The 72,089-nt window shown below is 36.1% G+C and overlaps 1 protein-coding gene across 1 annotated transcript; it reads left to right on the top strand.

The window, feature by feature from the left end:
• Positions 1-17,955: 17,955 nt before the first annotated feature.
• Positions 17,956-50,505, top strand: LOC131029167 (receptor kinase-like protein Xa21). Its single transcript, XM_059217228.1, has 7 exons — positions 17,956-18,108; positions 21,179-21,283; positions 46,525-46,604; positions 46,702-47,120; positions 47,244-48,008; positions 48,126-48,464; positions 50,033-50,505. The coding sequence occupies exons 1-7, from the start codon at positions 17,956-17,958 to the stop codon at positions 50,503-50,505; spliced, it is 2,334 nt and encodes a 777-aa protein (XP_059073211.1).
• Positions 50,506-72,089: the final 21,584 nt, after the last annotated feature.

Below are 72,089 nucleotides of genomic sequence, written 5' to 3'. Positions count from 1 at the left end.
TGCTTCCTCATCCCTAATGTTATGTTTTGCATCCTTGATCTCAGTAGCAGTAACCGGTCCATTCTGAGGAACATTCTAGACATTGTTTGTAATCTTCCAATACTCATCTCCAAGACACTTTAAGTGAACTTCCATTTTGTCCTTCCAAACAATATAATTATTTCCATCAAATCTAGGACTCTCCTTCTTGAACACATAAGTTGCCATCCCGATTCTCCTCAAGCAATCAAGCTTCTTTCGGAAGATCTAGATCTAATACCAATTAATTACAAAAATAGTGAAGGAAAAATGAGGGGGGTGAATCGGTTTTCATTAGATTAAACAAATTAAGCACAATCTCATATATGATCAACTGCAGCAAGAATAAAGATAAATACAATAACAACAACACACATAACACCAATATTTTTTATGTGGAAAGCCTGGTTAAGGAAAAAACCACGGTGGGAACCTAACCACAACAGGATGATACTCTGCATTAGTATGTGTAAATGTTACAATGGGGAATGCACATGCATTTAGGCACACTGCCTAGAGCTCACTACTCAAAATAAGATAACCCAAAAGGCTTAGACTCCAAGGGAAGGTTCACTACCTTACACTAATGATCACTACAATCTGGATTACATGAATTGCAAAAATAGCATCTGCTAATGCTTGATGACAGTTCTGGTTAAGCTCATTTGTTTGCCTTGCAACAATCTATGCTTAATACACTACGCTGAAGGATAAATTCACTTACGTGCACATACACCACTCTCTGATAATGCAGACACTACATTGACACCCAAATTACATGAATATAACACCTATTTATACAATTCATCAACTTTGACTACAAGGTTGGCCAAACCCTGAACCCTTAATTACAACATTACATCACACGATACATAAATCAACCACCGGAGCAATATATGGCCATAGAGGACATATCATGGACCTAAATCAAATCTCCAAGCACGCATGACGACTATAAATCTTGCCAAAATCAACAGCAACACGCTACACCACCAAGAATACCGCATAACACAAAGAATATCATCGGATCAACAAAATCGCCATTACTGCGCACAATGATCAATGCAGACCACCAAAAAAAAAAGGACATGGTCAAGAAACACCAACAAGCATGTTAGAACCATCCATAATAGCTGCATCAACACCACATAATCCAATCTTCATCGAGAAACATGTTAACACTCAAGAACACTCATCAACATCAATTCATACTAGAAAGATAGCTTGCAGAGCACAAAATCATGAACCATATGAACTGAAGATACACATGATCATCCAATATATTCTCCCAATTCTGCAACCAAAGATATGATCATACGAAGCACAACGGATCAAATACCAGAACATTTTAACATTGAACACAGAATAACAATCTTCAAACCGAAATCCACAACTTGACCAAATCACCACATATCATCAAGGAATCAATAAATAATGATATATCTCTAGTTGATTCAGCATCCCAAATAGATAAACCAACCAGATCAACTCAATGCAAACACTAGATCACCAGAACAACTTTCTGCAACACCAAAACACAGGAATATGTTGACATCAATGACAACAACATATCCTAGCATCAACAATATCCAACATACATAACTTCTATCATGACCAATATCATCACTAATATAAAAATGAACTTCCTTAATGATCATGCGTTCATCTTCACCACTTTCTACATCGTCCACATGAAACTTTGCATGTCTATACAAAACTTGTATGTAAAGATTGCAACCTGCTCAGAATGATAGTATTGACTTTGCATCTTTGTGTGAGGGTTGAATGCATAGTTCTCAGAGAAGTCTACAATTGATAGAATACGACCCGGAGGACAGCAATTTTTTGAATCACGAAACTGTTTAGCTTGCCATCTTGCACCATGACAATGTTGGATATGTGGATATACTATACTCTGAAATCTAGTCATAAAATCATTGTAAGGAAATTCACTCTCTTTTAGCATAATTTTTTTTATTCAACTCCTGAATTTGTTTGATATTTCTCATATTCAAATCTCTTCCACAAAACTTGCACTGAAAGATCAATGTTCTAAATTTGTTTAAATTTCTTCAAATCTCCACCATCAGCACACATATTTTTTATACATTGTATGTTGAATTCATATGGATCTTGTAATCTTTCACATAAGATAGACTTTGCAAATTGTGTTGTACTTGTAGGGATGGCTACATTTGGATTAGTATCTGCTATTGCCTTTTTATATGATTGGAGGTGTAGATTAAATTCAACCTGATTTCAACAACAAGTTTCATGTGCCTTATTAATACATACAAAACATGGTCATAATCTCTCAAACATCTTTTGACATTTGGAAATTCTTGCTTGAATGCTTCAAATAGTTCACTTTGTGTGAAATTTTTGTAACATCTTCATCCCTCATTTGTATAGTTTCTCTTCTATTGGAAGAAACAAGGGAGTGAGTGGTCCAGTATTCAGTAACTTGTCTTTTCACATCTTCAAGAATTCTATCTTTTTGAGAAACCCTACAAATATTGACTAGATTCTTTTCAATATTCTCATCCAACCTATTTCTTTTCCTAATATATCTCTTGATAGTTCTTCGAGAGACATTCAATAATTGGGCAATTGCTTAAGTGTGTCTTCTATGTGATAATTTCTTACTAGAAATCATAGTCAGTGATGATCTCCGGGCAGCACTTAAATCAACGGCTCGACTCATGCTCTCAATACATTTTAGAGCTTCTTGGAAATTTTCAACCACTGTTTGATTTATTGATCCATCTAATGATTTATTCTTGCTATCAACACCAAGAAACTCTAAAATAGGAGTCATTTCTTTTCTCCTAAATAACTTTGCAAACAATTGTGCTCTTCCAATTAGAAATTTATCTTGAAAATATTCATCCCATATTTTTTTGCAGTGTAATTTTAATGTGCTTTCTGGTATCATATCCTTAGCTGGAATCTCATTGAAAAGAGTGTTAATCCATTTCCATAAAATTGGCCATACCAAAGAAGAAATTTTGGATTGACTAGGACTGATTTCTTGTCTTTCCTGAATTGCGACCACTTCATCGACAATGGGAACTTGTTCTTGAGCGGGTGTATTATCCCTTTTTTTGTGTCTTTTATTCGATCATACTTCCATAATTTATTCCTTTTATTACCCACTGGACAAGTTGCTATTGCGAATCAATTCAAATCTACAAACTCCTATATACACATGCCCACATGCACATATATGACAAGTGAATTGTACCCAACTTTAAATATGCATGTTTAAGTTATTCTACTTGTCAAGTCCATGTACAAAATGATAATGAATGGTCCACTTAACTGATCTAATCAATGGTTTACATGAGTACTTGACTAATAATGACTCTCTTGTTAACTGATAATGAATGGTCCACTTTTAACCGATCTAATGAGTGGTCAATGTATATGTACATGAATGTACAAGTTTATACATGTTCTCTTCCAAAACAAGGTCGTAGTATCTAATCCATATGTTGTATGAGAGCCATGCTCATTGCATTATCAAGAAATTATGAATCTCATGCAAAATATGGACTTATAATCATGTTACACAAATGTAAATGGTTGAAATACATACACACACATACATACATGACATACATACATACACACACATACACACACGACATATATACGTACATATACATGCATATTACATAGACACACACACACACATACATACATACATGCACGCACGCGCACACACATACACACACACATACATATACATGCATATATGTAGACACATGTACATATATAAATACATACACACACACACACATTCACATACATGCATGCGCATACATGTACATACACATACACATACACATACACACGCATACACACATACACACACACATAAACATGCATACACACTTACATACATATACATATACATAGACACACATACATACATGTACATACACACACATACACAAGCATACACCACATACATACATATATACATACACATACAGACATACAACATACATAAACACACATACACACATACACACATACATACATACACACATACATACATGTACATTACATAGACACACATACATGATACATGACATACATACATACATAAATACATACATACATACATAAATACATACATACATACACACACATACATACATACATACATACACACACATACATGTACATATATACACATCTACACACACATACACACATACATACATATACATAGACACATACATACATACATACATACATACATACATACATACATACATGCATACATGCATGCATGCATGTACATACATATACATACACACACATGCACACATACACATACATACATACACATGCATACATACATATCCACATACACACATACAAACGCATAAACTTGCACATACACACATACATACATATATATATACATAGACATATGTACATACATACATACATACATGTACATACACACACACATACATATACATATACATAGACACATATACATACATGCATGTACATGCACACACACACATATATACATACATACATACATACATACATATACATTACATAGACACACATATATACATGACATACATACATACATACATACATACATACAAAACATATGTATATACATATACACACACACATACATAAATACATACATACATATACACACATAGATACATACATGTACACATATATATACACACACATGCATACATACATACACATAGTTTTTTGTAGTCAATTAGATCAAACACCGCAAACAAGAAGACACAATGGTTGTTACGACTGGGCATAAAATCAAACAGCTACCTGAGGTAGTTGCTAACTAGTAGGTTGATAATTAATTCTAACCTCGTTGGCGACCTAGATCAGAGCAAATCTTGTATCAATTACCTCTAGACAATGCATGACGATTTCAACTACCTCTACCAATCCTCTTGAAGGATTTCCATGCCCATTTACCACTCACAGAGGACCTTCTTGTTGTCACAGAGAATGTTTATACACCATCCCTATGACAAATCCTCCTAGATTTTGTGGTCTCTTGCCTACATTGACTAAACGCCTCTCTCTGTCTTTTCTATGCTTGAATAGATTTGTTCCAACACACAAGCAATTGAATATTCCAATCAAATCCATGTATTTTCATTCTTTCTATAACTAAACCCTATTAGGTTAGGGTTTCTAAATTCAATGCCCAATTAGAGTTATGACTACACTATAAAGGCAATAATGTTATTTTTTGGGGGTTTCTTCCCCTTTTTCTCTTATGGAAATCGCTTATATAACTATAATTTTGGCATGCCTTTGTATGAATAAAGTTATCTATTTTACCTTAAATCTGCTTTGTATACTTGTACATTCTCTTTCTCTATTTTTGGATCACAAATTTTGTTAATTTCTCTTATACGTTGTTTGTCGATTTCATTCAATCCCTTCTAATATCCCATTAAGTCTTGACTTGTTTGCATCCTTGGAGATAAATTAAAGAGAGACATTTGTGTATGTTTGGGTAGCTAACTTTGATATTTTTTCCAATTATAGGCAGGGGAAGATAAATTTTAGTCTTGGCATCATCTCCATTTACCTTATGCACTTATTTTCCCTTTTCCTTTGCAAATCAGTAGAATATGCTTAGAAATAGGATTTACAGTGTTGGGTTAGTTCAACACTGCACCCCTGATTGGAAAGGAATTCGGCCTTCTCCAGAGATTTAACCTCACATGTCAAGGTTCCTAAACACTTGGAGGTTGTTTTCATGTTTCACAAGGTTGCCTGAGTTGGTATCTTAGACAAGGGTGCAAAATTTTGTGACAACAACCCCCACATAAACATTACAAGTTTTCACATAATTTATATTTGTACAATCAAGATTTAATAATCTTGCTACCCTAGAAATTTGGCCCTATTTTGTTGGACAATAATGCTTGGGGCACTATTGTCTAATGATTTTGGCTAAAATTTTGGGAGATTAAAGAGTTGGTCCTCCCATTTCTAAAACTATCTGTGATGAAAAAAAATGATAATCATAAGGTGGTCTTTTATCAATTCAAAATTAAAATGTCATATATAAGCAAGTTTCCTTCCTCATTTGTGATATCAATCTAGCATCATTCAATTATGCAAATTGGAGATATCCTTATGATGTGAAAGCTTTGTCTTGTGTGAAGTTCAAGATCTGCAAATTCATTTAGACAAATAAATAAATATCAAGTCTTCATTCACCATGATGGAAACTTCAAGAGATGTTGGAATTGACTTGTATCTTTCCCTAAGGAGTTGGGTATGATTTCATTTTGTTCTCATATTTTAAAAAATTAAGGTTTGAATATGATTTTTATCATTTCAAATTATGTGATTCGTGCATTCTTGAATTAGTTTACAATTTAGATTCAATCATATCATTTAGGGTTTTGGTCTAACACATTTGAGTAGGACTCTAGTTTACATTTATGCACTTTAGCTGATAGTAATCTTAGACAAACATAAGATTAAAGAAAACACACATGATTCTAATTTCAATATTGGCTATTTGTGGAGGTGGAAATCACCAAAGTAGGGGTTGACTAAGGAAAACCCATATATAGCCATAACCACACCTTCTAAATCTATTTTGTAAACTCGGCTATAGGTTACAAATAGAGATAAAAGATTGTAAAGTAGTCAGGTTCCAAAGATAGACCATACCTCCAAAGCTCATCCAAACACACCTAGATAAGGGTTTCTATAGTGCCACTGTATTTGACAAGGGTGTTCTTAGTGCCATTGTCCTCCCAGTTTTGTCTGAAAATTGACAAGGAAAAACTTAGAGATCTAGATCTAGATCACTATATAGAAATTCATCAATTGGATAGGGGCATTTTGGGTGTCTGTCCTCTTAGTTCTAGCTCAAATTTTAGGCGCAAGTGCACCATTGTGTTCCCGTTTCATTTCTATACATGTTTTGAAGTTCTTGTTTTTGCATTAGATAATTTCAATAGTTCAATTGTTCATACATGCATTTAGATCCTAGTCACTTTGCATTTCAAATCAATCAAAACAACTTTCACAACATCAAAGGAATACGAGAACAACACGAAGTCAGAGTTAATCATGCATATCTCCTACTTTTGTGGTTTGTATTCCAATGTTTATTTGAAAGAGGGTTTTGGTTCTAGTCTTTCCCATTCCCTTTTTAACCCCTAAACATAGATAAACCTATTCATATACCTAATGATATATTATGGACATTTGAGATCTTGGTTTGCATCAATAGGCCTATGTTCTCATTTCCATACATATCAAGAGTTTATTAGTTTCTTTGTTATTATAAGATTGAATAAAATCTAGTCGATCTACTTAGATACCATCAAATATTTATTTTTCTTGATTGAATCTTATATATTGACTCTATTATTTGATGCCACATGTTCTAAGGAAGGTTCGAGTGTTGGATTTGTATCGATTTCTCTTGATTTTAAAACCTTCAAAGTTTCTTTTCACCTAGCATTTTCAATTTACTAATAATATTGTAAATATAAAGCATTACTGTTAGACATAAATATTTTATTTAAGAATGAAAGAAAATGTACTATGGCCTCTCAAGATTTAGTGTAAATAGTTTCTTAATTCAAATGTACATACACAAGAAAGAGCCAATGGTTAAAACAACACATGAATGTATAATGGGATACTTTAGAGATTTTTTATGCTTTTGGGATTATCTAGGTTGATAGAATTAAAAACACTATTATAGATTAATTTGTTGTTTCAACCTATATTTTCTATAAAGAGAGATAGGAAGAGAAGTACAGAGAGAGATGGGGGGATATAGAGAAGAGAATAGATATATAAATATAGAGGTCTAGGAAGAGGGAGAGGGAGAGAGATGGAGAGGAGAATGGATAGAGAGAGTGAGAGGTAGCTAGAGATAGAGAGGGAGTGACAGAGGAAGATATACACAAATAGGGGAGAGGGAGATATAGAGAGATATAGAGGGAAAGATAGAGTGATATCCATATTTAAGGAGATAGATAGAGGAAGGAAGAGAGGGGGAGAGATATATTCTTGATAGGGGGTAGAGAGATAGAGGTAGAGAAAGGGAGAGATAGGTAGAGAGGAAGAGCTATAAATATAGGAAGATATAGAAATATAGTGATGGATAAGGAGAAAGATAGAGATATAGGAATATAGAGGTAAATAAAGATATGTATATAAATAGATAAAGCAAGGAGGAAGAGAGAGAGAGAGAAATAAATATAGAGAAACAAAGTTAGAGTGAATAAGAAAGAGTGAAGTAGATATAATGAGATAGATAGAGAGAGATAAGGATATAGAGATAGACATAGATAATAGTTATATATATATATATATATATATATATATATATATATATATATATATATAGAGAGAGAGAGAGAGAGAGAGAGAGAGAGAGAGAGAGAGAGGTCTATCTCTCCTTCTCTCATGCTCTTTGTATCTCTATATCACTTCCTTTCTAAATTGTCCTTTTACCTCTTCTCCCTCTTATTTTTTATTTTTCAATACCAAAATTGTAAGCATATTATAACATAATACCATTACAATATGAACATGGTATATTGTAATATCCACCCATAGGCCACCACAATTTTTTTTAACATCAATTCACAACTTCATCAACCAAGCTAGCTCTATCTCAATCAGAATTGTTGGTATCTAACTCCTTTAATCTTTATGGTGGCAACAACTCAACAATACAATATATATTTATATACTTACGATTGAAGTATTAGCCTTCCATGATCAAAGTCATCCATCGACCCAAAGATTAGCCTTGAAGATCCATGCCTAATGACCCAGCCTACTTATCATCTCGTGGAAAGTCAGAGGCTCTCAGTTCACACCCAAGAGACTACTCTCTCTCTTGATGATATCTTGATCTCTCTCTAATCCTAACAATTAATTTAGGAAACCTATTAACTTAGCCTCATTGCAAGGAGAGATACACATTGCCATCAAGTGTTGGTTCCATATCCAAGAGTACCTGATAGTTGGTATCCAACATGGACATAAACACACAAGGGTCATATCACCTCTCCTACACGTTGATTATCACAATCACATATACATAAGGAAATATTTCCAAGACATTACAAGTTCACATGAAGGCTAGCTCCAACATACATCACATAAACATTAGTGATTTTCTCATATAGACATTACAAATGATGATGATTGTCTCATATACATATACATCATAAGATATAAGTGATTGGCTCATTTTAAAACTTCATGGGTAAGTGATTGGTTCATATTCATATATCACAAGTTAATAGTGATTGGCTCATGTATGTGCAACAGTAGATAATAGTGATTGACTCAAGTACAAACACCACATATAATAGTGAATGGCTCATGTAGGCATCGCAAAGACAACCTATCTCCTATTCATAGTGCATCCTAGATAGAGAAGGAATGTTGGTGCATTGTGCACTACACCGTGAGTCCCATTCTTCTCCCTGGTCATTTGCACCAATGGATTTAGGTAGAGGATTCAATGCATCTCATACTACACCATGGGTCCATCCTCAACCCAACAAGGTCAAGTATACCATCAAACAATCGAGAAGAGGATATGGTGAATCCCATACTACACCATGGGTCCATCCTCAATCCCAAGGATTTCTACAAGCAATGAACCAACCCAACCCAATGGATTCTGACTTCAATCGCCTATAAGCAACTGACAACAAGTTTGTCCATCCAGGAAGAAGTAGCTTCCAACATATATCACTTAGTGACCTTAGTGATATTGTCATCTATCTTCTTCACAATCCTGGGTAACACCTGGCATCGATCATCCCCATGCTAAGAGACTGCCAGTGAACCCTCCTGATACAACGGTTAGCATTGATTACTACTACCCGCATGGTAAGGCAACTACCCGTGCAACCGTTACCAAATCAAATCCCAAATAGCCCTTAGCTAATCCAACATTGCAACAGTATCTCTAGCCTCCGCCATTGGCACGGTCCAATGACTTGACATACTAACTGTTACCGTATCATGTCTAGGGTAGTCTAAGCAACATCACCTCTGTGAACCAGGTGATTATCGACTAATCCCTTGCAGTAGCCCAGACATCAATCATTGGCACAGTCCAACAACTACCTATCTCTGCATAAATATCCCAGTGGCTCACTCTTGTGGGGTTTATACACATCAAGATTCACAATACTAGACAAATAGATAAGAACTACACAATCAAGTAATTGAGGAGCCTATAACTCTATGGTTTAACTTCACCAACACATGATACAATTATAAAGAACCAACACAAGATGGCCTCATCTCATCATATACCCTTAAGCCATTGTCAATTGTATGATAGTCAACCCATGTTCACATCCTTGAACTTGCTATACGATGGCATATTACATAATATTACACTTATTTGATTTTCTTAAATCTTTCATAATCTTTTAATACCAAATCAGCCTCATCTGAAGCCTACTAGGGATGTAAGGTCAAAATGTTAGGAATAACTTTGAACCTTAGAGTTATCCCCCCCTATACCCTACCCCTACGGACTTGAGGTCACAGGGAAATTCTTCGCCCAAGGACCACCTGCGTTCCCACTTCCAAATGGGTCAAAGTCACACGTAGTTCTCCTTACCAAGTTTCTCTCAAAGGATGCCTATGCACAAGTTCCTTGGAATCAAAGTTGTATCAGTAATTCCCATTCATTCACAACACTTAACAATAGTTAGAAATTCATAAATAGTTGATGATTCAGTAACTGGTGTACTATAATATTTCTTTTCTTTGTAAGATATCAAGGTTTGACTCAAAGTTTTCCATTATTATTCATAAATCAACTTGAACATCCCAAGGTTGTTTTATCAACCTAGGGGATAGCCTTATTTCTAAACCTGGAATTACCATTGTTCACGCAAACAATATACTTATCACTCAAGCTGAGACATTAGGCCATAGTGGATGAAGTCACATTATTGTAATCATAATTACCACATCCAAAAGTTATATTCTAAGGAAGGCCATGTTGGTTTTATTTGGGCTAGCTCACAAGAGTGAACGAAACCCTTAGGGACAACATTATAAATTTGGGGCCCCTTACTACTCTAAGTAAGCATACCTAAGTATGAGATTAATTAGGCAATATTGGTTCGATCTAAGAAGAGGAAATCAATAAAGTATATAAGTCCATATAAGGTAGTGTTCATGTATCATTACCATCCATCCATAATGCCAAAGCCTTTTAAATATACCAGTGAGGTCACACTATATAGAGGGTGCTAAGATATCGAGTATCCTAATTATATTGTATTATAGAATTGCATAGGGTTGAATAGTTTTGGCACACTGAAAAGCATGATCCATTATGTTCAAATCTATGATGGTCTAAATCCTTCTCTAATTTAGAAGTTTAGTTAAATATGTCTTTAAGTAGTAGTATATAGTCTCAATATTTTAGTACAAGGTTCATCTAATTTACCGAGGTCTACCCCATTATGGCATCATAGTACAAGCATAAAATGACATTCTCTATCACAACTATGATAAAATGGAATCCTTTAAGACATCATAAAGCATGTTTTAGATCCCTACCAAGCAATGCATTGAATTTATTCATAGCCCATGAGTATAGATAAAACAATGTGAATACGAAATTCTTAATAAAAATTATTGCACCAAAATAAGCCATGTTTCTTTCCACCTTTCTAAATAGATTACAATGTATGTTAACCCCCATATGAAAGTATGGACATCTCTATGGAGGATTTATTTTATACAGACAAATCTTTCATAAAATAGTCAATATGAAGCTCCTCTTTAACCCAATAGTTTTCCTTGTCTAATAATCATCATAGAATCGGTTCAACCTTTAATTACACAATTAGAAATACAAATCCAAGTATAGGCTTATGTAGGCTTATCTCTAGTAACACTTAAGAGTCTTAGACTAATTTTTTTTGTAGCTAATAGAATCATCCCTTATAATTATATCCCTAGCTCTTAAAGTAATAATCTTCCTTAAATAAAACCTAGATAGCATCGAAGTTTTGATTACTAATCAAATATGTAAACGTGGACATATTTATAAATTCAAGGATCTAGGAATATAACACCTACTTCCATATCTAAAATATTGTTGATATATTTACATCGAAGGCGTCTCTTATTTGAGAGGGACGAGCTGATTTTTAAAATCAACGGTTGGATGTTTACCAAAACCTATGCAAAACCATTGAAACCATTTCGTTCATTGATCTTTTCGCTGGTCTTCGTCAACAACGTTTTATCGCATACTACTTTTATTCGCTAACAACTTGGCACCAATATTATCTCTTCCACATCACATGTTTGACGTTTAATGAACTACCTTGTGAATTCCGCTGGTGGTGAGGACAACATAAAAATCTGCTTTTGCATTGTTTTTAAATAGGTTTCTTGCAAACTTTGTCCAATCATGGACAACATGACACAATATCCAATGATAAGTGCACTACCACATTACTACGAAGGATGTATGATTGTGTACAATAAATGCATATCTATCGATGCCCAACAATTTTAAATTTAAAGTAATTAACATAGGTTGCTTTACATATATACCCCCCACACAATTATTTGGAGCTCCCATTAATACATCACAAATGTGCTAAAATACAAATACGGCAATAATATTAAGTACATTTTATTTTAAAAGTGTATGTAAGAAATTAATTATATAAGATTAATTTGAGTTTTTTAATAATTTGATTAAATTATTTTTATGACATAAAAAATATTATTATTATATTTATTATTTTATATAATTTCATTTAATATAAATTATATTATTATTATGTATCATACAATATATATAATTATTACATAATATATTTTATATAGTACAAATTAAATTGTATTATTATATATTATATAAAATTAATTAATTTATAATATATTATAAGTTTTATATTTCTATTGATTAAAAATAACTTCTCTTAAGACTATTGGATTTTGCATGACGATATTTGATTCAAGTTTCATCATTGGTGACCTTTAAAAATAATAGCCTTGTATTAATATTAGTTATATTTATTAATATACATTATATTTTATAATTTAGTAATTATTATATAAAAATATAATATAATCTATAATATATTTTTAATATAGTTCAAATTATATTGTGTCTAGGACCTCCTTCGTCTTTGACTCTTACCATATCTATCTATATATTCCTCTCTCCCTCTCCCAAACTTTATTTGTCCATCTCTACTTGTCTTTGTCTATCTTTCTACTAGTCTATCTCACCATCTATATCTCGCTTTATCTCTCCCTCTCCCTCTTATCCTATGTATTTTCCTCTCCATCTCTCCCTATCTCTCTCTATCTTTATATCTCCTTCTACCTCTCTTTATAACTCTCTATTTCTCTCTCTCTTCCTCTCGCCTTTATCTTCCTCTCTCCCCCTCTATCTCTAGACATGTCTCTTTGTCCCTATAAATCAAACATTATCTATAAGCTTGTTGATAATGGAGTCTAATTATCTTTCTAATTCTAACATTTTATTTAATGTATGTTTGGATTTATATAGGTGGATGCATAGCTTATTTGGGTCTATTAATATATATAACTATGAAGAAATATGAACATTACAATGATATTGACATTAAACACAATTACATGTATCAATAAAATAAAATACGCATATATAAACTTAAAATTACATTTAATAAATATAATTTATATATATAATAATTTTTTTTAAAACACTTTTCAAAATAAATGATTGAGTTTCTAAATAAATGTATTTAATTCCACATTAATTACGTTGAAGTCATTTTATTATTTGAGATGGACAACCTATTCTTTAAAATCAATGGTTGAGAGTTAATAAATATGGTTGTGAGATGATTGAATCAATATAGACCATTCAATTATAGTTGTACTAAATCGCAGGTTTAATCTCCCTTACGTGCAAGGGATAGGACACAATCTCCCTTTCTCTAATGGCAACACCAAGCAGTCAAATCACCAGACTGCTACCCTTTGTTCCTTGTGATTTGATAGATAAAAATGAATGCATCTCCACTTACATCAAAAAAATATATGGTGTAAATAATGGCACACAAGACAAATTCACATTCTTCAATTTTCCTTCATTTTGAACAGATTGAGTAAGGCATCACCACATTAATGGAAATGGAATTGTTAGCAACATCCATGGTTCTAAGTGGGATTATCTTAGGTTTAGGTTTTTCTAGCCTTTTGACAATGTTTTGCGAATTTTTCATCTAACCTACAGGTTTAGATAATGAAGGAAGCATGCAACGTGTTTTAGAGTCTTGAAAGCCATGAAGGTGATAACAAAGCCTTAAGGAATGTTGTCTCTTACTTTAATGATTGCAATAGTTCAAATCAATAAATGTCACAATGGTTGCTATATAGACTACCTTCTTCACAAGCTATATTAGCATACGCATCACCAGAAAATCACTAGGAAAATTGTCTCCTAATCTCATACATTCTTTAAAAAGTTGACGTAGCAATATATATTTCTTCATAATCATATTGGCTCCTCTTCTTGTGTTATTACAAAAATCAATATAAATCGTTCAATAGGACCATTCTACCTTTCACACAGGCGCTCTTAGTTGTTGTTTTAAAAAAAAAAAAAAAAAAAACACTTTATTTACTCACTCTTGTCATACATCTTTGATCATACCACACCATACTAAATTTTTAAAACAAACAATCCCTCCAATGCACATTCTAATGTGTTTGGACATGACTTCTTTACAAAGAAATTTCTATTTTCATGCTACACCAAGTCTTCATTCTTCACATTTATATTCTATACACTTAACCTCCCTTTCAATCGTCTATGCATATCAATGTTTTGCACGCCACTCAAACTTAGAAAATGCCTTCCATTACAGAGGCACATAAGTTTTACAACACCCTCAGATACCAAATGTGAACAAATGGTAAAATCTTATTATTTTATTACATGGTGAGGGAATTGTTTTACAAAAAAAAATGACAGTTGAACTAAACCAATAAATAGTTACATAGTAACTGCAACAATGAAAGTTACATTATCAAAGATATTGCGCCAACAACACTTTCTTTTCATTTATAAAGTATTAAGGCCTTTGTTCACATTATGTCCATGTGTAAAGATCAATTTGGAATGATATTACAAAATAAGATAAATAGAGGATTTAAGAATTAGAGTTAAAGTTACTTTTCTGGATAGATTTCTTGGACACATTTTTATGTAGATCAAATTTGCATAGACTACAACAAAGGGAGAAAACAAATATATGACAACAAAAAAGGCTTAGAGGAGATAATGATCCACCATATTTGAAATGTGTGGCTACCAAGTTCCAGTTATATCCCAATGCCTTTAAATCTGGAGAGTTGGAAATGGAGTAGAAGATTGGAAAATAAATTGAAGTAGATTGTAAAGACAATGATCATATGGGGGTTTTATTCTCTCAAAATTAATGAACGTTTTGTAGATGACAAGAATTTCAGCTACACAAAATAGCAAGTAATGGACGAGTGCAAAACATTCTTTTTATGAGGAAGAGAAGCCACCAATGTTATCATGTCATGGGAAATACTTCTATTGGTACTCAACAAAGATTGTCAGGAAAAAGCCTTATGGCCTGGAGAAAGTTTGAAACATTGGATTTTAACTATTATCAAACACATCTCTCCTGACATAGGAAAAATTCACAAGTTGATTAGGCAATCACAGTATTTGCAAGATAAGATAACAACTATAGAGAGTGAAACTTGGCTAGCTATTGTTAATTAAGAACTAGCATTGGCTTGCCAATGAAACCCAAATATTTGTCCAGCTACAAGCATTTCACCAAGTACAAATGTCAGAGCATTGACATTATGCAATAATAGTGAGTATGATGTTGAACTCTGCCATTCCACAATTTTCTGCTAGAGATCAGTCAAATTTTTCAAGAACAATATAAGAGTCCAGTCATTTAAATGAAGGCAAATGTGTTGCCTAAAGGGCTTATCCCCACAGAAAGCATCTTCAACACTGATCGTTAGCTTAGATGTGAAAAATGAACATGATCATCAAAGAGGTGAATCATGAAAAAGTAACCATTACAAAGTATAAAGTTTTGAAAGTGGGAAAGGTATTTAGCCAACCTAAAAAAAAGGGTTCTTCTCCTTTTGTAGGCCAACATTTAAACACAATTACAACCATGTGACAGGCTCTCCTCCTTTTTCTCAAATATAATTATGTCAAACTTACATCTATCCACTACCATGACCGTAGATTAAATTTGATATTTAATATCGTTATTGTGATTTTTATATGGTGATTATATAGAAAAATGTAGGAATAGTGCCTCGAATTCACTTGGCATGTTCGGGTTGATCGAAGTAGCCTACATCGATGGAGCAGTAGAGTGATACCTTCTTGTTTGTTGATCATTTTTTGATCGGTGTGATTTAGATCGATGTCTTCCTCTCTATCTGGTATCAGAGAAGTTGTTTCCTTGTTATATCGATGCCCGATGGATCCGCCTTCGGAGCCATCGGGGGATTGGAAGTTCATGTTATTCCTTATGCTAAAACCCGATGAGGTTGCCCTCGGTGATCGGGTCACATATTGGCAATTGGGTTGACATTCTGGATATCATGTTGATGTCTGATGAGTTTGCTCCTCTATCTTGGAAAGTGCTTCGAGTATTGGGATCAGATGTTTGGAGCTATGTCGATCTCCGATGGAACCTCCTTCTGGTTGATCAGCTATCAGGTGAGCTTGGCTAGTGTTACACCGATGACCCGATGAATTTGCCCTCGGCGATCGAGATGTCATCGAGTATCGGAGAAGTTTTTTGAATGCTATGCCGATTACCCGATGGATCTACTTTGGTCGACTTCGGTGTTATTGGGGGTCGGGGTAGCCAATTTGGGTATGTTTTTGATGACCCAATGAAATCGACTAAGTGTTATCGGTGATCGGGATGACATTTTTTGGGTTATTTTGATGGGCCGATGAGGTCGTCTACTAGTGATTAGAGATCAGGATCACATTTTAGTGTTGGTTCCGATGGGCCGATGGGAAAGCATCCGACTAGGGATGGTCGCCCGGACCGAAGTCCAAAAGGCAAGTAGGAAGACACTAAGGATGAGACTGTTGGAGTACTTGTATACGCATTAGTTTGACTTTTAGATGCATGTGGGATAAATGGTTTTCCATGAATTCAAACCAACAGGGACAGTTAGACTTCCCAATCGACTCATGCAGGTGTAACGATCTACATGTTTGGTATTTGAAGCAAAATGCAAACCAATTTAAGGTTGATGAACTATAATAGCCATTGAGGGTTTTGTGATTGTAATTGACCCAAGTTCTTCTTTATTTGGAACGATTGTCCGACAGAGTGAAGGAAGTATGCAGACTGGACTTTATTGTATTTGACATACTGTTAATAAAGTTATTTTCTGTTGGTGGTGGGTTTTTCTCCTGAAAGGGTTTTCCCACGTTAACTCTGTGTGTATTGTCTCTATGTTGTTTTAATTGTTTATGCTCATGCTTGTATCGTAATCTGTATAAGTTGAAAATTTGTAAACACTATCCTGTTTTCCCCTACAAATTGACATTAGGGAAGCATATTTCTGCACTTGCTTTCCTTTACAAGTGGTATCAGAGCCATGCCAAGTTGTGTTATCCTTGTTGGGTAGGGTTGGTTTTTGTGTCAAGTTCTATTTTAGTGGGAGATCTTGCAGAGTGTCTACTTGTTTGTTTTACAGGTTGAGATGGCAAGCACTTCTGGACGCATAGACATGGAGAAGTTCAATGGGTCGAGTTATGAGTTATGGAAACTCAAGATGGAGGATTTACTGGTTGATCGAGATCTCCAGATTGCTATGTCTGGGTAGAAACCTATAGGCATGAGGCAAGAGGATTGGGACTTAGCCGACCGAAAGGCAAGGGGACTAATCAGATTGTGTCTTTCTGATTCTGTTATGTTGATCGTTCATGAGGAGAAGACTGCGAGTGACTTGTGGAAGAAGTTGGGCGACATTTATCAGGGCAAGTCCCTGGTGAATAAACTTTTCTTAAGGGAGAAGTTTTACTCTCTGAAGATGGATGCAGGAGCATCTTTGGCGGACCATTTGAATGCATTCAACATGGTTCTTGCACAATTAACTTCTGTTGGTGTGACCATGAAGTTGTACTCTCTGAAGATGGATGCAGGAACATCTTTGGCAGACCATTTGAATGCATTCAACATGGTTCTTGCACAATTAAATTTTGTTGGTGTGACCATTCAGGAAGAATAACGTTGCATGTTGCTACTATGTTCATTGCCTAACTCATGGGATCACTTAGTGATGGCTATTGGTAGTACTATGACCCAGTTTAAGATGGATATTACAGTCGATACTCTTTTGTTAGAAGAAATGAGAAAGAAGTCTTATGAGTCAACAAAAGATGCACTCTCTATTCGAGGCAAATCAAAGGAGAAAGACAAGAAGAAAGGGAAGAAGTCCAAGTCCAAGTCTCAACAGAGGAATAAATCTCCTGGAAAGAAATCGAAGGTGAAGTGCTGGAACTGTGGACAGAAAGGGCATATCCAAAAGGATTGCAAGTAGGATAAGAAGAAGATGAAGTATTCTGACACTAAATCTTCTCAGAGTGATGCAGATGCATTTGTTGCAGCCCTGGCAGTGCCTACCTTAGATGACACCTGGTTAGTAGATTCTGGCGCATCTTTTCACATGACCTCCCACAAGGAATGGTTCTCAAAGTATGAGCCATATGCTGGTGGAAAGGTGTACCTGGCTAGTGATTCGACATTGGAGATTTTAGGGAGAGGCAGAATCAAGATTCAATTCTTAGATGGTAGAGTGAAGGGGATCAATGGAGTTCTTCATATACCAGGTCTAGCAAGAAATCTACTCTCTGTAAGTAAACTTAATGATGTTGGAGTACAAGTTACATTTGTATCTGGTGGTTGCAAGATGACTAGGGGGTCCATTTTATTGGCAAAGGGTGATCGCATTGGTACCTTGTATAAGTTAAATGCTATACCTATATGTTGTAATGTAACCTCTGAAGTCTAATAAGACAACTGTAATGATGCATAGTGCTAACTCCATGGAAGCTAAAATTCCTGCTGAGAAAACAATGCTCTGGCATAATAGGTTAGGCCACATAGGTGAAAAGGGTTTAAAGACTGAAAATAAAAATCTTGTTGAAGGTCTTGTTGACTGTAACTTTGAGTTCGATTTCTGCGAACACTACATATATGGAAAGCAAAACCATGTTCAGTTTTATTCCAATTCTCATAAATCTTATGGTATTCTGGATTATGTTCACTCTGATGTGTTTGGTCCAGTGGATGTTCCTTCTATGTCTAAGTCGAGATACTATGTATCATTTGTAGATGATTATTCTAGAAGGGCTTATGTATACTTTCTTAAAAGTAAATCATAAGTATTCAGTTGGTTTAAGGAGTTTAGAAACCTTGTTGAAAATTAGACTGGGAGAAGGATTAAATGTTTAAGAACAGATAATGGTGGTGAATACTGTAGTGCAGATTTCGACAAGTATTGCATTGATCATGGGATCAAGAGACATAAGATTATACCTTACACTCCACAACAGAATAGAGTTGCAGAAAGGTTGAATCGGTCTTTAATGGAGAAGGCAAGAAGCATGTTGAGTGGAGCTGGACTAGAACAGAAGTTTTGGGCTAAAGCAGTTGCTACAGCATGTTACCTGCTAAATCATTCTCCTACTTCAGCATTGGTTGACAAAACACCTATGGAAGCATGATCTGGTAAGAAACTTTCTTTGAGACACCTTCATGTGTTTGGTTCAAAGGCATATGCTCATGTGCCTGATGTAAATAGATCAAAGTTGGATAACAAAGCCATGAAATGTATTTTCATTGGCTATGGGGTTGGAGTGAAAGGATACAAGCTTTAAAATCCAGTGACTGGTAAGGTTGTGGACAACAAAAGTGTTATCTTTCATGAGTTGAAGCCTATGTCACTTGATCACAACAAAGGAAAGAAAGGAGAAGCTGAGGTTGAAATCCCTCTAGCTAAAGATGAATCTCCAGAGGTACCTGAAGATGAGGAGAGTTCAAGCAGTTCAAGTATATCTGAAGAAGAACATGATGATGAGCCTCATGTTGAACCTCAAGAAGCCTCACCACAAGTGTTAAGAAGATCTACTCGAGAGAGGCAGCAACTGAATAGGTATACACCTGATAAGTTCAATTATTCTATGTTGAATGTTAATTGTGCTTATGCTTTACTTGCAGATATAGATGAGCCTAGGAGTGTAAAAGAAGCTATTGAGATGCCTGATTCAAATTCTTGGTTGGAAGCCATGAATGATGAAATGAAGTCATTGTATAAAAATGGAACTTGGAATCTAGTTTCTTTGCCTAAAGGCAGAAAGCCTATGGGCTATAAATGGCTATTCAAGAAGAAGTATGGCCCAGATGGCAACATTGACAAGTACAAGGCAAGATTGGTTGCAAAGGGGTATTCACAAAAAGAAGGTATAGACTGTGGAGAGATCGTCTCTCCTATTGCTAAGTTGTCATCTATCAGATTCCTCTTATCACTTGCAGCTGCATATGATTAGGAGGTCAAACAAATGGATGTGAAGACAGTGTTTCTTCATGGTGACCTTGAAGAAGAAATCTATATGTCCCAACCAGAGCATTTTGTGAAAAAGGGTAAAGAACATTTGGTATGCAAGCTTAAGAAGTCTCTTTATGGATTAAAACAGTCTCCCAGAATGTGGTATCAAAAGTATGATACATTTGTTTTGTCCTTGGGTTTTGTGAGATCAAAAGATGACCATTGTGTGTATTACAAGACTAAAGGTGATAGTATTCTTATTGTAGCTTTATATGTAAATGACATGTTGTTCATAGGAAATGCAAAAGGCATGATCTCTAATTTGAAAGCTCAGTTATCTTTAAAATTTGAAATGAAAGATTTAGGGGCAGCAAAGTACTTTTTGGGAATGGAGATCAAAAGGGATAGGTCCAAAAGGAAACTCTGGTTTAGCTAGAAAAAGTATATTACCAATGTTCTTGATACATTTCATATGGCTGATTGTAAATCACATGTTATTCCTATCTTGCAGGGAACTAAACTTTATGTGCTTGACAATCCAAAATCTGCAGAGGAGATTGCTGATATGAAAAGCATGCCTTATGCTAGTGCAATTGGCAGCTTGATGTATGCAATGGTCTGTACTAGACAAGACATTGCCCAACCAGTGGGAGTACTTAGTAGGTTTATTTCTAATCTAGGAAGGTTGCATTGAGATGTTGTAAAGATGGTGTTTAGATACCTGAAGGGAACTTCAAATTTCTCTTTGTGTTATCATGGTCATTCTGATGATTCAAAGAGAACCCTTAGTGTATGTGATTTTGTGGATTCTGATTGAGCAGGGGACATTAATAGCAGAAGATCCACCAGTGGATATGTTTTTGTCATGAATGGTGGAGCAGTCAGTTGGATGAGAAAGTGACAACCTGTGGTCACTTTGTCCACTACAGAGGCAGAGTACATGGCAGCTACACATGTGTGCAAAGAAGTTGTATGGCTTAGGTGGTTGAGTTCGGATGTTGGTTTTGATGCAGGGTAGATTGAAATACAATGTGATAATCAAGGTGTTATATGTCTTGCAAAAAATCCTACTTTCCATGCCAGAACAAAGCATATTGATGTGTAGTACCACTTTGTTCGTGACATGGTGGAAGATAAAAAAGTTTATCTTAACAAGGTAGACACTTTGGAGAATATTGTAGATGCCTTGATGAAGCCAATGAGCACTCACAAGTTCAAGTGGTGTTCAAATTCTATGGGTCTTTGTACCCACAGGTCTCGATGATAACTTGAAAGTGTTGGCTCAATGAATTCCTTGTCAAGTGGGAGTTTGTTGGAATAGTGCCTCGAATTCACTTGGCATGTTTGGGTTGATCGGAATAGCCTACACCGATGGAGCAGCATAGTGATACCTTCTTGGTTGTTGATTATTTTCTGATCGATGTGATTTAGGCTGATGTCTTCCTCTCTATCGGGTATCAGAGAAGTCATTTCCTTGTTATACCGATGTTCGATGGATCCTCCTTCGGAAGCATCGGGGGATTGGAAGTTCATGTTATTCCTTATGCCGAAACCCAATGAGGTCGCCTTCGGCGATCGGGTTGCATATCGGCAATCGGGTTGACATTCTGGATGTCATGCTAATGTCTAATGAGTTCACTCCTTTGTCTTTGAAAGTGCTTCGGGTATCAGGATCGGATGTTTGGAGCTATGTTGATATCCGATGGAACCTCCTTCTGGTTGATTGGCTATTGGGTGAGCTTGGCTAGTGTTACACCGATGACCCAATGAAGTCGCCCTCGACGATCGGGATGTCATCAGGTATCGAAGAAGTTTGTTGAATGCTATGTCGATTAACCAATGGATCCGCTTTGGTCGACTTCGGTGTTATCGGGAGTCGGGGTAGCAAGTTCGGTTATGTTTCCGATGATCTGATGAAACCGACTAAGTGCTATCAGTGATCAGGATGACATTTTTTGGGTTATTCCGATGGGCCGATGAGGTCGTCTACTAGTGATCGGAGATCGGGGTAACATTTTAGTGTTGGTTCCGATGGGCCGATGGGAAAGCATCCGACTGGGGATGGTCGCCTAGACTGAAGTCCAAAAGGCAAGTAGGCGGACACTAAGGATGAAACTGTTGGAGTACTTGTATACTCACGGGTCCGACTTTCGGATGCATGTAGGATAAATGGTTTTCCATGAATTCAAACCAACAAGGACAATGAGACTTCCCAACCGACTCGCGCAAGTGTAACGGTCGACCTGTTTGGTATTTGAAGAAAAATGCAAACCAATGTAAGGTTGACGAACTGTAATAGCCATTGAGCATTCTGTGACTGTAATTGACCGGAGTTCTACTTTATCTGGAACGATTGTTCGACAGAGTGAAGGAAGTCTGCAGACTAGACTTTATTGTATTTGACATACTGTTAATAAAGTTATTTTCTATTGGTGGTGGGTTTTTATCCCGAATGGGTTTTCCCACGTTAACTTTATGTGTATTGTCTCTATGTTGTTTCAATTTTTTATGCTCATGCTTGTATCGTATTCTGTAAAAATTAAAAATTTGTAAACGCTATCTTGTTTTCCCCTGCAAATTGACATTAGGGAAGTGTATTTCTGCACTTGCTTTCCTTTACAAAAAACTCTTATGATATGTCTTGCATAGTTTAACTTTCCTCTTTTTTTATATGTATGTATGTGATATTACTTATGTTTTTCCATGTATTAAAAAATATATTTTAGTTTACTTCTTAATTATTAGTTTATTTACAATAAAATATACAAGTTAATGTAGAATAGAATTTACAATTAAATATTAATATATTTTGTATTATAATATAATATGTAGAATATTTATTATATTTAAAATACCTTTATCTCTCCCTCCCCCATTCTATCTATTTTTTATTACCTCTACCTCTCATGTCCTCTATCTTTCTCCATCTCTTTATTTCTCCCTCTTTCTCCCTCCCCCCCCTCTCTCTTCCTAGATCTCTATATCTATATCTATTTGACTCTTTATCTCTATCTTTTTAACATATCTTCTTCCATCTCATTAAATATCTATCTACTCATATATTTCTCCCTTTGTCTACCTCTTTATGTGTATCACTTCCTATCTCTCTATCTTTGTATCTATCCAACTCTATCTCTACCTTCATCTCTATATCTCCTAGATCATAATTCCTTACCCCTCTCTTTCTCACTTTTATCCGCTCTGTCTCTCTATCTTTTTATCCCTCTCACTTCTTTAACCAAATTACCTTCCCAAATTAGTGGTTTTATTTCAATTGTGTTTGGATCTTTCTAATTTGATGCATGTTTGATTTGAAGTTCTTAGCTATCTATTGAAACCTATACTTCATAGATTATAATAGGTAAGTGCAAGGTAATAGGTCACAAATTGGCGGAAGTTCGTGCATTGGAAAACGCGCTCTTAAAAATCGGGGCCCATTTTTGCTTGAGGCCCCCGAGGCGAAACTAAACGAGTCCCTATTTTGTTCTCAAACGAGGGCTCGCTTGAAAACGAAACAGAATCCCATTTTTAAAAAACGGGCCCCCGTTTTTAAATCCTATTTTACCCATTTTTTACGGTTAAAAAAAGAATGGGGGATCGTTCTATGGAAGTTGATTTCACAACCCGCCACTTGCCTCAAAATTAGGTCTAGGATAGGCCTGGCCACACCTGAGACATGAACCTGCAAATTCAAATCTCCATGAATGAAAGCACAAATATGAATTTCTGAAATAGTTTACGTGCCTCTAATTAGAGAGTTTTTATACGAAATTAAAACCCATTTAAGATTATACTGTCTAGATTCTAAATATATAGCATTTTTTTAAAAATTGATTATTTTAACTATTTTTTATTTAATTTATACTAAATTGGGTCCATAAACTTGAAATATTAACTAATTTTGTTAATTTAATAAAAAAAAATTTAATAAATTTTGAAAAAAAATTATATGTCATCAATCGACACAAATTATTTTCATTTAAAAAAAAAAAATTAAATATGTTAAGTTTATGTCAAATTATGTGGGCCGTACACGTCAAATTTTTAAAAAGATAATTATGGTCATTAAAAAATTAATTAAAAAAAATATTAAAAAAAAAAAAACAGAAAAAATATGTTCATCAATCTTCAGTGTGTTACAAACCATTTCCCAAAACTGTTTGAGAAAATAATTTAATTGTGTCAAAAAGTGTGGGTCGTACACATGCATAGTATGGTCCTGAAACATATATTTTTAAAACATAGTTTTTAGAACTTCATTCAAAAAGTCATTTTGTATTATGTGGGTATTAAACTAAATTACATATTTGGAAAGTAGACTCAGAGGGTTATCTTTTATATTACTAACTTTTTCCAAGATTCAATCTCCAAGTATTTCAAAATTTAAGTTCAAATGAGACAAACCTTGAAAATCGGGGAAAACATTTCCACTTTTTTGCCAAAAAGTGGACTCAACTTCTTGCACTTATATCATTTGATAAATGGCCTATTGATTGACCTCACTATTGCACAAACGTATACCAAAATAAATTCAAATTTACACTAATTTAATTTCTACATCTCTTTGACATACCTATTACACACCAAGATGCAATTGCTAGTATTAACTCATATCAGCACCATGCATATATTTCCATATGAAAGACATACTTTATGTGAATATCCCTAGCTCCTAAAGTAACAATCTTCCTTAAATAAAACTTAGATAGCATTGAAGTTTTGATTATTAATCAAATATGTAAACGTGTACACATTTATACATTCAAGGATCTAGGAATATAACACCTGCTTCCATATCTAAAATGGAATATAACACCTGCTTCCATATCTAAAATATTGTTGACATATTATTAACTCATATCAGCACCATGCATATATTCCCATACGAAAGACATATTTTATGTGAACCATAAAAGTCAATAGAGTAACATAGGGGAAAGGACCCAGTAGTTGAGCATGTTCCAATTGTTGTGAGTGTTGTTGATACCTTTTGTTCCAAAAATTGAACAAATAAAACCTATTGTTTGAAACAAAAAATATCAATTTTTGTTAGGAAATGTACCAACAGTTGTTAGGAAATGTACCAATAGTTGTTAAGAAATGTACTAATATTGTAAAAAGTAACCAATCAGGTGATGCCACATCGGCTGCACAACTATTGGGGTCTCTTTTGCACGCCTATTGGTCTCACTTTTTTGGGGGGCTGTTTTGGACACCTTGGCAAAAAGCATGCTGATGTGGCATCATATTTGATGATGTGGCCCTGAACCTTAGTTATAAGTAGGGGACTTGCCAAGTAAGCTGCTGTAAAAAAATCGGAGTGATTCGAAATTTCCAAGTAGGATTTTGAGAAGCGTGAAGTTAGGGTGCACGACTACTGGGTCCTTTCCCCTAGTTATTCTTCATTCATCAATGCGCTTCATTCATAAAGGAACGAATTGTTAATATGAGCTTTTCTTCATTAGAGGAAAATGATTACATGGTCCCTTTTTCAACTACCCGACATTACGAATCAGACCAGCTAGCAAGAATTGAGTTTGGGAAAGATTGGCGATTCCTCACGAACCCATTGAACTGCATACCATTTCTGACGATCTGACTATAATTGTGGTGCAGGTCATGGAGGAAAGTGCGATCTCGAGAATTCAAGTTTGCAATAATGCAGAATAGTGTCTGGGGGGTTATGTGTAGCTCTTCCTTGCTGCTGTAACTTGAGATGGGAAGCGGATAGCTATGGTATTTGAATGATTCTTCTAGAATGTCAAAGAAATAGATTCACAAATGCTGGTTACATTGCTTGATAGTTTTCAAAGCCTTTTCACAACCCAATTTATGCATCATTTGTATTCATTGCATTCCATGAGACCACATTTCTTTCAGACATTTTGTCAAACAATTCACCTGCGTGGGTAGTGCATCCACATTCTGCATACAAGTCTACTAAAGCAGTTGCAATTACAACATCAGGCAAAACTCATCTCCCTCAATGATTTGGTCAACTTGCATTGCGTATTCAAGGATCTCATTTTGGTTGCAACAGGGAGGAAGCTCGCTTGGGATGTGGAATCTGGACACTTTACCTAAAAACTCCCAAGACTTTTAACAATCATTTTGTGCATATCTTATAATCATGGCAATCCATGATACCACGTTTATTTGAGGAATTATATCTACCTCCCCTGCCTTTCTCCGTCTCTCCATTTCCATACATATTCCTTCCTTCTCTGCATTCGCTGCCCCATCCCATATCATCGCCTTCCCATGCCCTTCTCTTCCAACATCCTTCTCTTCTTAATTTCTTAGGACAATGCTATTCTGGCTCCAAAATGGGCGAATCTGTCAGACTAACAGCGACATGTTATGCAATTTCAGCCATCCAATCGAAAATTTACGATTAAAAAGGTGGGACTAACATCGTGTGTTAGTCGCGTCATAGGTCATTTTGGAGCCAGAAGATGCTATTCTAGCTTCAAAATGGACGAATCTGTCAGACTAACAGCGACGTGTTACGCAATCTCAGCCATCCAATCGTAAATCAACGGTTAAAAAGGTGGGACTAACATCGCATGTTAGTCGTGTCGTATGCCATTTTGGAGCAAAAACAGCATTGGAGGAGGTAGTTGGAGGCAAACGATGCTATTATGGCTCCAAAATGACGTACGACGCAACTAACACGCAATGTTAGTCTCACCTTTTTAACCGTAGATTTTCGATTGGATGGCTGAGATTGCATAACACGTCGTTGTTAGTCTGACAAATTCACCCATTTTGGAGCCAGAATAGCATCGTCCTCGAATTACATGTTAATGTTTAATGACATGTTTTCTGTAAATTATAAGAAAATGACAATCACGAGATGCTCTTCATAAGATTTGTATGTATTTCAATGTTAAGCTAAAAAATATACTACAATAAAATTAAGCTCAATCTTACTTTTCTAACCATTTTTTTTTTTAAATATGTTAAGATTTTGATATTTGATTTATCTTGGTAGTGTCTTTTTTTTTTTTTCATCAACAACTTGTATATAGAATTTTTTTTATTTTTTTTTAATCTTTTCATCCAAATTTGAAACAAATTACTTTTTAGCATTTTAGATTATATTCTATAAATATTCAAAACAAGTTGATTTTTTATTGGTTTTCAAAAAATTAAGGGGGAGCATGCTCAATTTTTTATTTTTCAAATGTGTCCACTTTTAAATCTATAAATTTGTTTCACATTGTAAATCATAAGTTAAGCTTTTGGAAAACCACGTCAAACATATTAAAAAGCTATCATAACAAAACCATCAAAATTATAACAAATCAAATCTACTAACTGTAATCACTTGTATTACAATAATAAGACAATTACATACAAGTTACACATCACGCTTTCTCAGGTGTACATTCACAGCCTCTGTTCTGGCAACATACATCCAAATTGTGTTCAAACCCAGACTACATAGTTACAGACGTTTCTGCAACACAGTCTCTTCAACATCTAACAAAACCACCAATTCCCAACCCAGTCGCCCTCAGCATCCAACCATTTGAAATGTTGCTTCTCACAACTTCTAGTCTGCAAGGCAATCTCGTCACCCTTGGCATCCAACCATCAAAATCATTCTTTATTGACTTTTGGTCTGTAAGGTAACTGTTTCCAATCGCAACAGACTTCTCATATGCTCTGTGACCTTCTAACCTCTCACTGCAACCGTTTCTTCAGACATTTATACTTCTCTATCAAGAATTTACAGTTTGGTTCAGTTTCCATGGCTCAACCGTTGAACTTCAAACTACATCGAATAACACACAGAGTATTCTCCACTGAATCCTCTGAGTCATTCCAGCATGGACCTATCACCAACAAACACTTTGGCAAGTCAACATGAGTCCATTGTGGTCCCACCTAGTCTCAAAGACTATCAAAAACTATTCCCATTCGAACCAATCATTGATTTCCAAACAAGTTCCTCATATCCTAGCTTGGACCAATTATCTGATTCCAACTCCTCATGAGTCAGTCATGCTCCCCATCTTTACTGCTCTTAACTTATTGGTAGTAGTCACTTTGACAACTCACGGGATGGCAGAGAGAGCATATCTCTTTAATTCCCTCGTTAGCCCACAAGGCTTCTTGGGAACCCTCAAATACCTCACTGGGTAGTAGGAAGAGTAAGCCTCCTTGCTTCTCTCTCTCTCCCACTATCCCACAACATCATCATCTGGCTACTATTTACCATATGAGGTGGCAGGGAGAGACTTCCCTCTCCTTCTGTTGCTAGCCTACATTGCCTTAGCTATTTCGTAAGTCTCCTCGTGGGGTAGTGGGGAGAGACGCCCTTCTCCTGCCCCTTTATTTCACGTTCCATCCATGGTGTCTTGAACTCCCTCGCGGGGTGGCGGGGGAAATCAAGTTATCTCTCTTCTCTTACTCTGCATGTTCTCTTATTTGATCCTTAGAGTCTCGCGAGGTGGTGAGCTGGAGACCAAGTATCCTTCTTCCTGTTATCTCGTGACCCTATTCGTCATGCCTTTGTCAGGCTACGGGGTTAAACAAGCAAGACTAAGTTTCCTTTCCCCGTTATCTCATTGCGCTCTACACACTGCTTCTCTGGGCAGGTATATAACACGAAGGTTATCAATTTCTTTGTCAATAATACGAAGGTTATTCAATTCCCTTCGAAGATGACCAATAACATGAAGGTTAACAGAACTGCTCACTGTAGAAATCAAATGCCATATGACCGAGATCTTAGCCAGTAAGTTTGAGACACCCATTCTCAACAAATAGTTTCTTAATTCAGATGTAGTATACACAATAAAGAACCAATTCTTAAAACAATACATGAATGTATAATGGGATACTGTAGAGATGTTTGATGCTTTTGGGATTATCTAGGTTGATAGAATTAAAAACACTATTATAGATTAATTTTTTGTTTCAACCTATAATTTCTATAAAGAGAGATAGGAAGAGAAGTATGGAGAGAGAGAAAGAGAGAGAGGAGGGGGGAGATATAGAGAAGAGAATAGAGATATAAATATATAGATCCAAGAAGAGGGAGAGGTAGAGAGAGGGAGAGGGGAATGGATAGAGAGAGTGAGAGGTAGCTAGAGATAGAGAGAGTGACAAAGATGAAGATATATAGAAATAGGGGAGAGGGAGATATAGAGACATATAGATGGAAAGATAGAGTGATAGAGATATAAGGAGATATAGAGAGGGGGGAGAGACGAGGAGGGATATATTCTTGAGGGGGGTAGAGAGGTAGAGGTAGAGAAAGGGAGAGATAGGTAGAGAGGAAGAGCTATAAATATAGGCAAATATAGAAAGATAGTGATGGATAGGGAGAGAGATAGAGATATAGGAGTATAGAGGTAAAGAAAGATATGTATATAAATAGATAAAGAAAGGAGGAAGAGAGAGATAAATAAATATAGAGAAACAAAGTTAGAATGAATAAGAAAGAGTGAAGTAGATATAATGAGATAGATAGAGAGAGATAAGGATATAGAGATAGACATATGTAATACACAGGGGCTTCACTTAGTGAACCTAGGTTATATCACGTGCATTCATGGCATACTAAATATCCCCCTATTTTAAAAAAATATTGCCCTAAACTCCTTTTTTATCACCCCCTTCCAATACACAACCCGAATTAAAAGCCCCCCTATTTTCACCAAATATTGTATTTTTTCATAGCCCGAATAAAAAACCCCCTTATTTTCACCGATAAGAAATATATTCTACCCTCATTTTTGGGATATTAAATCCCCCAATATGAATGCACACGATATAATATTGCCTAACTAGTGAAGCCCCTGAGAGAGAGAGAGAGAGAGAGAGAGAGAGAGAGAGAGAGAGAGAGAGAGCCCTCAATCTCTCCTGCTCTTTATATCTCTATACCCCTTCCTTTCTAAATCTTCCTTTTACCTCTCCTCCCTCTTATTTTTATTTTTGTTTTTCAAAATTGTGAGCATATTATAATGTACTACCATTACAATATGAGCATGGTATAATGAGATCATCTTTATACATGCTTTATATATTGCCAAACCTTAGCGTTGGATTTACCTTGGGAGTCCAATCCAAAGGCTTTGAATTACATGTCAATGTTTAAAGACATGTTTTTTGTAAATTATAAGAAAATGAAAGTCATGAGATGCTCTTCACAAGATTTGTATGTATTTCAATGTTAAGCTAAAAAATATACTATAATAACATTAAGCTCAATCTTACCTTTCTAACCATTTTTTTATATATATTTTAAATATGTTAAGATTTTGTTATTCAATTTATTCTGCTAGTGTCTATTATTTTTTATCAAAAACTTGTATATAGAATTTTTTATTTTTTTATTTTTTTAATCTTTTCATCCAAATTTGAAACAAAATATATTTTAGCATTCTAGATTATATTCTATAAACATTCAAAAAATCTTGATTTTTTATTAGTTTTCAAAAAAATAAGAGGGACCATGCTCAATTTTTATTTTTCAAATGTGTCCACTTTGAAATTATTAGTAAAAGATAATAAAATTATTAAAATATTAGTAGATAAATTAGGCTTGAACTACATGCTGCTAGCAAAAAATTTCTGATATTTCAAATACTATTTAAAAGAAGTTAACATTTTAGAGGGAGCGCACCAAGCACCGTGTTATATTTTTTAATAAAAATGAGAGTACTTTGTATGTCCCCCATATTTAAACCCCTTAATCTCCATGATTAAAAAAAATAGTTTAAAAAGTAGATTTAGAGGAATGTGACTCTTATTTTTGTCACATCTTCCAATTTTGTATAGAGATATCTTCAATTTCTCATATAAAAACATTTTTTACGGATTTCATAAAAAATAATAATAATAATTAAGTCTGTATAGTGCTCTGGTCTATTGTAGGGCCCTTACGGAAATAATGAAGAAACTATTAAAAAATAATAATTTTTTAAGTCTGTTAACCTGAAAAATATGGAAAAGTTGTGGAGAAATAATATTAGTATATGCAAGTATGGCAAATTTGATAAAATATAAATATAATTGATGTATAAAATACAAAGAAATTATTATAAAATAATTATTTGTAAAGTATGTTAATGTGTGGAAAAAATGAAAACGTTGTAGAGAAATAAGTTTAGTCTCTTGAAGTGTGGAAATTCTGAGAAAGTAAAAATAAAAAGAAACTATTAACCAATCTGAATGGCATTGATGACAGTTCCTAATGGGCTATCTTATATAATATTTATGAAATACTTTCTTTATATACATATACATATACATATACATATACATATAAGTTATTATATGAATTGTGTGTTCTTAAGTCATCTAGTGAATCATGTTTATGGAAGTCCTCTTAAGAATCATGAACCATTGTTTGAGATTTATATATAATTTTTCAACAAAAAAAATTTAAGTGTTGAAGAAATATACAAACCTCAAGCACACTTTTGAAAATTTTATTTGTTCATTCCTTAAATATCTAGATGCAACAAAATGTCTAAATAAAAGATTTATGATAGTTGATCAATCAACAAAGAACAACTATCTAAAATGTAACCACAAAATTGATTTGCTTCTCATTGTATTCATTTTTTAATCCATTTTTTAATGGCTACTTAGAACAGTGAAGATTTATTGCCAATAGAACAAAATAATTAGAAAAAGCCTTCCAAAAGATTTTGTAAATGAAAAAAGATTTGTATTATGTCAAAAAATATAAATATGAAAAAAACTATAAAAATGAATAAAAAGGCATAAACCTTGTCCTAAGGTATAGAGATTTCTTATTAATTTCACATGAAGAGGAAAAACTATATGTAAAGACACTACAAGAAAACAAAACATTAAGATTAAAAATAAAAAGGAAATATAAGGTGTGAATTCATTATAATGTTTGGATGGAGTTCATCACTCTACTTAACAAAAATAATTGAATGATCGAATAGTAGACAATAAGTTTATAAATCACGTATAAGAAGAAAAAAAAATGTCCAATTTTTTTAGCAAAATTTTACCTTTTGAATATCAAGAGTTTTGTGCATATATATAATTAGAGTGCATATACATCATTAGGTATATCGATTATTTGAGCGAAGAAATTTTATTATTTAACAAATCATATTCCTTCTAGATATTAAAATTGAGATTATTATTAATGCCTACAAATACCCACAAAAAATAATGAGGCTAAAAATAGGTTCTAGTTAGTAGGTCAAAAGAAGCAACATTTTAATCAAAACATAAAACAAAATAAAAATATGGATAATAATAAATATTAAATAGTGGTAGGTATTACAACATATATTATATTAGTGTTCACCAAAATGGCATGTGATCAACCAATACATAAAATATTTAGCTAATTTAAACTCATGAGATATGTGAAAGACATACAAATATGCAACATGAAACAAAATTTTGTATCCAATCCATGAGTTATAAATATTTATTACATTTTTGGTAAATTTTTCTTCTTTGTTTAGAGTTATTGGACATCATGATAAAATAAAATATCTAAGTTTTATTTAAGCCTCTAATAATTCTAGATATCAAAGAAAGGGTTCATAATATATCGTATTGGAATAATTTAACGTGAAATACAAGGAAGACATAAAGACTATATACAACTCTTTTTTATCATACAATTCCTTATTTAAGAATCTTATTTTTTTCAATAAGTTTTTTCTTTACTACTCACTACTTTTTTAAGTAACCCTTTCTATCACACCGTAATCTAAATAGTAAGAATGACCTACCTTGATCATCATGGTTTGGAAAGTCAAATTATAAATTATAAATAGATTTTTTTTCCCATAAAATATAAGTATAATATAAAAATATCAATAAATTGATCAATACATTTAACTTTTACTTTAGTTGCATACATGAGAATGAAAGGATGTAGAGGTGCATAATCACTTCCTATGTACTAATATATGAGGAGGTATGCATAAAAATTAATGTAATCATTCAATTACAAGGAAATAAACACGTAAATAATAATACCATCATACAATTATTCATATGGAGAAATCCTTTCAATAGAAAAACTAGATACTTCAAAGCAGCTACATGTAATATTTAGTAATAAATTGTTAGAATAGTCTTATAGAGTATAATAATTTACAAGATTATCACCAATAAGAGATCTAGAGATTTTTTAGCAACATAATTGCGCCTAAAAGAACACACTATAATAAACTTCCATATCAAGCACCCCATAAATAGAAAAAGTAATACATGAAACCATAACATATTGAAGGAAACCATGTGATGAAACAACTCAAAATTTGATACCCATATTAGTAGTTAAGAATCCAATATCCTATCTCAAAGAAGATGAGTCCACAAGCCAATAATAACATGTCCCTTCCACTTGCCATAAGATCATCCTAGAATGCATTTACCAACTTGGATGCTCCATTTGGATCTATTATTTTTATTGAAATAACATGACATACAATGTAAGTTGGTGAACATATGTAACTTCCTCTTAGAACTCTCCTATGTGTTAGATATTCTTACATTTCTAATGTGGAAGGCCCAACTTCTAGAGACCATAACCTTTGATCTAGAAATTTAATAGAACCATTTTTTGATTATAGATCTTGAAGAGATCTATGCTCCTAAAACCCAATTTTTAGTTATGATCCGTCTCAATTATTTCAAGGCTAAATATAACTTTTGTAACTCAAAAATTGATTTTTCTATATTATAATAAATAATTCCCATCATTTTTATATTCTCAATATTAATATGTAAGGTTGAGACACCTGTATTAACATTCTCCCATTTTTTAAACACCTTAAAAGAGAAAATGGAGTACAAACACTATCAATTGGTTTCTATGGGTTAAGAGCCCCATAGACTCACGACACCACTTGAGTGGTTTTATGCTCGCTAGCTTTGTTAATACATCTACAAGATTTTATAAAATATAAACTTTATCCGACATCACCCTCCCATCCTATAGGATGTCATGAATAAAATTGTACTAAATTTTATCATGCTTCATCCTTCCTTGATAGGTTGGATTCTCTAATAATCATATGGCCTTTTGATTTTACAATGAACTTTGATGGCTCCTTGACTTGGCCTCACAGATAAACATAAAATATTAAGCCAAATAAAATCCTTACAAGCATGATTTACTATAATATACTTATTTTATAAATTAAATGAAGTTATCACAACCCGTTATTTACTCATCCAACGAACAACACCACCAAAAATCTAAACACATATTTTTGGGGAATATTCTATTGACATTCTCACCCAATTGAAACAATAAATCCATGAATATCACTAGGTTTCGGTCCCTTGTAGAGTCATCATGATATAAATAGAATACTAAGATCTATACCTCACAAATATTTAAGACCCTCTTAGTCATGTCATCCCAATAATCTCATCCAGGATTAGTCATGAAGTGGCTCAAGATTCCCAAGTTACTTGCATAATGTCTAGTCTAGTACAAAGACCATATCATATGTCAAGCTCCCAATAATACCTACATAAGGTACTTGAGCCATGTCATCCATCTCACTAGGTAAAGTTACATACTAGTGTATAGGTAATTTGGTTCCCACAAATATAGGAGCATACAATGGTCTGCAAGGTTTCATGTTGAATCTGGAGCTAATATACATAAGTTCACATGATTGTTATAGTCTAACCAAAGATTTCAATTTTGCGTATCTTTTTTTAAATCGATATAAAAATATATCTTGTAGCTCTTGAATATTTCTCAAACTATATTGAAATATGAGACTTCAATTCACAATTTGCATGTGTAATATTATTGAAAAATAACATAATCAACATAGAATGCATTAACAAGAAACCAATCACCATCCATTTAATTATAGGTGTAATGATTTGACATGGATCTCAATAATTCCAGACCCAATGTGCAAAGGAATCAAACTTCTTTTAATAAATGCTGGAAGCATATTTGAGAGCATACCAAGAACTTTTTGACTTAGAACCAAATAATTTTTACCTTCTTTCAAATAGTAGAGTTCCTATGTCACTAGATCTCTCCCTCCAAATCACCACGTGGGAAGATTTTATTTAAATTTGTTCCCTTAATATTGAGATTAAATGTTGTTGTAATAGAGATAAACTTATCATAATCAAATTTGTCAACATTGGGCCCCTTTAGTCTTTTTGTAACTATCTATGTCTTTTACTTCTCAACACTATCATTAGAATTGATCTTCCTTTTGAACACCCATTTATAACCAATGGGTTTTCAACCAATAGGTAATAATGTCAAGTCCAACATGTGGTTTTTATTCAATGTAGTCATCTCCTCAACTATAGCCACTCTCTTAGAGGAAGAAAGGTACATGGAAGCACTTCCTACATGAATATTTTAAAGAGTGTTGTGCACATTTTAATCTTTTAACAGTTATATAAAGAAAAAATATATTTAAATAAAAAAATACATAATATATATCATAGCATAGGTGTACATGAAGAAAATGAGACAAAAAATAATGTCACGATCCAAAGTAAGTCAATATATTATCTAGTAAACTATAATTACAATACACATGTAGATAAAGCCCTCATATGAGTATTAGCAAAGAAAGATATAGAGGAATTCTTACAGCTCAGCAGTATTTTTGGTAAATGAATTTATCATTGTAATATTTAATATGACTTGCCAATAAGAAATGAAAATTATTTCAATAGTTGAATAATTTGTTATTGGACTAGAAACTTTCCTCTACATTTGTTATTTTTATTCAACTAAAAATCTTCCTATAAAGTTAATTTACAATCAATGATACGTGACCTTCTTGTGCAATATAACTAAGAAGAGGTTGAAAAATGTTTTCAAAACAAGAAGTGGGATGCTTTAGTATGTGATTGAAAGGATTTTAGGTGAAGAATTCATGGTATCCAATCCTTGAGCTATTCATAGAGAGGCAAAAGAGATGATGAAGAAGATGGTGGGCCCTCTAATAAAGAGTTGATTTCTAGGAGGATTAGATGATGAAATTTGCATCAAATTTTATGGTTCTACAATGCCACCACTGAATGAGACTTTGCTAGTAAAAATTGGTACGGTGAGTAAAAAATGAAGGTAATTCATCATCAATGGACTTCCACAAAACAAGGCTTGTAGGCAATGTTAGGCATCATAGGGCTTAAACATCTTAAATACTAATGGGGTTGATCGTCATATAAAGTATTCCATGGCTTAACACTCTTGTTTCTAATAGCTCTGATGATGAGGTGGGAATGTAATACTATGGTCTTTTCTATGTCATGATTTGTTTAACAAGTATTTTTGTTATTATTCTCTACATTGTGATCACTACTTAGGTTAGTAGAAGGAATATTTCAAAATGGGTATTTTTGTTTGTTTTCCCTGAATAGTAAAGATATATGAACTCTTTGAATCTACCCATACATGATGTAAAGAAGTTATGTAGTTTTGATTAATATTTTAATAAAAGAGCGTGATCCACATGATCATCATTTACCAAAAAAGATCATAAGATTAATAACTCCATAAAGTACTCAAAATTTTTGATAATTGTTAATGAACAAAATAAACACTAGCAAAACAAGTTAAAGAGATTGATGACACCGTGGCCTTAATATTTGTATCAATTGACTCAAAAAAAAGCTTAAACCCCTTTGACTAAATTTAAATCTCTATGTGTACTCTATAATATGTATACATTTATAGATTTTGAAAATTAAATAAAAAAACTAAAGCCTCTTTGACTATGTATTTATTTTAGTCTTCCAATTTCTAATGAATAATCGTTATCTTGTACAACCTGAGTTGGCCTAGTGATGGAGAACTTGTGCTCTTGAAAAAGAGGTCACAAGTTAAAATCCCATAAGGGGTTGGGGTATGTACACCTTATCGGCTTCGACCCGTTACCAATAAAAAATAAAAAAAATAAAAAAATAAAATCGTTATCTTTGGAATAAATGAAAGTTACTTTTGATTGTTAAATAATAGACACAATAAAGCAATCACGATAAAGTTGTTATATATTGACCGACTTAATGAGCTAAAAGTATTTACAAGGAGAGAAGCAATCATAATACCGGGTGGATTAATCCTGATTTCATACATGAATTGTAAAGGTCAGTTTGTTCTTTTACTATCTTCACTACTTTTATCTTTGTTACATTTTCGTCCAATGAGTTACTTTGTCTGCGTGCACAAATCTTTTAGAACTCCGATTAAACAATAATTTGTTGAGCGGAAGCATTCCACCAGAGTTGAGTTCCTTGCACAACCTCCAGATATAGGAGTATAGAGGTAAAGAAAGATATGTATATAAATAGATAAAGAAAGGAAGAAGAGAGAGATAAAGAAATATAGAGAAACAAAATTAGAATGAATAAGAAAGAGTGACGTAGATATAATGAGATAGATAGAGAGAGATAAGGATATAGAGATAGACATAGGTAATACGTAGGGGCTTCACTTAGTGAACCTAGGTTATATCACGCGCATTTAAGGCATACTAAAATATCTCCCTATTTTCAAAAAATATTGCCCTAAACTCCTTTTTTATCACCCCCTTCCAATACACAACCCGAATTAAAATCCCCCCTATTTTCACCAAATATTGTATTTTTTCATAGCCTAATTTAAAAACCCCCTTATTTTCACCGATAAGAAATATATTCTACCCTCATTTTTGGGATATTAAATCCCCCAATATGAATGCACACGATATAATATTGCCTAGCTAGTGTCAAAGCCCCCATGAGGTAATAGTTAGAGAGAGAGAGAGAGCCCTCTATCTCTCCTTCTATCCTGCTCTTTATATCTTTGTACCCCTTCCTTTCTAAATCTTCCTTTTACCTCTCCTTGCTCTTTTTTTTTTTTTTTCAAAATTGTGAGCATATTATAATGTACTACCATTACAATATGAGCATGGTATAATGAGATCATCTTTATACATGCATTATATATTGCCCAGCCTAAGGGTTGGATTTACCTTGGGAGTCCAATCCAAAGGCTTCGAATTACATGTCAATGTTTAAAGACATGTTTTTTGTAAATTATAAGAAAATGAAAATCACGAGATGCTCTTCATAATATTTGTATGTATTTCAATGTTAAGCTAAAAAATATACTATAATAACATTAAGCTCAATCTTACCTTTCTAACCATTTTCTTTTTTATATTTTAAATATGTTAAGATTTTGATATTCGATTTATTTTGCTAGTGTCTTTTATTTTTTATCAAAAACTTGTATATATAGAATTTTTTATTTTATTTTATTTTATCTTTTCATCCAAATTTGAAACAAATTACATTTTAGCATTCTAGATTATATTCTATAAACATTCAAAAAATGTTGATTTTTTATTAGTTTTCAAAAAAATGAGGGACCATGCTCAATTTTTATTTTTCAAATGTGTCCACTTTGAAATTTTTAGTAAAAGATAATATATTTATTAAAATATTAGTAGATAAATTACGCTTGAACTACATGCTGCTAGCAATTTTTTTCTGATATTTGAAATACTATTTAAAAGAAGCTAACATTTTAGAGGGTGCGCACCAAGCACAATGTTATATTTTTTAATAAAAAAAAGAGTACTTTGTATGTCCCCCATATTTAAACCCCTTAATCTCCATAATTAAAAAAAAATAGTAGTTTAAAAAGTAGATTTAGAGGTCTGCGACTATTGTTTTTGTCACATCTTCCAATTTTCTATAAAGATATCTTCAATTTCTCATATAAAATTATTTTTTACCGATTTCATAAAAAAGCTACCATTTAAGGGCCCCTTTTGTCTCCCATTTCCATGCAAATACCCCAATGGCAATTCTCAAACTTCTAATCTCATAAGTAGTGGTTAAATCATTCATTTGATTCTCATTTTGGATTATGGAGGGCCTATGTTCAAATCTCTAAAGTGATATTTGAGGTGGTTCTCATTGTAAATTTGGATACCCAAATTTAAATCCTCAAGGTGACGTCAAAAGTGATTTTCAGTCAATATGCCCTTCCTTACAATGTTCGACTAGTGATATTTTAGATAGTTCTCATTGTAAATTATAGAGATCCATTTTTAGATAATTCTTATTGTAAATATGGAGTTCAATATTTTGATATATGAAATAAACAAAAATTGAAAATTTTATAATATCTCTGTTTCAAAAAGATTAGATTAACAAACTTATATATTATATTTGAAATTTATTCCAAAAATCTTCAATTGTTGCCTTTTTAAAATTTATTTTTAATTAAATTTATTGTTGAAAATTTGGTAACATTATAAATTTTATTTTCATAAATTCTATCACTCTTTTATCAAATTTACTATAAAGTGATAATTATAAGCCACCATAAAATTATGGTTTGGTGTTGATAATGAACTACATTTAATCTGAGCTACCATTCCAACTATTTTGCACAACATCTTACAAATTTATCAAACATAACAAATAACTATTTTGTCAAATTCCTAAGGTAAAAAATTCACCATAAATGCCTATTTGTCCATTGTTTGAAATATTAAAAACAAAAAACAAAATGAGTGCATACTATTTTCTAACATTTTTTTGTATGACACATTTTTTTCTACTACATCTTGAATATCCATACATTCAAATTTCTAATTGTCACAAAAATATTCTTGCAAGGTAGTCTACTGTCAAACAAAGAAAGCACAAAATCCATTTCCCGTGAGCACCATGAATTGTCTGATATGAATATTCATTAAAAAGCCATGATCTCCAAAAAAAACATTGATTGGGCATTATCGCTATTTGATTACATGAAACACTTTGTGAAGGACTTGTTGATAATTGATGCTACTCTAGCATGCAGCTCCATGCAGCTCCAGTTTGGACATGAATCTATCCATTCATCACCATGCATAAGCTATTTTTAGTTTAAATCAATTTTTGTTTATTCATGCAAATAAAGCATGTACTCCAGCATGCATTAATCCTTAGGACTATTTTTAGTTTTGTTTTTTGCATGAGTTTGTTTTTTAGTGAATAAAGCATGTTGTGCATGCACTTACTATATTCTTAATTTAGGGAGTAGTTTGTTTTTTTTAGTTTGAGAGCCTTAGTAGCTTTCCATGCAATGCTAGGAATATATTTAGAACTGCAGTTATTATTAATTCTTCTAGGCTGCAAATTCTTTATATATACAACCTCTATGTAATTTTTTAATTAAGCTTCAATAAAGAAATTGGTGTGTGCAATTCCAAAAAACAAGGCACTTTGTTTTTTTATTCTGAATTGTGATTTCTTTTTGCAATTTATTCTTTTTGCTATTATTGTTTGCTAATCAACTAGTTTAGAGAGGATAGGCCAGGTTCAAAATTCTACAAGTGGTATCAGAGCAGGTAAAATTGTTTTGGGTTAAAGTTTTATTGTTGGAATTTTGCCAAAGTTAATCATATCGAATTCTAACAATATGCTTGTTCCAGAATTTGATGGGAATGATTATGATTATTGGTGCATTAAGATGTTGACCTTTTTTATTGGAAAAGATTTGTGGGAGATTATTGAATCAGGTTATGAAGAGCTAGCTGATTGGAATGCCCTTACAGCGAATGACATAATAGCAAGAAAGGAAGCAAGGAAAAAGAATGCTCAAGCTTTGTTTCACATTCAAATAGCTCTTGATAAGAGCTTATTTCCAAGAATATCAGGAGCAACGACTACCAAAGATGCCTGGAAGACTCTACAAGAAGCTTACCAGGGTAGTGATCAAGTTAAAGTGGTCAAGCTTCAGACATTGAAGCGAGAGTTCGAGAATTTGAAGATGCAAGAAGCTGAAAGTATAAGGGATTATTGTGTCAGAGTCAAAGATGTGGTCAATAAAATGGCTACACTTGGGGAAATTGTAAGCAATGAAGTTTTGATTCAAAAGGTGTTGAGATCTTTGACACCCAGATGGAATCATGTAGCAATAATCATAGAAGAAAGAAAGGATTTGACAAAACTACAATTTGATCAACTGGTTGGATCCCTGATGTCTCATGAAGAAAGATTGAAAGATTCTTTTGAAGGTGTAGAGAAAGTGTTTTCCTCTAAATTGTTAATCACAAAAAATGAAGATGCAAGCAGCAGTAGTGCCAAAATCAATCAAGGCCAAGGTAAAGGGCAAAGCCAAAATTCTTCAAGAGGTAGAGGAAGAGGTGGCTCAAGAGGAAGTGGTGGTTTCAGAGGAAGAGGTAGAGGCAGATTTGATAAGAGAAATGTTCAATGTCACCATTGTAATAGGTATGGCCACTTTGAAAGAAAATGCAGATTGAAAGAAGGTAAAAGTGCTAACTATGCTCAAGAAAGTAGTGAGAATCCTCCTGATCACTTATTTTTGTCTTATGCAAAGGGTGAAAATACTAGTAAAGATGTTTGGTACCTAGATTCTAGATGTTCTAACCATATGACAGGAAATGAGAAGTTGTTCTCAACAAAGGATGGAAGTTTCAAATCCAAGATCCAGCTTGGTGATGATAAATCATTGGAGGTTGCTGCCAAAGGAGCTATGGAGGTCCAAACAAAAGAAGCTATAAAGAGTATTCATGATATTTATTATACTCCACAATTGAAGCACAATTTGTTAAGTGTTGGGCAGCTATGTGAGAAAAATTATAAAGTAGTCTTTGAGAATAAGACATGTACTATCTATGATAAGAATAAGGGTAATAGGGTGATCATTGTTGTTCCTATGACAAGAAATAGGATGTTCCCCTTGAGGTTTGGTGAACATAACAACAGTTTGGCAAATATGGCTTATGAGGATTCAAGTTGGTTATGGCATCTTAGGTATGGGCGTTTAAATTTTCATAGTTTGAAGTTTCTAACCTCACATGCATTAGTTTCTAGTATGCCCAAGGTTGAGGAACACAAGGAGGTTTGTGAAGGTTGTGCTAAAGGAAAGCATGCAAGAGAAAAGTTTCCAAAGGGAAATGCATGGAGGGCTCATCACCCACTTCAGCGTGTTCATTCAGATATATGTGGTCCTATGCAGACTAAGAGTTTGGGTAAGTCATCATATTTCATCACTTTTATTGATGATTACTCACGAAATTGTTGGGTATATTTTTTGAAGGCCAAAGATGAAGCCTTGGATACATTCAAGAAGTTTAAAGCCCTTGTGGAAAATGAGAAAGGGTGCAAGATCAAGTGTTTAAGGACTGATCGTGGAGGAGAATTTTGCTCAAAGGCTTTCCAAAGTTATTGTGATTTTAATGGCATCAAGAGGCAACTTACTACTGCATACACACCTCAACAGAATGGAGTAGCTGAAAGGAAGAATCGTACTGTGGTTGAAATGGCAAAGTGCATGTTACAAACCAAGGGATTGAGCAATTCTTATTGGGGAGATGCAGTTGCTACAACTGTGTACATCCTCAACCGTAGCCCCACCAATGCACTAGAAAAGATGACTCCTTATGAAGCTTGGTATGGAAAAAAGCTTAATGTTAATCATTTCAAAGTTTTGGGTTGTTTGGCTTATGTGCATGTACCTGATCAGAATAGACAGAAGTTAGATGCAAAGAGTGAGTCATGTATTTTTATTGGGTATAGTGAGAAAAGCAAGGCTTATAGATTGTATAATCCCCTCACTAACAAGCTTATTGTCTCAAGAGATGTGATTTTTGATGAAGGGGGAGTTTATGGTCATCAAAAAGGCCATGTTGAGAAGCCAAAATCTATTTTGAATGATGATATAATTGCTGATATTCATCTCGAGCAGCCAACTAATGTTTCTATATCCAGTGGTTTAACTCCACCAAGCAATCCTTCATCAAGTTCTTTAGTACCAAGTTCAAGTCCAACTTCTTCTCCAAGTTCTACAAGGAAGGTAAGGAGATTGAGTGATATCTACCAGAAGAGTGGAAATCAAGTACATGAAGAAAACCCAATAGGTGAAACAGTGAATTTTGCTTTATTAGCCAAGGCTGATTTTGAACCATCATGTTTTGAAGATGCATGTACTAATGAGGTTTGGGTGAATGCCATGGAAGAAGAGATGGATTCCATTCACAGGAATGACACTTGGGAGTTAACAGAACTCCTGCATGAGAAGAAAAAGATTGGCACCAAATGGGTCTACAAGACCAAATTTAACAGTGATGGGAGTGTTGAAAGACATAAGGCAAGATTAGTTGCTAAAGGCTTCACACAGAAGTATGGAATTAACTATGAAGAGACATTTGCACCAGTAGCAAGACAAGAGACCATAAGAATGTTGATTTCATTAGCAGCTCGGAAGAAGTGGAGCATACATCATATGGACATGAAAAGTGCCTTCTTGAATGGGTACTTAGAAGAGGAAGTATATGTGGAGCAGCCATGAGGTTTTGAAGTGGAAGGAAAAGAGCATCTTGTCTACAGGTTGAAGAAGGCTTTGTATGGCCTCAAGCAAGCACCAAGAGCGTGGTATGCCAGGATTGATGGATACTTTCAGGAGAATGGCTTCCAGAGAAGTAAGAGTGATCCTACCCTATACTACAAACAAGAAGGTACTGATATCCTCATCATAAGTTTGTATGTTGATGATCTTTCGTATATGGGTAGTAGTTCTAAGATGAAAGATGAATTCAAAGCTGCTATGATGAAAGAATTTGAGATGAAAGATCTTGGTCTGATGAAATATTTTCTAGGAATGGAGGTTTATCAAAGTAAGGATGAGATTTTCATTTGTCAAACAAAGTATGCACAAGATATGCTGAAGAAATTTAATATGACTGATTGTAACCCTGCCTCCACTCCAAGTGCTCATAAAGTTTTGTTATGTCGAGATGATGGTGTTAATTTAGTTGATGAGACAGCTTATAGAAGTATTGTGGGGAGCTTGATGTTTCTAATCCACACGAAGCCTGATATTGCCTATTCAGTTTCACTTGTTTCAAGGTATATGACAAATCCATCTGAAATACATATGAAGGCAGCCAAGAGGATTTTGAGGTATGTGAAAGGGAATTTAAGTTTTGGTATTCATTATTACTCTTCTGAAAAGTTCAATCTTGTAGGCTTTAGTGATTCAGATTGGGGAGGTAGTATGGATGACCGTAAATCTACATCTGGAAATTGTTTTTCTTTTGGTTCTGGTTTAATTACCTGGAGCTCAAAAAAGCAAAGTATTGTTGCCCTCTCATCTACAGAAGCAGAGTATGTTGCAATTACCTCAACAGGTACACAAACTCTTTGGCTCAGAAAAGTTTTGGAAGAAATTGGAGAAAAACAAATTTAGCCTACAATAATTTATTGTGACAATGTGAGTGCCATCAAGTTAGCAAAGAATCCGGTTCATCACAGCAGAACAAAGCATTTTGATTTGAAATATCACTTCATTCAAGATTTGGTGCAGAAGAAGGATGATGAATTGAAGCACATCAATACCCAGGATCAGCTAGCAGATATATTCACCAAAGCGGTTGCGAAAGCTCAGTTTATAGCACTACGAGATAAGATTGTGAGTCCTCTCAACATCAAGGGGGAGTATGTTGATAATTGATGCTGCTCTAGCATGCAGCTCCATGCAGCTCCAGTTTGGACATGAATCTATCCATTCATCACCATGCATAAGTTATTTTTAGTTTAAATCAATTTTTGTTTATTCATGCAAATAAAGCATGTACTCCAGCATGCATTAATCCTTAGGACTATTTTTAGTTTTGTTTTTTGCATGAGTTTGTTTTTAGTAAATAAAGCATGATGTGCATGCACTTACTATATTCTTAATTTAGGGAGTAGTTTGTTTTTTTAGTTTGAGAGCCTTAGTAGCTTTCCATGCAATGCTAGGAATATATTTAGAACTGCAGTTATTATTAATTCTTCTAGGCTGCAAATTCTTTATATATACAGCCTCTATGTAATTTTTTAATTAAGCTTCAATAAAGAAATTGGTGTGTGCAATTCCAAAAAATAGGGCACTTTGTTTTTTTAATTCTAAATTGTGATTTTTTTTTGCAATTTATTCTTTTTGCTATTATTGTTTGCTAATCAGCTGGTTTAGAGAGGATAGGTCAGGTTCAAAATTCTACAGGAGCGAATGAAACCTTTCTCCCAAATCTATCGATATTGAGAAGATTCTATGTCAGTTGTTAAAGCTTCTTTTTTAAAGTTTTAAATCAGGCCCTTGATTGCCAATCTCTGTACTGTGCATTAGGCGGTAATCGTGGAAAAATTTAGGAAACTTTCCACTGCTTTTTTCTATGCAGGTCCACAATTAGAATTTGAAGCGTGAACTTTACAAGGAAAATGTATTGGGCGGTTCCCAATGCTGTGAAAGATCTTAAATGGTGAAGCTTAAAAGCATTCATCATACTGTAATTTTTTATCAAACTTACTAAAAAGCTATCAAAACTCTATTGACAAGATGTAGACGACAAACGTCTATGGCCTCGCTTGACTTGACTTATATGTGTTCTTGAAGTTTTCCAATTTCCATTGAAAAGTTTTGACTCGAAACTTCAAATAAGAGAAGCAATAGATCTGTTTTATAGATCTGTGCTACAGTGTGTGGGACAGGTCTATTCTGGTTTCAAAACGACAGTATGGATTGTCGCGTGTTTTACACCATCGATTTTGCAATAAACGATTGCGATTGAGTAACCTGTCGCTAACACGTTGTACGCAAGATCTATTTTGGAGCCAGAATAGCTTATGTGTATTAGATGTACTTTCTAACTGCTCCATTCTGGAATTGCTGGGACTAGAGGCAAACCATTTCAGTGGCACATTGTCAAGGGGCGTAGGAAACCTTTCTCCTAGGCTATAACGGTTGTACTTGGATGACAACAACATCAGTGGCAACATACCAGAAGAGATTGGCAACCTACCAGAAGAGATTGGCAACCTTACTGAGCTGACCAGTTTCACTCTCTATTTTAATAGAGTAATCGGGCAGGTTCCGAGTGCTTTAAGCAGTCTGAAGAATCTACAATTGTTGGATTTGAGCTCCAACAAATTGCAAGGTACCATTCCATTATAGTTTCACATGCTGGCAAACCTGGAATATCTATATCTCCAGTAAAATCATATTTCTGGAGACATTCCTTCACATTTGGGCAGTCTGCAACAGCTGAGGAAACTTGACTTGAGTCATAACGAGCTCACTGGAAGGATACCGAAAGCCATTGGGCAATGTTTCCGCCTGGAGATGATTGACCTCTCATACAACAACCTCACAGGAAATATCCCTATGGAGATCTCGAGGCTCCATTCTTTGGCGTTTTATCTCAATTTTTCATACAATTCATTGGCAGGAAGCTTGCCTTCGCTGGGAGGAATGCAACAGATTCAAGCCATAGATATCTCGGTTAATAAACTGTCAGGACCTATCGCTGGCGATATTGGCAGTTGCTCAGAATTGCAATACCTAAACCTTGCCAAAAACAAATTGAAGGGAATGGTGCCCAAGTCAATAGGGCAGCTTAAGAGCCTTGAAAGCATTGACATATCTTTCAATGAGTTGTCTGGGCCAGTGCCAGGTTTGATTGCAAATCTCACCATGCTCTAGCATTTAAATTTCTCATTCAACTACTTAAATGGATCGGTCCCAAATCAAGGAGCTTTCAGAAACCTAACCCCAGCATCATTTTTGGGAAATCCAGGATTATGTGCAGCCTCTGGCTGGTTGAATTTACCAAATTGCACAAGCTCTGCAAAAAATCATGATACATTGAACAAAAACATTGTCTTGGGTGCTTCAATTGGCACTGTCTTCGCCTTGTGTTGCATTTGTGGGGCATTTTACATTTTCTACAGAAGCATTAAAGTGGCACCAGCTACAAATAGTTTGTTGGGGCAAGGTTTCATGCAAATTTCTAGCCAGGAACTTCACACAGCAACACAAGGATTTAGTGCAGCTAATTTACTAGGCAATGGCAGCTTCAGGTCAGTTTACAAAGGGCTCTTGCCTGATAACAAGTTGGTGGCCATTAAGTTATTCAATCAGGACCCTCAAAATTCATACAAGCATTTTGTCAGGGAATGCAGAGTACTAAGAAAAATCAGGCATCGCAATCTTGTGAAAGTCTTGTCCTCTTCCTCCGCTGGAGATTTCAGGGCTCTTGTACTGGAATTTATGTCACAGGGGAGCTTAGAACAACACCTTCATATGGATGAAACGCAGTATAGCTTGAGTTTGAAAATGAGAGTGAAGATTGCACTTGATGTGGCACATGGGATGGCATATTTACACCACAATTGTTCTCCCCCTGTTGTTCACTGTGACTTGAAACCCTCAAATGTGTTAATGGACGAAACCATGACAGCCCATGTGGCTGATTTTGGAATTTCCCGTCTATTGATGTCCCCTGTTTCTGCAAGTAGTAGCACATCCAGACTGAAGGGAACAGTAGGCTACCTTGCTCCAGGTAAAGACCCAAACCCCAACACTTTTTCCAATTTAAAGTGTTTTTCCTTGCTTTTTTTATAACCCCATATGTATTAATCGTATTCTCGACAATGAAATCACTTTTTACTGTTGCAAGAATATGGATTGGGAGGACGAGTGAGTAGCAAGGGAGATGTTTACAGCTTTGGGATGCTCATCCTTGAAATGGTGACTAAAAAGAGGCCTACCGATGCTATGTTCGGTGGAGATGTAACTTTGCCCAAGTGGGTGAGAAGAGCATTTCCTGAGGCAGTGGAGGTAGTGGTGGAGAGAGAGTTGTTGGCTGATCAACAAACTGTAGGCAAGTCCAGTATCGCTATAGTTGAAGAATTGGAATCCCCTGAGTGTGAAAGTTGCCTGGTTGATTTTATTGGATTAGGTATCCAATCCGCAAGTGAAAGTCCAGTAGATAGACCAACAATGAGAGAGGTGGAGGGTATGCTAGAAAAGATAGTGTATGGCAGGGCATATGGCAACTTAAAAGAGCAATCATCCATCCAAAATCTGTTGACGTTAGACCATTTTGTTTTTTAAGGAACTGGAAAGTTAAAGTTGTCTTAGAAAATAGGCATTTCATTTTTTTTGTTTGGGAACCAAAACTGATCTCGTTTAACAATGTTATTATTAGTTCACATAGAAGTATTGGCAACGGACTGTATTTAACTAGTGATTAATAATTAGTTTTTTGACAAATCATATTAATCTTTTTAAAAATATAGATGTTAAATTTTTACCAAATATATAAAATAAAATGGAGACCTTTTTCGATGCTTCAAGTTTGAGGAAGTAGTGACGGGAACTTCCAGGTTTTCAAAGAGTAATTTTGTAGCACATAGCTGGTATGGCTCTAGCTACACAGTGTGCTTAAGGAACCAGGTTAGGCATTTTGCAAGTTGTGCAAAAGATCCCCTTGGGGTTTTATGAAGAAAATTGTAAAGGAGTTTTTAAGCAGAGAGTTAACAAAAGCATTAGCCATCGAGGCAGCAAGTTGGATTTTCCGCGAGGGAGACAAATCCGAGTTGGAAATGTCCACAACTAGTTTGTAGATGGGAAAGCCAATGCCAGAAGAGTCGTTACTAGGGGAGTCGTGAGTCATTACTAGGGGAGCCATTGCTACCAGTCACCAAGGGCGGGAGATGGTGGTTTGAATATTTGGGGACAGGATGCAGATTGAGTGAAAAGGGGAAAATGGGAGACTGGCGAAGAAATCAGAGCTAGACCAGAAATAGGGTTCGGAATTCTTATGGTTCTTTTCCTCCTCAGCAGTGCCATTCTTCGGGGCTTCATTCTCTAAAGCTATCTCAGAGCCAATGCAATCATGCTTATAGGAATCCTCAGCAAAATCCTTCTGAGGAATATCAAGACTTGAACTCTCAGGCAAAAAGGGTTGCGACAGGCTCAAATTGCATCCCCATTTCAAACTACAAGAGAGGTTTTACCTCTAAACAATCTTTGCGCTCGAAAATTCAGTTTACGTGCCAAAGCCCACAAGAGTGCCCTCCATTAATAAAAAAGTGGCCTAACAAGGCTTGGAGGAGCCTAGGTCTGTCGAGGTGGGATCTGTGAGCCAAGGTCTCAGGAAACGCTATCCCCTCAAGGGTCAATCACGGGAGTTTTAAGAGCAGGGATCAAAAATGGCCAAGGAAAGCGGGGAACAATCTCTATGCTTTCCCTTTGAGTTCCCATAACCCTTTCTCCTCTGGGACCATTCAGCAGGGAAAGGGAAGTAAAACTCAAAAATGGACAAGGAAAGCAATGGGAAGCAAACTCTTTGTGCTTCCCTCGAACACCCTAAACCCCTCACTTATCCGTTTCAAGGAAAATGCTTTCTTTGCGAAGTGGTGTGGCACTGACGGGACAAGCAAAGAAATTGTAGAGTGGTGGGTTTCATCTTTCCAGACCTCATAATAGTGAGACAACTGCAGAACGACTTCCTGTTTATTGAATGTGTGGATGTGACATTAAAGCAAACTATAATAAAGGGCAGTCCTCTGTTTTGTCTAGGCTCTACATTTCATTACCTAGATTGGAAACCAGGGTTTGACCCAACCCAGCACAGATTTGAGAAAACTCCTGTATGGCTTTCCCTGGTTGGCCTTCCTTCAGAATTCTGGTGCCCAAAAGCGTTATTGAAGATAGGGGATGCTCTTGGAAGCATTGTAGGGATTGAAGCAGATTTTTTTGAAGGATGGAATGGGGATGTAGCAAATATTTATGTCGAGATTGACTTGTCCAAAGGTTTTTATAGTGAGCTTGAAATCATTTTAGAGCTAGGCAGATGGAAACAAAAAGTATCAAGATTCAGGAAAGGAGTTCCTGGCAAATGCATACTGAGAAATCAAATAGTCAACAATAGCTCCTTGGTAGCGTCTATAGGCTTCATCAACCTCCCCCCTCTGCAAGCAGATCAATTAGCAAGTCCAACTTCTCAAAAGAGATTCGCGAAGCTGGATGAAGAAGTCGGGATTCCGGTCTAAGCCCCTCTCAAGTCCTTTCACCAGTCTCTAGGTATGGCCTCTCCTCCTCCCTTGGTTTCTTTAGTGGCTCCGGATCCCTGTGTTCTCCTTTCCCCCTCTGTGGATGCGAGTCTGGGTACTTTCAGTGCAGGTCAGGTTCTCCCGCCTCTTAGCCCCGTTCCTTTGGTCTCCCCCCCTGCCATGAGAGATGGCCCTCCTCTCATTTTATCTCTAATCTCCAAACCTCATTCCCAAAAGGCAGTAAGGAGCTTATTTAGCAAAAAGAAAACACCAGCTTTGAGTAGAGCGGCCTTCAAAATTCTCATCCTCCCTCCATCAAAAGCCAAAAGAAAGAAAAGAGGCTCTAGGTCCAATAAGGCAAAGGGACCCACCCGCTCAGCCAAATTAGCTAACTCCAAAATTATCCACCTGGAGAACGCATTGCTTGAAGAAGAGACTATAGAAGAGGATATCAAAGCAGACTTTGAGAATAATACAGACTTCTCCCTTTCAGAGGGAGAAATCTCTCCTTTAACAGATTCTCGACATCATAAGGCCCTTCTCAACCTCTCTTCAGAAATCTCCTTCCCCTCCCTTGCATCCCCGCCTATCGTATCAACAGGCCTGGATTTCCCTTTAGACCAAGTTGCTCAGAATCTCTTACAAAATGTCATGCTAGAAGAGGAGGACCAGGAGACAATATTAGACACACCCTTGGCGGTGCTTTACTCCCAAATCAAAGAGAAAAGGAAGCTAGGAATCCATCAAAATCAAGAGGGATTGGGAAAGCCAGATTTTGGCTCTTCTCCTACCAAGAAGGGAAGCAAATCTCTCATGGAGGCCAGAACCATGGAAGGTATGGCAGAGAACCAATCTAAATTACTGGATCTTTGGAAAGTAGGGAAGGGAAATCCCCTTCCTGAACAACAATGAAAATCTTATCCTGGAATGTTAGGGGACTCAACGCCCCTAACAAGCAGAGGGTGATCAGAAGACAGATTCTTTTGGTCAGTGCAGACATAATCCTACTTCAAGAAACCAAACTGGAAGAGAGGCTCGCAGTTGCATTCGGGAATGGGATAAGCTCAGTATTTCATTCCTCTTTGGGGACTATAGTAGCATCGGAAGGCTCCTCAAGAGGACTGATGATAATTTGGAAGCCCTCATAAATTAAAGCAGAAGGATTAGCCTCTAGCAGGAATTGGATGCTAGTTAAAATTACCCACCTACAATTGAACACCTCTTTCTTCATAATTAATGTATATAGCCCAGTGGCTCCCTCCAAAAAGAGACAGACTTGGTCTTCTTTGGATAGAATTCTGGCCACTTTAGCCGAGAAACAAGTTGTCATAGGGGGAGATTTTAATGCTATCAAGAATGCATCAGCCTAGGGAGTGTTCAACAGGATTTTAATAGTTGGATAGAGAGGAATGGCCTCTTGAAAATAGAATCATGAGACTCCTATACTTGGACCAACAGAAGGAAAGGCTTTAGTAATATAGCAGAAAAAATAGACAGATTCTTCCGACAAGGGGATTTTTCTACCTTTCCCTTCACCCCTCTCTGCAATGTCCTCTTAAGCTCAAGCTCTGATCACTATCCCATTTTGCTCACTTTAAAAGGCCCTCAAGGATCATCTAGGACCCCCTTTAGGTTTGAAAATATGTGGATGAAAGAGCCAAATTTCCTAACAATGATTGAAAAATGGTGGAAAGAAGAGTCCTTTGAGGGCTCTAAACTCTTATGATTTATAGCAAAACTGAAACTAATTAAACAGAAATTGCTTCAATTGAACTCCAAGCACTTCAAAAACATTTTCTCAACAAAAAGGCACATAGAAGAGCAATTGGAAGCCCTAAATAATAGGATTATCATAGCAGGCATGGATCAAGAAGCTTTTCAGGAGGAAATATCCCTCTTATTGGAGTATGAGGATATCCTCTCCAAGGAAGAAATCTTTTGGAAACAAAAATCAAGGGAGAATTGGCTCAAGATGGGGGATAAAAACACTAAGTTTTTCCACAATGTTACTAAAATAAGAAGAAACAAGAATTGGATATCTAAACTTCAGACCATAGATAACCAAATTACTGATGACCCAGAGATCATTAAAGAGGAGATTATCTCCTACTACTCCAATCTTCTGAATAACATAGAAGGATCCCATCTCCAGGAACAAGAGAAACTACTGTCTGCGATACCAAAAATCATAACTGAGAAGCAGAACCAAAGTTTAAATGGGAAAATCAAATTGGAGGAGGTTTTTCAAGCTATAAACCAACTCCCCTCAGGAAAGGCTCCAGGGCCGGATGGTTTCCTTTAGATTTCTTTAAGAAATGCTGGCATATCCTAGGGCAGGAACTCTCAGATGCTTTAGAGTGCTCAAGGAGATCAGGGAAAATCCTCAAAGAGATCAACAACACTCTTATAGCACTTGTCCCAAAGAAGGAGAAGGCGGAAAACCTAGGAGAATATAGGCCTATCTCATTATGCAATACAGTATATAAAGTCCTCTCAAAAATCATGACTAACAGATTGAAACCTCTTATGAACAACATCATCTCAGAAGAGCAGACAGGATTTGTCCAGGGTCGATCTATTCTTGATGGAGTGATCATAGCGCAGAAGCAATTCACATGCAAAGCACAAATAGGCCAGGTATGTTAATAAAATTAGATATCACAAAACATACGATAGTGTTGATTGGTGTTTTCTTTGTGAAACATTGCAAGCTTTTGGCTTTGACAAGCAGTGGATAAACTGGGTATTTGAGTGCATATCTACATCCAAATTTTCAATATTAGTCAATGGAAAGCTAGCTAGTTTCTTCTCCTCCTCAAGGGGCATCAGGCAAGGGGACCCTCTTTCTCCCTTCCTTTACATAATAATGGGGGAGGCTCTAGGAAGAACCATAAAAGCTAGTTATGCCAGTCAACAACTAGAAGGAGTCAAAATAACTAAAGACTTTGTAGCAACCCATCAACAGTTTGCAGATGATAATCTTTTATTGGGAGCAGCAAAAATAAAGGAAGTCACCCTCCTAAACCAGATCTTAGAAATGTATGGAAGGGCTTTGGGTCAACTGAGAAATAAGGACAAAACAAAAATTTTCTTCTTCTCAAAAGCTATTCCACTTTAGACCAGAATTCTTAGAAACTTAAACTGCAATGCAAGAAGCCTTCCTTGTTCCTACTTGGGCATTCCAATAGACAAAGGCTTGAGGAACTCCAAACTCTGGGACCCCCTAAAAATTAAAGTTGAAAGCAGTGCAAATGTCTGGAAGGGAAAGTGGTTGTCCTGGGCGGGCAGATTAGTCATGATTCAAGCAGTGATCTCGGCTCTACCAATTTATCTTTTATCCATTTTATCCCTAACAACTAGTGCAAATACCTTCATTATTAAGAAGTTGAGGGATTTCTTCTGGCAAAACTCTGAAGAAAAGCATAAGATTGCGCTAATAGCTTGGGACAAAATTATGAAACCCAAGTCAATGGGAGGTCTAGGCATCAAGGATTTTAGACTTCAAAATCTAGCTTTGGGGGCAAAACTAGTATGGAAATTTATAAAAAGCCCTAATGCATCCTGGGTCAGAATGCTTGCATCAAAGTATCTCTTTAATAGAATAATTTAAACATCCTCAGGTCAGGGACATTTCCGAAAGGATCCAGAATATGGAACTTCATCATTTCATGCAGAAATCTGTTTTCAAACTCAATCTCTTGGGATATACATGATGGCTCGGCAAGCCTATTCTGGGAAGACTCTTGGGGAGGTTATCCACCCCTGGCAAACTCAATTCACATCCCTGCAACAGAAAACTGGTTCAAACACAACTGGGGAACCAGAGTCAAAGATTATATGGAAACAAAAGAATCTTCAAATACTCTAAGCTGGAAGTGGAAATCAATGGAGGGCCTACCAATCCCGAGGAAGGACTTGGAGATACTTCTAGATCATTTACAGGTGAGAAACATAACTCCTAGAAGAGGAGAAGATTCTCTTATCTGGGAGCCTTCCAAAACAGGACAATATAACTCAAAAGATGGTTACAGAATTCTGGTTAGCCCATTGGAGGTCAACAATCAAAACATCCCTCTCAAGATGTTCTGGAGCCCCAATGTCATCCTGAAAGCGGGTATCTTTGCATGGCTGGCAATTCAGAAAATCCTAACGGCAAAGAGGTTCACAAGAATGGGATATGAAGGACCATCAAGGTGTATACTTTGCAAAGCCCAATCGGAAATAGTGGACCACCTTCTCTTGACCTATCCCTTTGCTTCAAAATGTTGGAGATGGCTCTATACAAAATTGGAATTGATCTTAGTTTTGCCGAACGATATCAAGCTCCTATTTCAGATTTGGCCTCTTCACTGTAAAGAGAGTTTGCTAAGTCTAATAATGGAAATTGCTCCCTCATGTCTAATTTGGGAAATCTGGAAAGAAAGGAACTACAGGCTTTTCGAAGGAAAAGTTAGAAATCTAAAATCAGTACTAAATTCAATAGAATCGGCAACAGTGAACTCAATCAACAGCAAAACTTCCTTTGCATTGAATCAATCCAAAGTCTTCTCTTCATGGGATAGGAAAATCAGCCAAAACTGGCATGGAATTATTATTCCTTCACTCTCTCACCATAATAAAAGTTCAAGGAAAGAAGCAATTTGGTCTCCCCCAAAGTTAGACTGGGTGAAATTGAACTTTGACGGGGCCTCCAAAGGCAACCCAGGCCCCTCTGGAATAGGCTATGCCATCAGAGATCAGTCAGGAGCAACCATCGGGAAAATGGCAAAGCCAATTCCTCTGGACACTAATAACATTGCAGAATTCACTGCTCTATTATTAGGCCTGAGAGACTGCATCAATCATGGAATTAAAAATATTATAGTGGAAGGAGACTCAGAGATAGCAATCAATGCTATTAGGAAGAAGGCAACTCCTAATTGGAGGCTACAAGCTATTCTGGAGAGCATTTTAGACATCTTAAATAGCCTGGATCTCTATGAGGCAAAACATATTTATAGAGAAGCAAACACAGAGGTGGACGCTCTATCAAAAGTTGCAGCTTTAGGAACCTCTAATCACTGGTGGTCACAGGGATTTTAGTGTCCTGCTAAGTTAGTTTTCCCTAGCTAATATGATTGATCAGAAAAGGTTGACACTTAGCTCACCAGTAGAATGAAGGAAGGCAAATTTCAAATTCAAAAATTCAAAATCCAATCCTTCATTTGGCGGTGAACTCCAACAGTCGTTTTCTTCCAAACTAACCACTCCTCTACACTGGGTTGCAAGGTGGGTCCGATAAGCTGACTAGACTAACTGGCATCATTAATACCGGTCCATCGAAATCCCAACTGGTGAAGCGTAGCCTCTCTGTTCTTGCATGAGTTGTCTGCAGGCTAATCTTTCCATCCTCTTTCCTAGGGATTTGGTTTGATTTGAACATTTATTATCCGCCACCTTTGTGTGAGGTTTAATTGCTCGCGCTTTCCCATTTTCGCTCGTTGAGTTTTGTGCCTGGCTTTCTGAAGAAAATCATTCTTGCTTTCTTTCTCTTAGACTCATCTGGTTGCAGAAAGGCTCTTCTCTTGCTAATCACCATGTCTTCTAAACCCCCTTTCGGCTTCATCCTGAGCGTCTATCCGAGGCCAGTGTCTTGTTTTGGTGCGGACACCCCCATCTCTCTCGGAGCCTCGACTCGCCAAGTCTCCTTTAGAAAAATCTCGGACCTCAGACTCAAGCATCTCCTCATTCACTCGGACCCTCTGGTTCTTCTAGCAATCAAATTGATTATGGGGAGTGCGCACCTGAGCCGAGATGAATACCCAAGAGACAACACCTCCATTTCATTCAGATTTGTGGCATCGTTGCTGAACTAGAAGCTGGATAAGCAGCTAATTTGGAACCTCACTAGGGAACTCTTCCTAGTCGAAATTCTTCTAGAGCTCCAGGAAGTTCTGAATAAGGCCAATTTTGACTTTGGTGCGCCCAGACCCAACGACAGAAATCTGTTTAATGCTCATGGTACCCTCATCAACTTTTACCCATTCCCCCTGGACCTGAAGGATAAAGAGTTGAATAGGCACAGGAAGTTTGCTAGTGCAGGGTTGAGCTATCTTAAGTGACGGTTTCTAGGAGAAAATCTAGAGGCTGAAGGACAAGAGGAAATTATGTTTCTCTTTGCAAGACTTAATGGCTTCTTACCCATGCTCGTAGAAGATAGAGACCCTAAGCCTGAACAGAGATGCAGAGGAAGCTCCAGCAGTGGTCGCAGAGGCAAGGGCCATGGTCGGGATGCTCTAGCAAGCAGGGGTCGAGGTTGCCCAAGAAAGCAATGCCCTCAACAGGACATTCCGTCCACAAGCTAGGCCTTCTATGGATTCCCTTTTGAATTTTGTCTATATAGCTAAAACTTGTAAATTTTATTAAATTTTTATTTCTCGGTTTAAGAAAAACGCTGAATACAGGTCGATGAACCTGGATAGAATTGGAACTTATGCATGTGTTTTGGTTCCAGACTAAAACCTTAAATGTTTAAAGTATGATCGAACTCTAAGCTTCCAGGCTATGTTTTTGAGGAACCCTCTGAGAACTAGAGAACAGGGGTTTTTTGAATCCTTTGATATGCAGTGATAATCATATGTAATTTTGCTAATTAATATAAAAATGGCTTTGCCTTTACCGACCAAAAATTTTTTTACCAAATATATTTTCTGCAATATCATTGGCTCATAAATTTCATTCGATATGGGCGAGTTTTACGCTCCATATTAAATAACAATGTTAAAATGTATAAAGAGATAAATGTATTATCTTTTTTTTGCGTTTGTTTTTCTGAGGTTTCTGAGTTTTCATGGATTCATCTGGCGTTTCTGAGATTTCATGGATTCATGGTAACCTTCTTTGTGCAAACGATTGCTTGGTTTTTCTCTGTTTTTTTTTTTAATCATTATCTATATTTCACCGTCTTTTTATCTGCTCTATTAAATCCTCTTGGGAGTTTACATTGTGACCTGCAAAACTTTGGGGTTCTCGTTTAGTGCTATGCAGTATTACAATATTTGGTTAGTTTTCTTTTATTGTTTGAATTTTTAACATATTTTTGTTCTGTATGTAGTTTTGTTTTCTCAGAATGCTCAGATTGATGCAATTATTATTTATATCATCTGGTGAATGCAGATGCTTCGGGTTTTGGAACGATTCGCACCACCAATGGAGTTCTTTTGATCTGCACATCTCACTTCTGGTAAGCCCTTATTGCGTGTCTGTAATGCTACTCATTCTTGTGTATTAATCATATTCATTTCCAGATTCCCCTGAACCTGAAACCCTATTTCACGCCCTGCCCTGTTATGGAGACGGAACCAACACACAAGTAACCTCATTATTCTCTCGTGCAATAGATAACACTTCCCTCTATACTACACTTCCCTTAAATTATGCAACTACACATTAAACCTCCCAGCCACCATATCGGTGTCACTTGCAATAGTTCCATGATTCCTAAGTTGCAACGTGGTTGATGTGCTTATGGAAACTTTTGCAGCGGAGTGGTCGGTGTTAATAAAAAAAGAGAGGAGTGGTCAGTGGTAATACCGACCCCTCCCTTTAAATATGGGGAATGGTCGATAGTCCTTTAAATATGGGGAATGGTCGATATTACTATCGACCACTCTCATTAACATTTACTTGCATTAAACTGCCACCATTCGGTCTTTAATTAAATGATTTATTATTTATTATTTTTTATTTTATTTTTTTTAATTTATTTTAATTTTAATTTTATTGATATTTATATAGAAATAAATAATGACTTTTCATTTAAAACAATAATTATTTAATTTCAACAATAGATTTTCATATATAGTAATTATGTACATATTAATGGGTATATGATCGAATTATTATTCGAACTCATATATATAATCTCAAATGATTATGTATAGGTATAAACAAAATTCATGAATTAAGGTAATTTAAATCTCATTGTAATTAGATATATGTATGTTATAGTTACATACATATTTACATGCATATGTTCTAATCGAACTCATATATATATATATATAGGTAAATAAATAAATATATAGTTCACTAAATCATGCATATCTGCATAAAAAGAACATATAAACATAGGATCAATATTCATATCTAACTCATTAGCAAAACATTCTTACTTTAAAATAAGACATAATATTTCACAATCACTCATGCAACATTGGATTTAATTCAATCACCACTCAAATATTGCAATAAATGCACATGTATAAACATTTAAATCAATCTACTACTCATTCCAAATTCATCATTCCAATTTAAACAAACACTCAAATAAGGTTATTTAAATCATCCATCTTTACAAAATGCAAATTATAAATCATAATGTGGTGTGTGTGAGATTCCATCTATTCTTATGAAATCCAGGAGCTAAGACAACTCTACCTGAACCATGTTCTCGCCTTCATTTGCATTCTCTTGTTCTTGCATTCACTTGAACTCAATTGCTCATTAGCAATGATGATCCCAATTTTACAATAAAAATTATTACTGGTCATTCAATTGTATATTGTTGGTGTAAATAAATATTCATTATGGATATTATTACACTTTATTTAAGTTAACCTAGGATAATGCATCTCTTCGTAGTTTGGATTTGAGACACTTAGGGAAGTGTGCACATAGGGATAGAACTTGTAGGAGAAATTCCACCTTTTGTGGTCTTATTTTGTTGTTACACTCCACATTCGGTGGGTCATCCACCTCTTGTGGAATATTATATTATTTCTCCTACCTACCCCTAGTATATCTTACCTACCCTTGTTTCTCATTGAGCCACATGTCATATTTGTGTGCTCTTACATCCATATGGCCTTGCCTATATAAGCAGGCCTATATTCATTGTATTGGTTAATCCAGTTGATCATTTGCATATTGATGATAATACAGTTTGTTCTTGTCATTCTATTGTCTCTTTTTATGTTTTTCATTGTCCCCTTGATCTTGGCAAAATCATACATGGTATCAGAGCCATTGGGGCTTCATTGATTGGTTTTTGGAGACATCGTGGAAGGCTTCTATTTTTAGATTTGGGGATCTTCATTTTTTGGGGGCATCATACAGCGATTTGGACATCACCGTTGCATCCGGAAGGCTGTTTCCATAAATTTCGACTATAAAGTCAACCTATTTTGGTGAGAATTTTTTTTTTCCCATTTTTGCTATTATCATACGGATTTCAAAATTTTTTATTATTTTTTCGAAAAAAATCAAAAAAAAATTTTGAAAATTCAAAAAAAAAAAAAAGGCGAATCAAAAAAAATATATCAAAAAAAGATTGGATTTGGGGGTCCGCAGACCCCCCCGTACTCTGCAGTACTCTACGTGTGTTGCAGGCGTTGCAGACTATACGCCGCCGCCCGTACTTGTCCTCAGGCCCCGCTCACCGGCACCGGCGCCCAGTCCTCCCGGCTTCCACCGCGCCCCACTGCCGCCGTTTCCATCTGCCGCTCACTGTTTTGCGACCGCCGCCTACTGCCTCGGCTCCCAGCGTGCCGCCGACCCCCTCGGCTCCCAGCCCGCTAGTCTCTCCTTCTCCGGCAACGCCTTCCCCCCACCGACATCCACTAAACCGATGGACCCACGTCCGCCACGTGGTAGGCGGCCACTGGCCCGCGGTCAACACCGTACACTCTGTCACTGTGCCACGTCATCCATACGACAACCCAGTCAGCTGCATAGTCATCACGCCCAGTCAGCAGTCCATACGATACAGACACCCAGTCAGCAGGGAGGTGAAGTTTTCACAATGGTCATACGACCGTCAAATTTAAGACAGTAAACTTCTGACGTTAGTGCCACATCAGCAGACTTTTGAAATTTTTCAACCCCTCTCCATTGAGCTTTTCAGTTTTGTAGTCCAACTTTGAAAGGCCATATCTTGCTCATTTTTGCTCCTTTTTTGGTGCAATTTTTTTTTGAAATGGGCTAAAATTTTGTGATCTTCGCAGTGGTGTGGTTATTTTCTGATTTTGGTGCATAGGTTTTTCGGAATTTTTGGATTCTCTCAGCTATACCTGTCCAATCCTCAATTCTGCAACTTCAAAGGCATTGTTTGAGCTCATATGACCTCTTTTTCAGGTGCCGTTTTTTTTTAACGTGCATTTTTTTTTGTCTACTTTCATAATCTATGATCAGATTTCAAATATTTTGAGTGGAAATTGTACTTTCAGATATTGATCTTATTTGGCCTATTAGGTACTTGTAAATTGCTTGGATCTTAGTTAGATCTCTTGCATTATCAATTTGAGTCTCTTTTGGCCTTCTTGAGGCAGTTGTAAAATTGTAATCAGAAGTCCACTTTGTCATTTTTTTGCAAGTGGCCCATTGTATACGCACTAAGTATAAAGTGCCAAATCATCACTTTTGGGTGGGGGGGGGGGGTTCTTTGATTGAGTGAATTTGGGGGGGTGTCTTGTGTGATTGTGCCTCTCTTTATGCTCTTTCCATTTTTGTTGCAATGAGTCCTCATAAATTTCCACCTTTAACTCCACATAATTATGCATCATGGAAAATTAAAGTATGGAGTAAATTAATGGAAAAGGGTCTCACACATTACATAGATGGAACAATAACAACAACACCTGATCCTAAGGCTGATCCAAATGCTCAATTAGAATGGCTCACAAAGAATTGCATGGCTCTTGGAACTTTGCGTAAGTATGTATCAGATGACCTCATTTTTCACATTGAGAAGTGTACAACAATCAAAGAGGCTTAAGATATGTTTCAGAAATTGTATGGTCAAGTTGATGAAATCAGAGGCTATCAGATTGACAATGAGCTCACCAACTTGGATCCCAAGAGTTTTGATACAATCCAAGATTATGTCACCAAGCAAATGAGCTAAGAGCAAAGCTTAAGGATTATGGAATTGACAAAAAGGATGCTCAGTTGATATTCAACTTGTTGGACAAGCTTGCACTAGAATATGCAACATTTGTGTCTAGCTTCCAAACTCATCATTTGACAGTGGGGAGTTCCTATGTTATGCCTTCATTTGATGCTTTCACAGAAATGTTGATATTGGAAAAATCTAAGTTGTTAACATGGGGCTTCTCAAGTCTTCAAAGTCCAAGGCTTTGGTAGCAAATCAAGGGAATCAAGGAAGTCAAGGCAAAGATTCCAACAAGAAGAAGAAGCACTCTAAGTCTAAGCCACACCAGGAAAAAGGACAATCATCCTCTCCATCACAAGGTGATTTTTCATCCTCTTCCAAGAAGGGGACACCACCTAAGAAGGATAAACCAACTTGTGCATATTGCAAGAAGTATGGTCACGATGAGCATCGATGCCATGCAAAGCAAGTTGATGAGTTAACTAATCTTCTTAAGAAAAACAACATCAACTTGCCATCCGCCTACACAAAGAAGGAATCATCTCCTTCCTCTTCCTCATAGTCTAAGGGAAAAGGGCAAGCATTTGTGGCTACAATAGGTTCTTCATAGCAATGGATACTTGACTCGGGTGCCTCATATCACATGGGTTCTATAAAGGAGTAGTTTTCTTCATTGGATCCATCTAAGGTACCTCACATTTACATAGGTGATGATACACAAGTAGAGGTTGAAGGGAAAGGTTCAGTTGACATGGATGATGGAACATTTGAGAATGTTCTCTATGTTCCTAACTTGTCTACCAACCTTCTCTCTATCTACCAAATCACTCACTATGGGAATGGGAAGAAGGTTGAGTTTACACCAGATTCAGTTGTGGTAAAGGAACTTGATGATGATGCCTTGGTAGCAGTGGGACAAGTCAATGACAACTCAAGGCTTTATTCATTCTCCCATTTTCTGCCAAGTTCACCTTCTAGGGCCTTGCTTACTCATTCAAATTCAGAAAGTAAGTTATGGCATGAGCGGTTTGGTCACCTCAACTACCGCTATCTTCAGTAGCTCAGCACTAAAGACATGGTCACAAGTCTACCTCAAATCAGTTTTTCAGAGGGTGTATGTTCAGATTGTTACATGGGCAAGCATCCCGAAGAGAAGTTTGACAAGGGGAAAGCTTGGAGAGCTTTGGAAGTTCTTCAACTTCTTCACAGCGATGTAGCAGGTCCATTTCTAGCACCTTCATTTAGTAATGCCCACTATGTTCTCACTTTCATTGATGACTACTCCCGCTTCACCTGGGTCTACTTTCTTATTCATAAGAGTGAAGTATTTGATAGATTTCAGGACTTCAAGACTCGTGTGGAGAAGCAATCAGGGAAAGTGGTCAAGATTCTTCGCACAGATAATGGAAGGGAATATGTGAACAAAAGACTTGAGGATTTTTGTACATTTGAGGGGATTGATCTTTAGCATTCTGTCACTTACACTCCACAGCAGAACGAGGTTGCAGAACGCAAGAATAGAACTCTCAAAGAAATGGCTAGATGTATGATACATGCACATTCTCTTGATCTCGCCTTTTGGGCAGAGGCTATTAGTTGTGCCACACACATCCAGAATTGGGTTCCTCACAAAGCTTTGCAAGGTATTACTCCTTTTGAGGCTTGGGTTGGTAGGAAACCGATTGTGAGACATTTTAGAGACTTTGGGTGTCCAACATGGGCTCGCATACCTCCGCAAAAATGCAAGGCATTGGAACCTCAGAGTCGGCCTTGCATATTTGTTGGATATCCTAAGCGTGTTAAGGCATACAGATTGATGGATCCAGAGACACATGAGGTGTTCATTGAGAGGAGTGTTCACTTTGAGGAAAGCTCTCCTAGCTTAGCCTCTCTACCTCCTCCACCTTCCTCCATTATGGATAGTGATGTTAGTGATTTAGATGATGAGACTCCTTCAACTCTGACTCGCAAGGTTACACCTTCGCAGGGTCCACTTGCAGTTGAGGAGCCTCATTCTCCACCTCCACCTAGACCTCGTTGGGCTCGACAGACACTTGAGTCCGTGGGTTCTCTTGTTGGGGATCCTTCAGATACACGGAGAACTTGATCACAACATTAGGATCTTCCACATGCATTCATTGCTACCGCTTCTGATCCACAGACATTTAGGGAAGCATCAGGGGTTCCTGAGTGGGACCAAGCTATGGAGGAAGAGTATAGTTCCTTGATGAGGAACAACACATGGGATCTAGTCCATCTCCCTAAGGGGAGAAAGATGGTTCGATGTAAGTGGATCTATCGGACCAAGTTTGTAGTGGATGGTAGTGTGGATAAGTATAAGGCTCGGCTTGTTGTGAAAGGTTTCTCTTGGGTTGCAAGTGTTGACTATACTGAGACCTTTGCACCCGTAGCCAAGATGAACTCCATTCGTTTGACACTTGCTATTGTTGCAGCTCATGGTTGGGCTATACATCAGATGGAAGTGAAGAGTGTTTTTCTTCATGGTGACCTTGATGAGGAGATTTATATGGAGCAGCCATAGGGTTTCATCTAGGATACTTCCTTGGTTTGCAGACTAAGGAAATCTCTCTATGGCCTTAAGAAGGCCCCCAGGGCTTGGTACGCCAAGATGGATTCCTTTCTTCTCTCCGCAGGGTTCACCAAGTGTCATTCTGATCCGAATGTCTACATTTTGCGATAGGATGACTCTCACTTGATACTTGTGCTCTATGTTGATGACTTGATCATTACAGGGAGTACTTCATCCATCATTAGCAGGGTCAAATCTGCTTTGCATGACAGATTTGCTATGATTGACTTGGGTCTTTTGCACTACTTTCTCAGGATAGAGATTTCACAGTCACATTCTGGGATTACACTATCGCAGCCCAAGTATGCTCTTGATCTACTTGCACGCTTTCATATGGCTGATTGTAAGCCTGCCCCGACTCCCTTTCTTTCAGGAGTCAAGCTTGAGGCTCAAGGTTCTTCTCCACCAGTTGATGCCACTTTGTATCGTCAGCTTGTGGGTAGTCTCATCTAGTTGACCTATACACACCCTGATATTTCATTTGCAGTTGGCATGGTTTCCCGCTTCATGCAAGAACCACATGAGCTTCATTGGAAAGCTGCGAAATGCATCCTTCATTACATCCAGGGTACACATCACTATGGGATTCACTATGCAGCAGGCATAGGACTTCGCTTGGTTGGTTACACAAACTCTGATTGGGCTGGCGATCTTGATGATCGTAAGTCTACTTCTGGTTACAGTTTTCACCTTGGTTCGGGCCCCATTTGTTGGTAGAGCAAGAAGCAACATGCTATTGCTCTCTCTTCGATTGAGGCTGAGTATCGAGGCACTGTTAACGCAGTGACTGAGACCATTTGGCTCCAGCAGATTCTCACAGAGTTTGGATTCACCACTCCACGGCTGACAGTTCTACATTACGACAATCAGAGTGCTATTGCAATCTCGAAGAACCTGGTCCAGCACTAGCGGACCAAACACATCGAGATTCACATGCACTATATCTAAGAGCTCATCCAGGAGCAAGTCATTGATTTGCAGTATTGTCCTACAGCAGAGCAGGTTGCTGACATATTCACCAAACCTTTCACCGAGAGTAAGTTCCAGCAGTTGTGAGCTCTCTTAGGGGTGTGGGATGTGTCATGAGGGGGGGTCAGCTAACTTCTCCTTCCTCTCTTATGGGGGGGACTTTTTCGTCTTTGAGGTTTTGTCCTTCTTCTTTGAGAGTCTTTTGTACATTCATCTCTCTTTTGGGGGGGAGTTTTTTCCCACTGGGTTTTCTCCCTTTCTCCGTTTGTGAGAGATTGCATTGCATGGTTTTGCTTGCATTTGCATATTGTACATGGGTACCTATCATGGCCTAGTAGCCGGGACCCATCTTGCATTGTTGACTTGAGTCTTCATTCCCCTAAGTTGCACTTAAGGGGGGGTGTTGGTGTAAATAAATATTCATTATGGATATTATTACACTTTACTTAAGTTAACTTAGGATAATGCATCTCTTCGTAGTTTGGATTTGAGACACTTAGGGAAGTGTGCACATAGGGATAGAAGTTGTAGGAGAAATTCCACCTTTTGTGGTCTTATTTTGCTGTTACACTCCACATTCGGTGGGTCATCCACCTCTTGTGGAATATTATATTATTTCTCCTACCTACCCCTAGTATTTCTTACCTACCCTTGTTTCTCATTGAGCCACATGTCATATTTGTGTGCTCATACATCCATATGGCCTTGCCTATATAAGCAGGCCTATATTCATTGTATTGGTTAATCCAGTTGATCATTTGCATATTGATGAGAATACAGTTTGTCCTTGTCATTCTATTGTCTCTTTTTATGATTTTCATTGTGCCCTTGATCTTGGCAAAATCCTACATATATAAATCATTTCAGTGCATTCGATCTCCTATCTTATTTCATTAACAATTCCATTTTCATTTTATTTCAATTTCATTTGTGAAAAATAAACATTATTTTCCTAATTAAATAATTATGGAAAAATAGGGTTCGTGACAATTGACATGGTATTGAAAAATAATAATTTGTTTAGAATAAGCCAATTTGTATACAATGTAGGAGATTGTCTTTTCGACTCTTTACAACTATTGCTACATATGCGGTACACTTCTCTAGCTTTATGCAATGGAACCGTTAACCATTTCTTAAAGTGTCTTGCAACAAATGATCCAGAAGCTTTATTTTCACATAGATATGAGCTAGACATGAGGACATTATATGAATTACACTGAGTCAATGATGTTAATACATATCTGCGACATATGAAATTGTCTGCAGTTCCAAAACCAAATGGTCATGAATATAGCCTTTGGGGGGACATATTTTGTATCAAATGGCTAGCAAAATGGCTAGATATTGAAATGTGTATATGGTCTTTGACAAGTAAAACAAAGTACTTGCATTTCAATCAAAGTTCCCAAACTACTACATATTCTATCATGTTCCATGATGAAAACCCTCTTCATGGACATTTTGAACCACTTGAGTCAAAAAAGAGAATTTCACCTGAACAAATAATTCACTTGCCTAAACAGTCAAAAACAATTTGCAATTCAAGAAGTCATTTGTCCAAAGACACCTCAATAGATACAATGCTCAATGTATATAAATATGTGGTGCCAGTATCATTGATGCAAAAAACTATGAACGAGTACATACAAATGCACAAGACACAATTGACATTGTATTAAAAATTAATAACTTGTTCAGAGTAAGTCAATTTGTATATAATGTAGGAGATTGTCTTTTTGACTCTTTGCAACCATTGCTACATATGTGATACACTTCTCTAGAATTACGCAATGGAATCATTGACCATTTCCTAAATTGTCTTGCAACAAATGATCCTGATGCTTTATTTTCACATAGATATGAGCTAGATCTTGACACATTATATGAATTGCATGGAATTAATTATGTTAATACATATCTACAACGTATGAGATTGTCTACGGTTTGAAAACCAAATTGTGACAAATATGGCCTTTGGGAGGACATATTCTGTATAAAATGGCTAGCAAAATGGCTTGATATTGAGATATGTATTTGGTCTTTGATAAAAAAAATAAAGTACTTGCATTTCAATCAAAATTCATAAACTAGTACACATTCTATCTTGTTACATGATGAAAATCCTCTTCATGGACATTTTGAACCACTTGTGTCAAAAAAGAGAAATTCATCTGAACCAATAATTCACTTGTCTAAACGATCAAAAATAATTTGCAATTCAAGAAGTTGTTCTCCAAAAGATAGCTCAATAGATGTAATGTCCAATTTATGTGAAAATGCATTATCAATGTCAAATTGTGGTGATAGCCTTTTCCATAGTATTGCTACGTTGACAAACAATGAATATGATGGCCAATGTCTTAGACAATGCATGGCTCAGTCCTTTTCCAATGAAATTTTATAAAAGGACAAAGTAGCAATGGATTGTCTTCACACATGTCTTAAATTTGACTCAATTGCTAGTTATGGTGTGGCAAGCTAGCAAACATTTATTGCCAAAGTAGGAGATCCATATGAATAGAGCCAAATTGAGAAACATGATTTTTTTCTTGAGTGGCTATCTTATATTCTACAAATAAGGATAAAACTTTGGAAAACAAACAATGACATGTTTACTAAAGAATATTACAAATGTCAACGTCCAACCAAAGTCTGCAATATCATGTGTTGCAAATTCAATGACATGCATACACATTACAAGCCATTAGGAGTGGACATTATAATGACACATGACATTAATACTAAACAATCAGAATCTATACCCAGTGTCAATGTGAAAAAAAAAACATAGTTTACACAGATTAAAGCAATGCATCCGAAATAGTAAACATGAACAAATTGGCAACTCCAAACAACCTACAAATTTCTTTCCCAATATTTCCCATGACTCACTTCGCAAAATAAAACAACAAATGCGCAAACAAAGTATGATTCATGAGAGGCAAAAACCAACAAAAAGAAAGAAGACATCAATAGAATCTTACATGGAAAAAATTCAAGACACGCCTAAACATGTATGTGCAATCTATGAACAACTTCATTTTAAATTGAACACTACAAATTTCACAGAAAAAGCAAAAGACACATATCAATTACTATTGTTAAAAAAAGAATTCTTTGGAAACAAGATATTCAAGTTTTGTAACAAGCAACTACAACAAAACAAAAAAACCACACTATGCAACTCTAGAACAAATCAAAACAAACAAGCCATTTGTAAAGCGGAAAATCGCGATCGAACCCTAGTTGCTCTCCCCTCTTCCAACTCCGAGGAGAGAGAAGGGAGATTCACTAGGGTTGATGGTTTTCACTTAAGGGAGAGACTTTACATTCAAAAGAGGGGTTGAAACCCACAAGATCCAATCCCACGCAATGCAATATTGGATGCTAAATGAGTTTCAAGGGTTATGACAGCAAGGCTACCCTCTTTTGTAAAGAATGTGCATAGAAGAATTAAGCTAGGAAGGCATAGAAAGTGAGAAAGATTCGCTTGTAAACTGAGTTAGGGATATAGGATGAAGCTGCGGACCTGGAATTAGCAGTAAAATGTCGATACAGCGCTGTCCTGCAAATTTGAGCGAAAGTTGCCGAGACGATGGCGCCCGAGCGCCACGGTCCTCCGAAAAATCCGCGAAACGAAGGGGGATCTGTTCGTCTCTGCACAAGGATTCCAGATCTTCAATTTCAGCCGCGTACCTGCAACCTACACACAGAAAAGCGAAGACGATTGGGGGGTTAGGGATTAGGGGTTTGCCTTTAGGTCAAACCCCAGTTTTGGAATTAACCAAGAAATGAGCAAGTGCTGTAAATGTAAATGACTGTAAAACAAGTACTAATACCTTGTTCTAAGGATGTTTGTATCCTTATGTGCGAAGGTATAGATGTTGTATGTTGTATGTTGTAGCATGTAGTATGTGATCTCCTCTTCAATGGTTGAACCCTTGTCTTGAATGCAACACTTAGCCTTGAATGGAGACTTGGAATGAATGCTTGAATGTTTGAATGCTTGAATGCTTGAGTATAGTTTCCACACTTTGTACACATCTCCTCCTCATCTCAAATGAGAGAGAAAAATGTAGTTTATATACTTGTCATTTAGGGCTGATAGACTGATTTTCCCTACCTTAGGCCGACCAGGAAAGTTTATTTTCCAAATTGCAAACAAAAAGACCCAAAGTCCAAAGGAGACCGGGCCCAAAATAGGACCCAGGGACCAGGGCGCTGGGAGCTCTGGTCCCACCTCCCGGGACAGTAGGGTGCAAGGAGGTTCAGGCCAGGGTGCTTGAAAAATGCAGTTTTCAGTGTCGTAATTAGGTTTTGGGGTCTCCATTCAGGTTGCGTGTTGCGTCGCCATCGTGAAGACCGAAATGCAGTCCAAATTGCAAGTGTCGCAATTTTAGGACACTACATTTAGCCCCCACTTTAGCGGGAGTATGTATGCTCATACTTCCGGTAAAGTACAAGGAAACAACATTGAAAGACTTTCACCACGTCAAGGAGGCAAGATACACCAAGCCCCCAGTGGACTAAGGATCTTACAACTTCGATTGACAAAGTAAAAGGGAAGATCACGAGGGAGAACCATGACTGTCAGTAGTAAGGTTCCCTCACTATGAGTCATGCAAGAAAGATATAAAAAATTTTCAAGGCAAGGTTAAATTTGTCAAGAAATTTTCAAGTATCTTGAAAAGATATGGACGGGATGTATGCCCCCCTACGTTAAAGCGATCGCACACGCCTCACCGGGGGTGATTGCTTTAAGGTAGTGATACATATAAGAAATGAGAAGGGAAAGGAGCACGTTATCGCAAGGATTTAGCCCCCAAGTGTGAGATAAGCCCAAGGATAATAGACACAAAACACAAAGCACGAGGTGACTTCGCTTTCCTCGGGGTCAGTATGCTATATGATAATTCATGTATATATATCATATGTATGTATGCATAATTGTTCTTCATTCCCCAATCAAGGAAGGTCACCTAGAAGAAGGGAACACATGTGTCTTTTGAGTCAACATGAGAGAGATCGAGAGATCTCAATGCTTTGCATCATCCTCAAGTAGACAACACTAAGGACAACAATAGAAGAATGAGAATAACACATAGAAGAAGTAACGATAGAGGAGGCGAGAATTTGCTATGCTAATGTAACTAGTCTAGCACGTCATCTACCCCCCGATCTTGCTGATCAATGTTTCGGGAAGGCAGGGAACACGCTAGAGGAGGAACATTCAACACAGCAGATGGAGCTATCACAAGATCCAAACAAGGGCTATGTTCATGTTCCGAGCCACATTGTTCTTGTCTAGGAGCTAGGATAAGTGCTTTAGAAAATTCATTAGATAAATGGTTATCAATATCAACAAGTTCATATTCACTATCAGAAGCAAGAGAAGTAACATTTTCATCATGAATAACATTTTCATCTATAGCATCATCAAGATTTATAAAAATAGGGTCTTTAACTCGCACAGGATCAAGACCATCATGCATCTTATGTTTAGGAGATTTTGGAGAAAATGGAATAATGCTTGTTGAAGGTGTTTTTGGAGATTGCAAAGTTTGAGAAGCAGCTTCTTGAGCCCTAAGACGACGCTTTCACCGGCGTTCACGTGCCGAACGATTTCGTCTAGTCTTAGTAGGCAGTGAAGAAGATTGAGGAGGAGGAATGTTCTCATCCTTATCACTTGGGTGTTTAGGTTGTGGTCTCTTAGGCTGGATAATAGGAGAAGAAGAAGGTCTCTTCTCTCTATAAAAAGAAGGAGGAGGAACTGCTCCATATAAAGGAGGAATATTTGGTTTAGGAAGAAGACCAAGTCCATCATGACGAGGAGGGATAGGTCCACTTTTAAGAAGTTTATTAGATATAGACATAGTCACATCCATAGGGATGGGTTGGGAATCTTCTTGAGGAAAGACATTAGTTTTATCTTTCAAAGGAAGAACTTCCTTCTCAAGAATGATAGGAATATCAAGTTTAGGTGTTCTAGGTTCACTTAGAGATAGGATCATATCTGTTTTCCACTTTTGATAAGATTTGAAAAGATGATCACTTCGTGGAGGAAGAGATTGAAATTGTTTAGGCCAAAAGTAATCAATAGGAACACTAGAAGTTCTTTCAGCTGGTTTAAAGAGACTATGATTGACAGTAACAATTTCACCATTATGGGGAAATTTCAAACACTTGTGAATAGGAGAAGCAATAGCTTTCATGGAAGATAGCCAAGAATAGCCAAGCTTCACACGAAATTGTTCGGAAGATGGAATAATAGCAAAGTTCACATCAAGGGATTTGTTATGGACCTCAATAGGCAATGTAATAGAACCAATTGCAGGAGAAGAAAATGCATCAAATAGTTTCACAATCACATCTGTTTTGTCATATATCATTTGATTCAATTGCAAAGTAAAAAGAAATTCTTCAGTAATAACATTAACCATGCACGAAGGATCAATAAGCACTCCACGGCAAGGTGTATTCTTGACTTTCGCAACTATGTATAAAGGACCATCAGGTGCCCTAATGGTTTCACTGGAATCAAATGTGATGGAAGGTTCTTTAGGGTTTTCTTGCTGCTCTACAAAGTTAATCACATTCAGAGTCATAGACACAAGACCATCAGATGAAAGAGAGGAATCAGTAGTATCAATCGCATTAGAGGTATGAGAAGGCAATGGATCAATGAAAATCTGAAGATTTCGATTAGGAGGAGCTACAGATGTATTGCCTTTATCATTCACTCTAGAAACAGAAATAGTATTATTATCAATCAAATCTTGAATTTTACCCTTTAAAGAAAAACATTTTTCAGTATCATGCCCAGGCTGACGATGAAATTGACAAAAGGCTTTGTTATCAAAATAAGGTGAAGTAATCTTTGCAGGATCAATTTGCCTTATAGGAGGAAGAGTAAGCACATTTTGTTCCAATAACTTATTCATAATACTATGCAATGATTCATTCAAAGGAGTATACTTTCTTTCTTTCTTAAAAAATTTAGAAATAGGAGGCACACCTGATGCTGCATTCACATTGTTGTTGATGATGTTTTCATTGAATTTGATGGAATCTCTGTTCGATTTAAACTTCCCAAATGGTTGTTGACTGCTATCACCCTTATCACTCGGAGCCATAGGATGTGATTGTTCCATT

The sequence above is a fragment of the Cryptomeria japonica genome, chromosome 3, assembly GCF_030272615.1.
Source record: "Cryptomeria japonica chromosome 3, Sugi_1.0, whole genome shotgun sequence".
Classification (NCBI taxonomy): Eukaryota; Viridiplantae; Streptophyta; class Pinopsida; order Cupressales; family Cupressaceae; genus Cryptomeria; species Cryptomeria japonica.
This window is presented reverse-complemented; position numbering and strand designations above follow the sequence as displayed.

Coding starts and splice junctions, on each gene's coding strand:
- LOC131029167 (XM_059217228.1), top strand. CDS start 17,956: ATGAGGCAAGAGGATTGGGACTTAGCCGACCGAAAGGCAAGGGGACTA. Junction 21,284..46,524: donor GCAGCTTGATGTATGCAATG/GTCTGTACTAGA, acceptor CTATTTTAATAG/AGTAATCGGGCAGGTTCCGA. Junction 48,465..50,032: donor AACAATGAGAGAGGTGGAGG/GTATGCTAGAAA, acceptor TGTTTTGTCTAG/GCTCTACATTTCATTACCTA.